The following is a 72,089-nucleotide window of genomic DNA, read 5'->3' as shown; positions in this document are numbered from 1 at the left end:
AAGGTATTCGACTTGAAAATTAATGTCCTTGAGACCTTCTATCCATATTTTTATCCCTGGCGAAATGCTATCCACTCTCCTGCATCCAATTAACTCCACCAAATGTCTATAGTCTGACCTAAGTACAAATGGGGGCCCACCACAAATAGAATTTAAAACGATGTATTGGGCAGGTACATGTTAGTGCCCCACGCTTGATCACCAAGTATCTTTCTTCTGCTCCTTTGAGCAACTGTTGACACACTTCTGCTCCTTTATCCAGGAGCTGTCTACTGGTCTCTTTTGCATTCTTTCCCTCACCATGGCATCAGGGCATCACTGATAGAACATCGAGGATGTGATGTTCTAAGAGCAAGACATAAAAGAAACCTATCAAAACCAGACATGTTTGAAAACTAGACACCGAGGAGAGTCCAGGGAAGTGTGGGTTGCATGGATCCTCCAACATTTTCATACCCAGAATACCCTTCAAACATGATACATTGAATAAAAACACACATTTTCTTGCATTTCTGTGATATAAACTACAGGAATGCGCAGGGATCCACAAAATTCCTACCACCCAGTGTTCTCCTACTTGTCCCGATAAAACGCTACCTCACTTGTTTGCCTGGGCCTAGAGCACTCAACAGGAATCGATCACATGAGGGTCAACGCTTGTCCTTGCATGAGGACTACTGATGTCCATGGTGTGATTCATTCCTGATTCACCCCGGGGGGCAGATTGGTTGAAAAAGGGCCAAACTAGCCCTGTGGGATGAAAAACAGATAAAATATAATGGGCCCCAGGGGACCGTCCCGGGCCCAATGGGTCACTACCCACAATTTCTAAATGTAAAATCCTGGTTGCCTAGTGCAGGGTTCTGCAAAGTCGGTCCTGGAGAGCCGGGTCCATGACAGATTTTTAACATATCCACATTTAGAAAACTGTAGATTTCTGAAACATCTTTTTTCTAAATGTGGATATGCTAAAAATCTGTCATGGACCCAGCTCTACAGGACTGACTTTGCAGAACCCTGTGGGTTTCGACACCCCGAGGGCAGATCGGCTGAAAAAAGGGCCAAACTAGCCCTCTGGAACCCAAAAGATAGATAAAATATATTGCCACACAGGGGAGTGACCCTTGCCCAAAGAGTCACACCGCATTTCCTAAGTGTATAATCCCTGTTGTATAGTGGTTATTCCCCCCTGGGGGGCAGATTGGCAGAAAAAGGGACAAACTAGCTCCCGGGGATGGCTGAAGCATAGATAAAATATATTCCCCCCAGTGGAGCGCCCCTTGCCCAAGAGGTTGCTCCCCGCAATTCGCAAGTGTATAATCTCTGGTGTCTAGTGGGTTTCAACCCTACCGGAGGGCAGATTGGCTGAAAAAGAACCAAACTAGCCCACAGGGCTGAAACATAGATAAAATACATTGCCCCCCAGCGGAGAAAGCCTTGCCTAAAGGGATCGCTCCCTGCAATTCCTAAAAACTCTCCTGTAGTATCTAGTAGGTTTTGACCCCCCCCCCACTCAGGGGGCAGACTGGCCAAAAAAAGGCTGACCTAGCCCCCGGGGTGTGTGGGGCCAAAACATAGAAGATATATGCCCCCTGGGGAGTGACCCTTTCCTAAGGGGTTGCTCCACAAATATTAAAAAACAAAATCCCTGGTGTCTACTGGATGGGATTCCTGCTCCACAACTGCAGCCCATCTGCCATTGTGGAGCAGGAATCCATCCAAACTAGGGGAAAGGAAACAATCTTTCCACTCCCCGGTGTCTGTGTTTTTAAAAACAAACCCCCACAACCCCCTCCCCCAGGGAGAAGAACTCACCTTTGGGTGCACTCCGATTGCTGGGTGTGGCGGGGGTGGTGCTTCCGCTGCCATTCCCCATGGAGGGTTATGGGGGGGGGGTAAAAAGCAGCAAATGGGGAAGCAATAGCGCTTCCACATTGGGTGGTGAGTTCCAGGACGGCTGGTAGCCGTCCAACGTACATGCCCACCGCAGCATCGCATGGCTCCCAACCGTCTATGCATGCAAGGGGTTAAAAATCCAGAATGAAAACATTTAAGCTGGACTTAGGCAAACTACCGACTCACGGACCAGGGACATTTGAGAGCATTGCCTGACTCAAAGGGTTTAGGTGTTTTCTCCAGCCCCAGTGGTACAGGTTCTTCTGTTCAGCTCCAAGGCATTGCATTTCTGTGGGACACCAGAATCACAAGGGTTCCTCATCACGTTTTTCAGGGAAGGAGGGTCATTCTGTGTAAAGGCCCTGTTTCTTAACAGAGCACTCCTAAGGTTATCAGATCACTCAGAGTTTCACCAGAACACCATTCTTCAATTTCTGGGTTTTCAGTTAACATAGCAAGGCATTCTGGGAGCTTTAGTTTTGTTTCAGTTCAAATCACTAAATAAGAGTGACATACCTAAAATCAGTGATACGTAGGAGGAAAGTCCAGTACTGGAAAAGTTTTATCCTTGGTGATACGAACTCATCTGCTCGCCCTAGAAGGTATGCCTTCATTTAAATGACATGCTTAATCACACATATTTAGGAATTAGAACCTGCTGCCCACCAGCTTCTTAAATGCATAGACGCCATAGAGCAACTCCTGTTTGTGACTGCTGAATCATATATTTTTAATCCTATGTCTATTTTTAGTTCTCAATATCTCTTAGTTCTTAATATCTCTGTAAACAATAATCATTTTGCATTACGAACTACTCCTTCTTGTGTCTCATCTTTCTGTCTTAATTTATTTTTAATCAGAGTGTATTCCCATTTCCATATGTCATTTTTCGAGGTTTCTCTCTATCATGACTCTCCTAGCCCATTATTCATTTTCCTTTTCACAACTGTCTTTTTTCGGGTGTTTGACAGGTCTTTCTACCTTTCTCCCTGACCTCAGTATTCAAAATCAGATTCTACTGAATCAGGCACATTCCCTATCTTACTGACAACACGTCTCCATAAACCTATTCAGACTTGGGCCTCTTAACAAGAATCTAAGGAGTTATTGGTAGTCATCTCGCCTAATATCCTCATGTTCACCTCGTTTGAACAGGACTTTCCTTGTAATAATAATTAGAACAATGCGCTCTTGAGGTTTAGAAGGACTAAAAGTATAGATGCCAAGCTTTGAGACTAGCTGAGATAACACTTAGCACAGCTGTTGTAACCTGCCTTTACAATAAATTAATGCGTGTATAGCTACATCCTAACCTGGGAACCAAAACAGAAGTGTCCCCCATGAATGAATTAGAAAGCTAAAAATGCGGCCCATGGTTACACACTGGGGCAGTTTTGAACTTGTAAAGACATGAGTCATGTGTTTTGCAAGGTATGGGAGACTGCATATTTGTGCTTGCAGCAGGCATTATTTGTTTTAGTATTAGGGCAATCACAGTAAAAACTGGTCCAGCAGGACATTAAACAGGCCCACAAACAGCTGAAAAACTGTCCCTCACATGGACTGTCAGACCAGCCTGTCGGGCACTGCCTGATTGCCCCACAGGCAAGTTCGACTCTGACTCTAACCACCTGAAACTCAAAGATTTTCAAACGCTGTTGCTGTCTGCAGGATACAGAAATCACCATCATGAGCCCTAGCTCTATATCTTTCACCAGTGGAACGAACTATACTCAACCTGTTCAGAAACGCCTTGCAAAGAGCCTTACTTTTTGCAAACATATGCATTGTGCAAAAAACAGCCCCCAAAATATTCAAAAATATTAAATTCAGTAAGTGTCCCAGCATTCCAGGCACATCAGCCCTGGCAATGATGTGCATTGTTTATTTTCAACCAGCTGTGCACATGCAGTCAGTCAAAAAGCCATCACCCACAATGCAAGACAGTCAGTGGATGAAGTGGGAAGCAGAATGTGAAATACATTTGAACAGAACAATGTTCAGATGAAGAGGGCTGCCCTAAAGCACTCACAGTACACAACAGTCCATGGATGAAGCAGGAGACAGAATATGAAAGACAAAAACACAACAATGTTTGGCGGGTGGGGGGGAGAGAGAGAGAGAGAGAAAGAGAGAGATAGAGAGAGAGAGAGAGAGACCAGTAGGTAGCTATAGTTAGGACCTTATATCCATAGTAAAAGTGTTTTTTCGCCAATAACTTTGACGCCACTTGACAAATCTTTACAACATTTTCAAAATTAGTGTGCCACTCACTTCAACTGCTGTCTTGAAAGTTTTGGGGTGTTCCGTCAAGAAGGGGCCAAGTAAAAAGGGTGGTTCTAGAATGTATTTTTCCAATGCATTTTTCCATAGGGTCTTTAGACACGACTACAACCCAAACTGCTGAATGGAATTATACAAAATTTGGCAGAAAGCTAGATCTTGGTGTGCAGAATGTGATTTGGTGTAATTCTATTCAGTAGTTTTTGAGATATTAAAGGAAACAATAATAAAGATATCTAGACAGTTGGTATTCATAAATGCTCTGATTGGCCAATGTAAAGGAGACTAGTCAATCCTCATTGATTGGTGACAGCCTGAGCAATATGTTTGTCAGCCATTACAGGACTCAGGGACTTGTTCCACATGCCCTGAAAATGAATTAATAAAAATATATAAGTGGGCAAGGTAAGCACACCCAGACCCTGAAGAGCAAAACTTTGGGCCCAAATGAACCCAATCCTTAATTGTCTGGCTACAACATGCACAACATGCTGTGGCAGCACGTACATTACTCCAAGCTATGGTCCCCATTGAAATGCAGTGTAGGTAATGGCAGTTCTGAAGGTCACAAAAAGGGAAATGTATAAAAGGTGATTCTGGTGTGTTCTAAGGTGATTTTACCCTGTGAAAAAGCCTTCTGCTGGGACTTCATGAATCATGCTTGAGAAAATACTGTTTTCTCATGATTTTCCCATAGAGGTTATGGAAAGTGCTTCAGAAGCTAAAATGAGAGCATATTTTCTGTAAATTCACACTATCTTTCTCAGCCGTATGAGAATAAAGTCTGAAATTCTCAGTAAAACATGTACTTCCAACTGGAGCAGCCTGTCAGTTGATTCCCTTGTATTCTGCTGCAACCTCCAAGAGTGTTCTGAAGAACAACGAGAGCGCTAAGAGTCTTACTTATGGCAAAAGTATGGCAAACCTGAAGCCATCTTGATTGAATCAAACTAGTAAAACTTAATACATTTAGGCTGAGATTTAAGAGAAACGACGTACAACTGCACTGGCACAGTTGTGTGTCAACAAAAATTTGCACCGGCTAACAACATTTCCTTGCGCCATCTGTGCATCGTATTTGGAAAATGACGTACCATGGCACTAGGGAAAGGTTAGCATAAAAAAATTACTCTAACCTTTGGAACACGTCATAAGGATCAATGACGTTAATGCTGCAAAAGTAGCGTTGGCATCATTAGCAGCACGTTTTTGACACTGATGATGATAGCACCATATTTTGCAGCATTAGCATAAAAAAAGCCAACGAGGAAGAGAAAAAGAAAACAAGGACCCAAGATGGGGAATGCAGGACAGGGGAGACCCCAGTGAGATCCAAATCAGCCCAGTACAATCCATGATGGATGGACCAGCAAAATCCCAGGAGAAGTAAGAAAAGAAGCAGAAGTGTCACCTCAGTGAGGAGCAGAATGACATCTTGGTCGGAGAGGTGACGGAGCACCAACGCCAGCTCTTTGTCACCTTCAAATTACCAATAGGTAGGAAAGAGGCCATATGGCAGTCAATTGCCAACAAAGTCATCAGTGTAGCAGAGGTGAAGAGCACTGTCACCAATTGTAAGAAGCGCTGATACGATTGCAAACGCAGAACAAATGAGAAATTGGCCAGGAACTGAAAGGCAGAACTGCAGACTGGAGGTGCACTCCAGGTGGAACTGGATGAGCTGGAGGAGATTGTCGTCCCGGAGGAGCTGGTAACCAGAGTCGCAGGATAGCACAGACTTCCAAGATCTACCACAAATGCAGGGTAAGTTGCAGAGGGGGGTAATCTTGAAGTTAACAAGTGGCAGACGGGGGAGACCCAGAGGACACACTGGATGCATGCAAAAGGCTTGCCTCAGGACACAATAATGCCCAAACACTTCCAATGCGCTCACCCCCTATATGCACAGATCACTACCCAACTCATACAACAATCCCTGCACTGTTGCAACTGATCCAACTCCCCATGTGTAACACTCGTTGGGCAACATGTACAATGCTTGTTGCACAGGGTGGCCCAACAAGAACTGCAAAACCCCTCGATGCACTATTGGGAACGCCCACAAAAGTGATCAGAAACAACATAAGGGGCATGTCTATGATCATCATCTGTGCTGCTGTACAAGTAGCTTCCATGTCATCAAGTAGCAAGGTTGCATGTGTACTTGAAAAGTTTGGTGTTGTCCACAAAAGGACACCTTCATGCATAACATCACATCCAAGTGGTCTCACTAGGAGCACATAGTTACAAGCCCTTACTGCAACATAAGCATCATATTGTATCATGCCAATGTGAACTCAAGCCGCCCATTCCCCTTGTGCTACCTTAATAAAGTCACACATTGCGTGCATAGATCCACTTTGTATATCCTTCAACCACAAGACGCCTGTGCCATATATGATGTATGTAAGGAAATTTTTCTTATGCAGGGAGGGAAGAACAAATGGAGCAGACATTCTCTAAAGATTATATTGTGCTATCTGTAAACCTAATGTGTGAGGCCTGCCAAAGTGGTGCAATCATTCTAAGCAAGGACCCTCCTTGTGCTTTGCTGCACTAGTTACATCATCATTACATAGTACATATGGTGCCAATGCTGCAAAGCAACACAATAGTGAAAAAAATCATGAGGCTACTGGGGAAACATCCACCATGGTGACCAGTAATGTAATAACCATGGTTCCATGGTGTTGTTGACTGGGGCAAGGGTGCTGCTAGGAAAATGGTGGTATGGGATCAATGTACCAAGTACACAGCAAGTTTGCCCTATGTGTGATGCACAATGCAACACACAATGAACAACTACAATCTTTGGAAATACAAGAATATAGCACACCCACTTGTCACTCACACGCACCCCTTGAGTTTCTGGACTACACTGAACCAAATACAGATGTGCAAAATGTGTCAAAGCATCAGAAGCTGGGTGGGTCACATGTGTTGCATGGGAAGATCCAAAATATACACATGGAATGCCTACTACATGCAGTGTCAGGTATGAGTGGGAAAATTAGATTTAGGACAGGATAAGGTATGCAAGGTGTCTTACCCTGGCATGGTACTTATGAGCTACTACTATCCATCACTGGAGTGTACAGAAACAAAAAGATACGTTGGTAGAGCACTATGAAGTCTGTATCAGGATTTTGTGCCACACATGGACCCATATATGATGAAAGATGCAGTGCAACAGCTCAGCTTGCTGTGCTGCATCATGACAAATGTGCAGGGATGTGTATTTATCCCAGATACTCAAGTCATCCCTTTACCAACCTTGTTTAGGTCAAAACATATGACGGACAATATCAACTTTGCCATACAAACTGCATGGTGTAGGGGTGTTCCTCTTGCCAGTCCTAATGCACATGTGCAGGAAGCTACACATCCTGTAAATTCAACTAACAGGAATGCTGTTTGCACTTACAATGATTGCTGATGATTTCAACACACACTTAAAGTAGTCCACAATAGGATTAAAACAATCAGTCACCAGTACTATGACTACAATTCCACCCCTGATGTGGTGTCCAAACATTATGCATCCACACCTCAACAAGCCTTGAAATGTGTAATGTCCTCAAGCCACCTCATGTTTGTTGTCTGAGTGATGGGAATGGGTGGGCTTTCCGCATGCATGCCCCAAGCCACTTTGAGTCTTGTGTTTTGCATCCTGCACCATAGGATGCAACAATGGACCGCCATGTGTGTGTGTGTGCAAACAGGAAGGTATACCTTCCAGAAAAACAACACTCATTTCAGAGAAGCAGGCATCCTAGCAGCTCTGCAACAAGAAACCTGTGTTGCATGGATGAGCGTTGTTCTGCAAGAAGGGAGAAATTCATGTTTGCACACATACACACGAGGTGGCTGAATCTCACAATGGGTGGTCCAGCATGCTGGAAACATGACTCAAAGTGGCTAAGAGGATGCATGTTGACAGCTCTGACCCTTCCATCACTCCAACAACACACGTAGAGTGGCAGCGGAGTCAGTGACTCACTCAAAAAACAAATACGAAATATTCTGTACATCTCCATTTGTGGTGTGTGCATAAATAGCTAACAACGCTCATGACATGCATATGTAACACAGCCAAATCAATGAAAGTGGAACATATGCAGAAGACCATGATAAGGCAATCAAGGAGGTGGTGACACACTGGGAATGTGGAGTGGCAGATTGTGCCAATGGTGACTCCATTGAAATGATGCACACTGTGCCACTGGTGGTCCATAAATGTGTGCCTTGATGTGTGGGTTTGTACCATGTCACAAAGCCACCATTAGCAAGTGAATAGCTGCTGTCCTGAGGCAGAGGCTGGAACAATTGCCTTCCAAAATTGGAAGCAGCATGATTGACAACTGGCTGGGGGCCATCCAAAATGTCCTGGAGTCCATGCAGTGGGATCTGGCCTCCCTCATTGAAAACATGTCTGCCTACCACCGTGACGTAGCTGCTGTGTTGCAAAACCAGCAGTTCGCACTTGCTGCTGCGATACCTTTCGCTTTCCCACAAATGCTAATTGGGGGGATCTTTGCTTCCACATCTATATCCCCTGATTTGTGTGTGCCCCCCAAAACTTCAACAACAACACTGTCCATGACACAGGAGGCATCACACATCAGAGGACGAACTTATGAAAGGAAGTACATTCACAAGAAAAAACACCCGGTAGCTACAGTCTGTGCTACATGGACAGTATCTCTTTAATTCTGTGCTTAAGATCATGCCAGTGTAGTGACAGCTGCCAACTTGTCTTCTTTGCTCGACCACTGTTGACTCGTCATGCCTGGACTGCCATAGTCTCAATTCCTACCTATTGTCAAATTGGACACCTCAAAATGTCTGAGTCTTCCAAGCCTGTGATATACAGGTACCATGCAAGTTCACATATGGCAGTGGTTCAGAACACAAATGTCGGAAAGTATCCTTGATGATTGTATCAATACAACAGAGATGTGACCAACAAAATAGGCATATGTAAAACTGTGAGGGGCAGCCATTTGTGTGCCGGTATCCATTCCCCAAATGAGGTGGAGTGCAATGAGCTAAACATTTCAAGAATGATTGTTACAGAACTTAGCACAAACAATATATGTTGCATGGTTACCTGTCGCAGAATTTATATACATATACAAACCGAGTGCCTGGAACGGCGCTGAAAAGTGTATTGAGTAGCTGATGTCATACCGCTGCCGATCAGACAGGTCCTTGGTTATAGGGGACACACATGGTCACACATGTAAATCAATACTGAATGCATACCCAAGGCATTTGTATAGCATGGCCAGTGCAGACATGATAACATCCAGACAGTCAATCATCATGGACACCATATTGAAGAAAACTAAACAGATTTATTATCACTAAGAAACACTACTTATAAAAAAAACATAAACTACACACTAACCTACACTAACCTAACCTATACTAACTTATCTTAACTTATCCCTAGAGCTATCTATACTAATGTAAACATATCTTGTACATCAAGACACCACATAATAAACATTGCCTTCACACCCCCCTTAAAAGACAATAGACAAGTAGGACAACATGAACTAAAGCTAAACATAGACTAACTAAACCTATTGCCTAAACAAATGTATATATTTTTTGTTTTTTATTTAAACATATACCCCTATACATAACCCTCCCAACGCACCTCCAAAACAAAAACAATTCCAAAATCCCACCCCCTAACTATACTATTACCTACAACTAACCTACTCTATGCTACCTAACCTATGCCTACCCACCTAAAACCTACTAAAACTAGGGAAAGAGGAGGTACTGGGAAGAGGACAATGTCCACACTTAGAGTTTCTTCAGCTTCTTCTTGATGTATTTCAACAGTTTATAGTTCCTTGTATTGTCCTGCTCCAGTTTGGCCAACCTTGCCTTCACCTCCGCCATGTCCCTGTGCATATCTGCCTCAAAGGTTGAGCCTGTGGCAGCTGGTGGTGGCTGTCGCTGGGATGGCAGTGTTGTATGGGCTGAGGATGTGGAGGGGGCGAGACCTGCTGAGGCACCCCTGGTCCTCTGCGTTGAGGTCACACTCTTCTTTTAGATTGTTGCAGGCTGTTTTGCTGGTCCCCCACGTAGAAACACCTCCCACGACCCCTGTCTCCTCCCTTTGGTCCTTTTTGCCCATCCTGTGTTACCCTCTCTGGACCCCGCAGATGTATATAAACTGCTCTGCCCTCTTTTCAAATGCACGCTTCTGTGCTGGAGTCATTGTGGCTGCTAAAACATGAGGAGAACATGTTATCAAAAACTGCATTGTGTAAAGGAAGAACAGGCATGCAATGGAAACAGCTTCTTCAGATGACACATGTTGCCCACCGGACATCTGAAAACAATGTCAAGACCCAAGTCTATATCAGTCTGCCTCCCAAGCATCTTCTATATATTGTTCATGTCTCTGGGATAACGGCTATCCAATGTAGCACGCTATCTGTGCACAAGCTTGATACATCTCCTAAGTACGAGGTAAACACTCACCATGCACATCTCATAGACACGTGATGTGACCATGTGCGCTCACAATCATCATGATGGTTAGATTATGTATGTTTTTCTGCACACATCTTGTTTGCTACAATCCGTAGACATGTCACACATCCATCTTGAGATGAGCTGAAATCTCCATGTGCAACCAACTGATTGTTGGCCTTCTCAAAAAGCTCCTTGCTTGGCCGGTGCCTCACTTTATTTCTAAAGAGTAGTGAATCACCGGTGGTGCAAGTGTCTCATCGATAAGCCCCTTGGAGACCTCAACACATGTCCATAAATTGTACCATGTCCAGAGTAAATGTGTGCAACGTGTGGCATACAGTGCAGTAACATGTGCTGCCACTAATATGTTGTCAACATCCATACATTTCTGAAAGCCCACACCTCTGACATATCTTGACTAACATCACTGTGTTGGTGGGCATAATTACATTTTCCAAAGACTCACTAATCCATTGCAGCACCCGTTGGCACCTGTGCATCATTCAACTCAATCCACATCCTCAACATACCATCAGACATGATGTTGATACCCAAGGGTAGATGATGGTGTCTTATTTACACACATGCCATTTGAACATGGCATTGCACACCTCATACTCTCTCTCACACACCCTTGATCTACACATGTGACATATAAGGTGACACTGGCTGCATCGGGGTGTTCGAAACAGGAAATTTCACCAATAATGTAGGGTGCAAGCCCACCTGCAAGACATTACAGGAAGACATAGATGTGTGATTGTTGAACAAAGAAAAGCATGAACAACTGTTTCACATTCCACTTGTTTAGCTGAATGACCTAGTCAATGTAGTCTTAGGAATGACCAACTGGCATCTATAACATGTCAGTGAGACAGACATAGTTAGCCCACACAAACATTTACAGATATGACAAATTCACCCATACATACGTCTCACATACATGTATTACAAATGTCTTGGAACAAGATACCGTCAATTGACAGAAGCTTAGTACTCTGTAGCAAATCTATGTGAAAATGGAGCAAGCACTCAGATTCTTGACCATTTTCAACCCCCTACTACCACATAACTCCACCATGTGTGTGCCGTGTTTGACATATGGCACACCATGGCACATGTAAGACACTGATGTTGTAAACTATGACATCATGTTGGCACTTAGCATGCTTTGCGGCATACATGAAGGTGCCAAACCTGCTAAGTGAAAACAATGTTATTGTCATTTAACCAACCTGCATTAGGCACGCATTCATGTTCACTCCTAAATGGCACTGTGGAAATCTAGTAGATTTAAAAGCTCATTTTTTGTGTGCCTCCTTCCACAGTAAAACAACCCTTGCATTCATCATGCATTGCGCAGGCATCATATGACACCAGGGTTTAAAACAGCCACAATGCTTGAATTGCACAAATGTTGACATATGGGGTGGTAATACTTGCCTCCATCAGCCACATTACCTTCACAAACTATGACACTGATGTTGTAATAGGACCCATTAAGTCCTTTTTACATATGGGTCCTTCTTGTGTCACTCTGCACATACATGCCTCAAGGAACACAAACACCCATGACTACCAATGCTCCAGCATCATGTTTGTAATCACTTAAACATTACTTTACAAAATTTCCACAGTTGTGAAGCCCATGATGGACATGTACATTTGTGCCTGGGAAACATGAACATGGGTATTCCATTCTCGGCACCTCACAATGTATATGTGATACACAAGGTACAATGAGAGGAACGAGAGGAATGTGCAAATTGTCTGCAACCAGTGCATTGCTGGCCTCTCGTGAATGCAGGTTGTCTGAGACACAAAACATGCTGTCCTCACCTTTGTTATTACATGCTGCTGTAATCCTTTTGTCCTACTGTCATACACATACAAATAAGGATGTTGCTATGTAGAAGGGATACTTACCAACAAGTCAGCTGACCCGAATCACCAGGTGATCCAAGAGATCCCTTTCACGGGCAATGAGGTCTGCCCACCAGTGGTTTAACTAGTGGTCTGTGAGCTCCACCAAGAAGATGGTCAAAGCTGGTAGAGCACCTTGCCCCAGCACAGCTTCCTTGCCTCAGTTGGGTAGCCCTTAAACACACGGCCACTCATTGCCACCATGTTGGAGAGGTAGTGGCACACCAACCATATGAACCCTCCAAGTTCTTCCCTAGTCATCCTCTGTGCCCTTCCTTTCCCTGGGATCTTACAGTTTCCCACCACTGCAACGTAATTACCCCAAAAATAAAAAAACTATTCCCCAACTAGCCCAACAAACTTAATTACCCCAAGACAGACACCTGACAATACTAACACAATAACAGGACAACAATGTACGTTAAAATTACAAAACCTCTCTCAAACACAGACTACAAGACTGTAAAAAGTGAAAGTAAATTCACTTTTCCATATGTGCAGCAAGGAAGACCTATTACATCAGTTCCTAGGCGCATGCAACACATTTTCTGATATGTGTCGGGTCTTTTTGACGCATAATGGCCATGCATGGATTTTTCTATGAAAGCTGACAAGGCATGAGGAATTAGATTAGACGCACAGGTGTGAGGAGCAATTTTTGGTAAATGCGATGTTTGAAGGACTATGGTATGCATCTTTTTTTGACGCATGGCGGCTATGCATGGATTTTTGCATGAAAGCTGACAAGGCATGAGGACTTTGATTAGACCGCAGGTGCAAGGCGTCATTTTAGCGATTTGCGATGTATGGAGAAGTACCTAGTGCAGCGCCACTTTCCTCGCGCCCCTTAGCGTCCCCTACTGCCACCATGTGTGCACCGTATCTAAGATACAGCGCACCATGGCACAGGATAGTGGGCAATAGCGTCATTTTTATTGACGCTATTGATGTACTCTGCAGAAGTAGTGCCAAAATATTGGCACTACTCCTGCAGAGTACATAGGGGCCCATTATAAATAATAGAAGCCCCTTTTAACGCCTGCTCTGAGCAGACGTTAAAAGTGCCATAAAAAAATGAAGCAAGGAAATCCGTTAGATTTCCTTGCGCCATTTTTTCAGCTCCCCTAATGGGAGAACGCCCCCTTTGCATACATTATGCCTGGCATAGGCATAATGTAGTGGAAAGGGTTACAAAGTGAATCAATGCACATTGTGCCACTTTGTTAATATGGAGTAAAGATTTTGGCCTAGCTGGGCCACATTAGTGTAAAAGAAATGACACTAGAGTGGCGCAAGGCGGCACTAAGGGCTTATAAATATTGCCCCATAGGTGCAATTTCTTTTTACGCATGACGGGAAAGCCTGGTCCAACTAGGTGGGACATGTGTGCTAAGATTTAGGAAGTATATGTTTAGCACAAACACTTGGAATGTACAATGACTCAAACGTTTTTTTTATTGCCAGATTTACGTAATTGCATACAATCGGTATGGTGGGGCTACTCTCAGGCAGTGATGGCACCCTAGTCATCAGTATTCCAGTGGCACTTTGTATGCACAGACACGTCCATTGGTGCATGTATTGACACAGGTTCATTGTGGTCACTTCAGCTCAGTTCCCTGTGCACAGGCAGAAAGCTCCTGACTGTGTCAAGACTCAATGTAGCTGCCTCAGGGAATTGGGGGGAGTTGGGTGGGGATCTGCCATCCTCGTGCTTGATCATCAGCACAGCAATGAACACTCACATGCAGACATACACCTCCACATTTGTGGTCCCATGGTCAAGTATGTTTTTTTCACCTTTGGGGTTGTTGACACCAGGCTTGCCCAGGTATATGCCGGGGAGTGACAGCTTCTTTGTGTTGGACATGTATCATCATTTGCTTTGGTTTGACATGACTTGACATACATAGGTGAGATTATTCCTATGATTCTTGGTTACGTCATTAATAAATGGTGGAACTGCGTCATGTCTTGAGACCAGGGCACAGATACTGTCATTTGTCACTAGCTTCTGTCACACTTGTTTGTGCCGGCCAAGCACATAGTTGTAGTCATTGCCAATGTGACTGGAATATGGAATATGTACTGACCTACAAATTCTCTGTGAAAATATGCCTGGTGTTACATGAAAACCTTGTTGTGTTGTGAAGTGAGCATTAGTCTATGTATGTTCTTCACACACATTGATGGCATATTTTGACATGTATGTTTCTAGTTCAACATTGCTGACATAATTTCAGCTGATTACCCTTAGTACCCATCGTCACCATCAACATTGTCCCTTAATTAATCCACAGCATAGTAAGTTGTAGATGGACACAGCTTCTTCTACAGGTTAAGTAATAGCATCCCTCCCATTTCTAGTCTTTGCTAGATCACATAACTGCCCCCATATGTTACAGAACACCATTCACCGCACTTGTGTAGTGTCTGGGTGACCATCACATACAGGATCTCAAAGTGACGTAAGGTAGTCTCTCAGCTGATTTCCACATCATTCATTCAACATGGGCACGCACTCACATCTGTATTCCGCAACCTATGTCGCATTCACCATGAGTGTATTTTGTACATGTGAGCACTCATGACAGCTATGAGTAGAAGAGATGCGACATTCAACCTATCTGTCTCCTTCATCACACATGCAATTTAGCAACGGTTTGTACACAAATGTTATGCAAAATAGCACACACAAGTATCATTTTGCAGACAAGGGGTGGTTGTAGAAGGCTGGCCTGGCTTATAGTGGGTACCTTGTGGTACTTACACCCTGTGCAAGGTCCAGTTATCCCTTATTAGTAGAATAGAGGTGTTTCTAGCAGCTTAGGCTGATAGAAGGTAGCTATGGCAAAGCAGCTTAGGCTGAACTAGGAGACATGCAAAGCTCCTACTATACCACTTATATCATATAGCACAATATCATAAGAAAACACAATACTCAGAGTTACTAAAAAAAAAAAGGTACTTTATTTTTATGAAAATATGCCAAAAGTATCTCAGAGAATACCCTCACTTAGGAGGTAAGTAATATACACAAGTTATATGCACACAAACCCAAAACAGGTAAGTAACAGTAAGAAAAGTAATGCAAACAATGTAGAATCACAATAGAATGCAATAGCTGAACATAGGTCTAGGGGCAACACAAACCATACACTCCAAAAGTGGAATGCGAATCACGAATGGACCCCAGACCTATGGGAGGTTGTAGAGGGTCGCTGGGACTGTAAGAAAACAGTAAGGGTGTCCAAAATACCCCACCCCAAGACCCTAGAAAATAGGAGTAAAGTTACCCTACTCCCCCAGAAAGACACAATAGTCGTGGTAGGGGGATTCTGCAAGAACCACAAGCACCAGCAATACACTGAAAACGGATTCCTGGACATGAGGACCTGCAAGGCAAGGGGACCAAGCCCAAGAGTCGCGATAGTGTCCAGGGGGGCAGGAGCAGGGAACCCCGGATGAAGGTGCAAAAAGGCTGCCTCCGGTGGAAGAAGCCGAAGATTTTGCAACAACGAAAAGGGCTAAGAACTTCTCCTTTGGATGGAAGATGTCCTACAGCATTCTGGATGTTGCAGAAGTGTTTTCACGCAGAAATACCACAAACAAGCCTTGCTAGCTGCAAGGGTCACGGTATAGGTTTTTCGGTGCTGCTGCAGACCAGGAAGGACCAGGATGTCCCCCCTTGGAGGAGGAGACAGAGGGGGCACTCAGCAACTCAGAGAGCCCCTGCAGAAGCAGGCGGCACCCGCAGAAGTACCTCAGCAGGCACTTGGAATTTCTGTGAACTCAGAGACACAAAAGGAGGGTCCCACGACGTCGGAGTCCAACTCAGCGGGTTGAGCACTGCAGGACGGAGTGCTGGGGACCCAGGCTAGGCTGTGCACAAAGGAATCCTTGGAGAAGTGCACAGAAGCCAGAGCAGCTGCAAATCACGCAGTACACAGGTTTGCTGTCTGGCGTGGGGAGATAAGGACTTACCTCCACCAAATTTGGACAGAAGGGCCACTGCACTGTGGGAGACACTTGGACCCAGCTCCTGTGTTCCAGGGACCATGCTCATCAGGATGAGAGGGGACAGAGAGGACCGGTGATGCAGTTTTTTGGTCCCTGCGTTAGCAGGGGGAAGATTCCATCGACCCACAGGAGATTTCTTCTTGGCTTCCAGTGCAGGGTGAAGGCAGACAGCCCTCAGAGCATGCACCACCAGGAAACAGTCGAGAAAGACGTCAGCATGAGGCGCTATAATGCTGGTAGTCGTCTTGCTACTTTGTTGCGGTTTTGCAGGCGTCCTGGAGCAGTCAGCGGTCGATCCTTGGCAGAAGTCGAAGAGGGAAGTGAAGAGGAACTCTGGTGAGCTCTTGCATTCGTTATCTGAAGAATACCCCAGAGGAGAGACCCTAAATAGCCAGAAAAGGAGGTTTGGCTACCAAGAAAGGAGGTTTGGCTACCAAGAGAGGTAAGAACCTATCAGAAGGGGTCTCTGACGTCAACTGCTGGCACTGGCCACTCAGAGCAGTCCAGTGTGCCCCCAACACCTCTGAATCCAAGAAGGCAGAGGTCTGGGACACACTGGAGGAGCTCTGGGCACCTCCCCTGGGAGGTACTGGTCAGGGGAGTGGTCACCCCCCTTTCCTTTCTCCAGTTTCACGCCAGAGCAGGGCTGGGGGATCCCTAAACCGGTGTAGACTGGTTTATGCAGTGATGGGCACCATCTGTGCCCATCAAAGCATTTCCAGAGGCTGGGGGAGGCTACTTCTCCCAGCCCTTCACACCTATTTCCAAAGGGAGAAGTTGTAACACCCTCTCTCAGAGGAAATCCTTTGTTCTGCCTTCCTGGGCTGGGGCTGCTCAGACCCCAGGAGGGCAGAATCCTGTCTGACGGGTTGGCAGCAGCAGCAGCTGCAGTGGAAACCCCGGAAAGGCAGTTTTGCCAGTACCTGGGTTCTATGCTAGAGACCCGGGGGGTCATGGAATTGTCCCCCCAATACCAGAATGGTATTGGGGGGACAATTCCATGATCTTAGACATGTTACATGGCCATGTTCGGAGTTACCATTGTGACGCTACACATAGGTAGTGACCAATGTGCAGTGCACACGTGTAATGGTGTCACCGCACTCACAAAGTTCAGGGAATTTGCCCTGAATGATGTGGGGGCACCTTGGCTAGTGCCAGGGTGCCCACACACTAAGTAACTTGGCACCCAACTTTCACCAAGTGAGGGTTAGACATACGGGTGACTTATAACTTACTTATGTGCAGTGAAAAATGGCTGTGAATTAACGTGGATGTTATTTCACTCAGGCTGCAGTGGTAGGCCTGTGTAAGAATTGTCAGAGCTCCCTATGGGTGTCAAAAGAAATGCTGCAGCCCATAGGGATCTCCTGGAACCCCAATACCCTGGGTACCTCCGTACCATATACAAGGGAATTATATGGGTGTACCAGTGTGCCAATGAGAATTGGTAAAATTAGTCACTAGCCTGCAGTGACAAATGTAGAAAGCAGAGAGAGCACAAACACTGAGGTTCCGGTCAGCAGAGCCTCAGTGATACAGTTAGGCACCACACAGGGAACATATACAGGGCATACACTATGAGCACTGGGGTCTTGCCTAGCAGGATCCCAGTGACACAAGGCCAAAAACGAACATACATACAGTGAAAATGGGGGTAACATGCCAGGCAAGATGGTACTTTCCTACAGTGGTGCATATAACAAGCTTCCTCATGTAAGAGCTAGGCACCTGAACCTGGATTTTAGGAGGCCAAATGTCCTCTCCACCGCATTCCTGGTCCTTCTGTGGCCTTCATTGCAAGCCCACCCAGCATCAGTAGTTGGATTTCCAAAAGGAATCATGACCCATGGCTGGATTACGTAACCTTGGTCCGCTGCAAAGGAATGTGTGAAAATGTGTCAGACATGCATATTTGTTAGTTGCTATATGCCATTGCACATATTGTGAAGTGGTGATTCAGACTTGCTTCTGGTATTGTGTGTGTTCCTGTTTGGATGGATTGTTGTATTGGTGTGTTGTGGTGCACTTTCATGGGTTGTGCCTCAGGTACCTGGTGATTGTTAAATAATTACTGGTCTGCCAGTTCACCCTTGCCAAATATGTGTGGTGTTGTCTATATTTGACCCTGACGTCCAAATTTAGGAAGACCTAGCGTCTCCTTGCACCACATTAGCCTAATTTTGATTGACGCTAATGTGGCCCAACAAGGCCAAAATCATGGCGCCATGTTTACAAAGTGGCACTACGCATGCAGTGCAGCACTTTGTAACCCCTTGTGCAACATTATGCATGTGAGAGGCATCATGTATGCAACTGGTGCGTTCCCCCATTAGGGGGACTGCAAAAAATGGTGCAGAGGAATCTGAGAGGTTCCAAAGCATAATTTTTAATGGTTACTTCTAACACCTGCACAGAGCAGACGTTAAGAGAGGGAAAACTATTGCTTTCAATGGTCCCTTATGTACTGACCAGGATTTGCACCAAAAGTTTTACACTAATCCTGCACAATCCATCAATAGCATCAATTATCTTGACACTATTGCACCTACTCTGTGCCATGGTGCGCCGTACATTGAACACGGTGCACACATGGTGGCGGTAGGGAGGCGCTAAGGAGTGTGAGAAAAGTGGCGCTGCTTTGGATGCTGCGCCCCTTTTCTAACATGTGGCCCTAGTCCCTTAACTTTAGGCCTGAAGAATAGTGATGTCAGGTAAATTTGTACCTATTTTGTGTGTTGTGTGTCATGAAACAGGGGTTTCACTCTGTGTGTTGCATGTGAATCCCAACCCTTTGGCCTTGAAATGCCTCACTTGCACAAAATGTTGTTGTTTCCAATTGCTGGCTGGCATGCGTGTGTGCATGAGGTTCATATGCACAGTGTGGCCCAGTTGTAGGGTATGAATTGTGGTGCATGCAAGAGTTTGCAGACACCTGTGGAACACGACAGGGCATGATGTGCTTTTCTGCACTGCCATGCATCACCAGGTCAGCCCTGCTAAGTCCCATGTCTCCTCAATCATATGCATTTCTGGCCTCTACCAGTACATTGGTTGTAGTTCAGCTTCCACGGTCCACTGTTGGTACACTTGTATAATGGTAAGAATATGTGGGATTTACAGCTTTTATTGTTGGTGTGTTGTGAGGTGTCCATTCCTACTCATGATCTTTCAAGGATGGTGATGTTATATTTCAATGTGTGCTGCACTATGCACTACTCAAGGGAAAGGTGTACACAATGAGTAGATCTGGTATGTTTTAGTGATATGTAGATGGTGATGGCACCACTCGGTGGCATTAAATATTGGTGTTGCCTCAGGTTTCTACAACATGGTATGTATGGAGCAGTGGCAAAATGTGAGTTGTTAGTCGGTGGCTTGGCTAATGCAAGACACATAGCTGAGCTATTCCTTGGTAAGTGTTATGTGTGAAGGATCTGTATTTTGTTGTCAACCTGTTGACACATGTAGTGGTTTGACTCCAGCTTTTGTATGCAAAGGGGACATAGCTCCACATGTCCATCATGTAAGGAGTCAGTCAGGTGGTGCAATGAACTTGCACATATGGGCTGCTGTGAGGGTGATGTGCATTGAACGTGACGTAGTGTGGCATGTGACATATGTGATGTTGTCAAAACATCTGTGTTTCTCTGTCCATGTGTGTTTCATGTGGTATATGTATTGTTTGTCCCACAAGTTTGATTTGTTGTCTGTGTTATGAATTGTATGCTGACTTACCTATGAGTAGGCCATTGCCATATTGTCCATTCCTGGGATCGTTGGTTGATAGTTGAGTGTCTGAAGAAGTAGGCATCATGGAGGGTACTGGAAAAGTTTGCAATTATGCTGGAGACTATTACATGGTGGCACACAATGGCCTGCACATTGATTAAATGTGTATGTTTGTGGTCCCTGTAAAGGTGTTCCATTGTAGCAGGAGGGACAAGTTGGACATGGGTGAAGTCCAATGCATCCAGCAAATGCGGGAACCTAGCAATTTAGTAGAATCCTTGTTTGCTCTCCTGCTGTAGTTGCTGGGTATTGGGGAACCGGATATGGTGGAGTGTGAGGCAAATGATGGCATCCAGGACCATAGGAAGAAAGGGATGATTGGGAGAGACCACCCACTTGTGCAGCAGTGGTCTGGAATTATCCTGAGGCTAGCATGTGTAGGACAGCCAGGAGTCTGGTCATGGGTGGTATGGTTGTGTGGCTTTCTACTCCACAGTGATGTCAGTAGCAATGTGGTGGAGCAGCCGTACAATAGACGTCTGCTTCAGACGGTAGAGTCTGATCATCTCTTCTTCCCTGAGGCCAAGGATGGATGCGCGCTGGCGAAATATCCTCTCCCTCCTTCTGTGCTGCCTTTGTGCCTTTGTGGCTGCAGTGATTGTGTTTGAGGTTGCTGCGAAGGTGCTGGTGGCACTTGGTGTTATCGCTGTCGTCTTCTCTTGGTGCCAAGCTTTAGCCGTAACAGGTTCATGTTGTCCCACTGCTTGTCAATGTTCCTTCTCTGTGTTTCCCTTATGTAGTTGTGGCTGGGACACTTTTTAAAACCTGGTCTGACCAGGTCTTAAATATAGAATGATAGCAATCTAGTTGTTCATTAGAATAATGTGGTGAGAGCTATGTCATGGGCACAGGCGCGGATATTTGAGGGCAGGGAGGAGGGTGCAGAGGGGACAGGTTAACCACACTGGTTAGAGGGAAGGGCAAGGGCAGCACAATGAACCATGGAAGACAGGGGAAAAAGGGAAGGAGCAACAAACAGACAATGCAGGACAGGCAAGAGAGGCTGTGGCAATATAACAGACCATTGAGGTAAAAAGGAGGAGCCAGTGGCAGTACAATCATAAATGCCAACAGATCCTATTCAGGCAGGAGACTCCCAATGTTTTTAGGCCTAAAAGGTCTTTATTTCATCTGTCTCCTGCTTAAAAGTTCCCCTTTTTCAATGTAAGTCAAACGGGAAAATACATTCTCCAGGTGTCACCCTGTTACCAAGTTCAAAATGCTGGCAATTATTGTACATTGGATTACGGAGGGCAGGAGGAATGGGTCGGGCATGGACTCAGATAACAAAGGTCAGAAGGGATTTGGCTTTGACACCAAGCTAACATTACGGAGTAGGCATCAGGGGTTGCAGCAGCACAATACTCCTCACAGGGCAAGCGGGACAGCAGTGCAGCACACTAGTCCATGGATAGCAATAGGGAGGGGCCAGGGCCATGCACATGGACAAGGAGGAAAGAGGCAAGGGCAGCAAGCTGACCATACCAGAGAGATAAGGGGACAGTTGCAGCATAATGGACCATGAAGGGCAGGAGGGAGGGGGCAGGGTCATAACAGTGAACTAGACAAGGTAGGACAGAGGGGATAGAGATTTGCACATGAAAATGGAGGGCAGGAGCAAGGGAGCAGGAGAAGAGCAGCAAGCAAGATGGACCCTGAAAGCACAACACACCATGGGTGCAACAGTGCAACTATAAAGACATACATACAGACAATGGAGGGAAGGTGAGAGGGGTCAGGTAGCAAGCTGACAACACTGGACAATTGGGTGGGGCTGTGGCAGCACAGCACACCCTGCATGGTAAGCAGGAAGGTTAGTGGCAGAATTACGGACATGGTGGGCAAGAGGGAGGGGGCAGAGGCATGAAGAAAGGCCCAAAAAGGACAGAAGGGAGGGGTAGGGGACGGACACAGACAAGGGAGGGCAAAGGAAAGGGCTTAACAGGGGGAGTCGTTGCAGGACAACATAGCATGTAGGGCAGAAGAGAGGGGCAACAAAATGGACTATGGAGGACAAGAGGGAGGGGACAGAGGCATGGAAATTTGACAGGCAAGATGGAGGTTGCAGGGACGGGCAGAAGCCATCTGACCATGCTAGGCAGGTGAGAGGGGCAATGGCAGTTCAGCAGAACAATCACAGTAGATAGGATGGGCAGTGGCATGTCCATGGAACATTTTGGGCAAAAAGGAGGGAGCAGGGGAATATACACAGATATCGAAGGGCGGGGGAAGGAGGGTAGGGACAGCAAGATGAGTGCAGAGGCTAAGCAGGAGGGCAATGATGGGGCATAGAATTGGCCAAGGGAGTGCAGGAGGAATGAGAAGGGAAATCAAGCTAAATGCTGGGTGGGAGGAAAGGGGCTGGTGCATAGACTCGAACAACAGAGGGTATGGAGGATGTTGATGGGGTAGCAGGACAACTGTTCAGGACAGGCAGGAAGGGCAGTAACAACAGCCACACAGGGCTGTAATGAGGGATCAGCTGCATGGACTTGGACAATGGATGGCAAGGAGTGGAGGGGGCAGGAGCAGCAAGCTTCGGTGGGGGCAGCACAATGTTAGGTCAGGCCATGCACCCAACCTACTCACAGCCACAGTGCATTACAATAGGCATCTTACTTAACATTCAAAAACCCTAGAATTTCCCTGAAAAAAATGAAGTTGCAGTGATGTTATAGTCAGGAAATAGAATTTACAGAAACCTTAGAAATTCACAAAATAAACAAAGGTTACAGGGACGTTATAGTTAGGTTCAGATTTTACACAGTCAAAACCATAGAATTTCAGCTTCTATGGAGTTATTTCAAGTAACTGCCCAAGGTAACTATCACTCATGCCCTCGCCATGCACTGCTAATTACCCCAGATACTACATCACTCATGCGATCTTCTTTGACATTATTGATAATATCACTATAACATTTGCATTAAAATAATTGAAGAGAAAACTGTGCATGGTGAGGCCACGAGTTATAGTTACCTTAGGGCATGAGTTATATTTAATTGAAATAACTATAACTATAACTGTTGAATTTCTATGGTTTTGTGCTTGTAAACTGTGAACCTAACTATAACCTCCATGTAACCTTTGGTTTTTCAGTATATATATATATATATATATATATATATATATATATATATATATATACGTATATATATATATGCACGTCTCGTCACGTAGTGAAAGCAAAAAACAGCACTCCTCTTGTGATCCCAAAATTAATTTATTCTTTTCAATTAGCAAAAAAGGAAAAACACTGTCAACGCGTTTCAGTTTCTACCTTTCAACCTTCTTCACGACACAACATCTGGCGCCATTGTTTCTTTTCCACTTATGCATCTAACTTCCTAGTTCAGGGAAACAGATGACGGGTAAAAGATAATAATACTCTATTCAAATCAAATGCCATCTTGTAGTGTATAATATTCTTCAACTTAGATATCATGTAAATTACTTAATGCAAATTATCAACAATTCATTACACACAATATAAGTAAAATGTTCTCAATTAACATATATAACATTTCCCTAAAAATCATTGTTATTCACAATATTAAACCAATCAACATACATTGTTTTCAAATTTGAATCATCATGTAATATAATTGTCAATTGAATACACTTGGTTTTATTACGCGGATCCTCATTTTCGCTGCCCTTATTCTCTATATTGTATATTATTATGGAGGATCATTAATATTTTCAGTTATAACAATACACTTCATAATAAGCAATCCCATTGGTTATAACATACAAATTAAATTTTCCTTTCGTGTTCCAATAATAATTCTCTCCAAATTATATACAAATAAAACATATTTTCTCATTGCAAGTGCCATGACAATTAAAAATTCAACAGTTATAGTTAGAGTTACCTCAAGTAACTATAACTTGTGCCATAAGGTAACTATAATGTATGCACCTCGGCTAATTTTGTCCCCAGGGACCCCACCTGCTGGGGCCCAGCACATTTTAAATGGGGAGGAGGGCATGCAGCCCGCCTCCCTGAACCCATATGGGCCTTGAGAATCCCATTCCCCAGCAGACCCAGTTGGCTCCCCGCATCTATAAATCACCCCCCCACCATGCACAGTTTTCTTATCAATAATTTTATTGCTAAAGTTGCAGTGATAGTATCAATGATACAATGGAAGATGTCATGAATGATTAAATATTTGGGGTAATTAACTGTGTACTACGAGGGCGCGAATTATAGTTTTTTTAGTTATAGTTACTTGAAATAACTCTAACAGCTGAAGATTTGTGCATGTAAATTCAGAACCTAACCATAATGTACCGCTAACATTTGCTTTTTTAAGTGCATTCTAAGGTTTTTTAAATGCTAATTTCAAACTATAAACGTCCTTCTAGCCTTCATTTCTTTCAATGAATTTCTATGTTTTTTTAACAGAGCATAGGGTTGGTCACCGGGGCAGCCCTGCAGCCAGGAAAAGTAGGCAACCCCTCCATGCATCCAACCCCAGTGGGCGCTGGGCACGGGGCCTTGCATGGCAGGGGTTGGGCTTTGGGCCTGGCCTGCAGCTAAGCCCTACGGCCCACACTCCCACATGCATCCAGCCCCACACCAGGCATGGCAGGCTGGAGTTGACTGCAAGGCCTGACCTGTGGACAGGTTCTGTGGCCAACCCCTTTGCACCCTGAGGGGCAAGGCTGATGTTAAATTTCTGTGAAATGAGCATTGGAGCCAGAATGCTTACTTATCCAAGAAGAGGCCACAGTTTTGTGCAAGATTTCTACCCAACTGGAGTACCTTCTACTGCATCATTTGTAAGTGCTACTTTGTTGGACAAATGTATAGTGCATATTCCACAATACAGCTGTGCAAAGGACCATGAGGTAATGCCTCCAGTGATCTTGTGTGTCTGTAATTTTGGCAATGTGATTGTTCCTTAAGAGTCTTCATACAGAGATATGCAAAAAGCATGAATCCTCATGTACAGAAGACAAGAGACTACAAAGAGTTGAATCTCCACCAAACAAGGCTACTTCTTCCTAATTATATATAGAAAATGATTCTTTGTGTGGTGGAAATGTGCTGACATTCTTCTGTATCAAGAAAGTATCTCCCAACTCAGCAGGAAACATGGTGCAGGGACTTTTTAGTAATCTGTCCATCATCATGAAAAAAGGTGGCAAGATGTTGCATACCACTAATATAAATGTAGCGGGACAAATGGGCTGGACTTCTAGGTAATTTTACATACTCATAGTCGTTAAAAACGAGAACAACGATCTCTAGTCTCAGAAAAACCCATTTGTTACAGTCCTACATAAGATATTGTGCTAAAAAAATGCTGTTCCCTGAGGGTGGCGTAATCCTTTCAACTGTTTTCCGGCCCATTTGACAGCAGGCAGGAAAACAGATGAAAAGTCTTCTCCCAGGGAGCAGGAGCAGTTTTCCTGCTCCCGCTGGCTGGGAGCAGGCGTACAGTTTGCTCACGCTATCCGGGAGTTGTCAAAGCTCCGGCCAAACAAACAAAAGCTAATTCCTATCTCCCCAGGGTGGGCGCCTAGGGAAATAGGGAGCTGACACTGGGTTATGGTGGTCCCCAGGGCCAATAATGGCTCAAGGAGGGAGCTGCATGCCCCCCCTCCTTTCACTTTGCACTGGCCAGCCTGGGAAGGTGGTCCCTGGGGCCGTCCATGGCCCACGATGTGGGCATTGTGGCCCCCCTTCACTTAATTTGAATTTTTTGCATCAGAGAGGTGGTGGTCCGCACAGCCCCCTCCAATAAATGACTTAAGCCCTGGGAGGCTGTGGTTCTCAGGGCTACTCCCAGGGACAGGAGGGAGGTCTGCAGGCCCCCCCTCCAATTTGTCTGTTAAGCCCCTGGGAGGTGGAGGTCCCCTGGGCTCCAAGAAGCCAGTGGAGGGGTGGTGGTCCCAGAGGCTCAAAAGAGCCTGACAGGAGGGGTCACATGCACCGACTACTCACTTTCATCATACAGTGCATGCCCCCGGCACCTGGCCCACCTGGAAGCTGATAAAAAACAAGTGTGGGAACCCAATCCTGTGGTTTTGTTTTACATTTTTTGGCAAACCACTGTGATTTCCACCAAAAACTTGAAAAAAATAGCACCAGGGCTAGGGGGTCTGGGCATGACTACCCTGCTCCCTTTTCTTTTTTTTCTGCTTTTTCTTTTGAGACTCGGCTCAGTCCAAGTCCCAATCATATATGAGCATGGGGACTGCTGGATCTGCGGAGGATGCGCATGCCTGGATATACATACATGTTTTTTTTATATCTCAAAACTACTAAACAGATTTACACCAAATAACAAAAAGGTAGCTTCCTGGACCAAAAGCTACCTCTCTGCCAAATTTGGTGTAATTCCATCCTGCGGTTCAGACTGTACCGCTTTTTCTCCAACCCTGCTTGACAAATCACCACAAAACTTTCCAAACAGCAGCAGGACTGAGTGGCAAACTAGCTTTGACATTTTGGTAAGATTCGTCTATCGGCGCCAAAGTTATTGGCCAAACAAAAAACTATTTTCCTATGGAAACCAGGCCCCAACTGTAACTACTTACAAATTTGTTCTGCTAGTATGAATTTGAAATTTTCCTACAAATTTCTAAATATTCACAGAATTTGAACCCTCTCTACCTCCATTGCAAACCACCACAAACTTTCGCAAAAAGTGGTGGTTTTTTTCACACTTGGAAGGAAATATAACAAAAATTGTTTGCTGTAATTGTTACCTTTCACTTCTTGAAGCTCTGTTGTGTCAATTGATCACCTGCCAACAATCACAACGTGTTGCATGCTAGAGAGGGTGTAATACTCGAAAGACAATGTTCTGTTTTATGGTTATAAGGTTATTATTTTCCCTTCGTTCACAAGTGCTTACCAGTGCCTTGACGTGTAAGCATTTCCTTGTTGTGTCTTCTAGCCAGCATTTTTTTAAGCGAGCAAGAATCTTTTTATCACTTTCTTATCCAGTGAAATGACTTACTTATTGGTCTTCTAAAAATCTCCCATTACCTGTCTGTTTGGAAATACATCAAGATTGAAGATGGACTGCTTAATTCTGAATGAATTATAGCTAAAGAATATATTTCTGGCAGTCAAAATATCTAGAGAAATTCAGTATTAGTATTATATTTCTATGAGAAGTTTCCACATATAAAAGTGGTATAGATAAAAACCATAGATCTCGCCTTTTAAATAGTATGAATCGCCTAGAGCATGTAGTCATCCAGAATGGCACTCAGATTGTTCTATTCAGTCATTCATTCTGATCTGTGAGCTAAAACGCGAGGAAAAGTTGACTAGCAATGTGGCAGAAGGACAGTAGATTTGTGTTGTGGATGATCAAAGTTTATTGTTTGCAATCTTCCCAAAGATTTATGATTTATGAAAAATTTGCAGATTTTAAAAAGATAACGAGGTAAGTTAGGAAAAAAAAAGGTTGCAAAATGTAATAAATACTATAAAAACGTGACCTTCACAAATATTTTAAGACAAATTAAAAAACACGCATACAACTATAAATTTTACCTACACAACACCAACCGAGTGGATTTCTGGGGGCTACCAGGGTGAATCCATGCACCTCGCATGCCAGCTAATTGTATTGTTGGTGGGCTGGGAAGAGTCGGGAGTCTCTGTTTGTCTTTAGTTTTGATTCAAGATCTGATTAGCATGTGAAGATCATTGCCGGAGACCTACCACAACTACTGAGACCCCGAATTAACAGGAAATCAACTGATTTCTCCCCATGATGGTGTGGGGCTGGCGGAGGACTGTCTAGGCGTTTGTGTTTGTTCTGTGCTTCAGACTTCATTAAGAGTCTAAAGGAAACAAATTAGGTAACAAAGCACACATAATTCTAATTAGCACAGATGCCTTGCACCTATTCCATCCCATTGATTTGGACCTGACTCTGCTGCAAGGCCTTCATAGTTACTTACAAATACGCTGGAGATAAAACACCTGTCTACTCAATTACACTCACCAATAATGAAGCTCCATTGTCAAGACGTGCAACCCAACAAGACAATAAAGATTAACTGGGTATTGAGTGGGGCACGTCTCGTTGCATCGACCATTGCGTGAAGATAGCAGGCAGAGGATCCCTTTCTCGCAGAAATGTAATCCAGCTGTATTTCTCTCACATCCATGTTGCTACATTGTCTTGTCTCTAGTGTTTTGAAAGTGGATCCGCTGCTTTACTTTGGCTTTGCAAGCCTTTAAGCAGGATCCGATAAGGCGACCTGGCACCACAGAGAAGCAACATTTACTGCATGTGGGAAAAAAATATGCCAGTGTTGGTGCAGCTCAAGGCAGATTCCTAGTTTTGACTTGAACTAGAATCAGTCTTTCTTCTAACCTGTAGAGTACAAAAACGAGTCCAGTGATTGCTGGCATCAGTGGGCAAAAGTATTACTAAGTGGCAGCTGTTTGGTGGGGGAGAGCTGAAAGAATTGTACCCCCTTCAGTTGGGGTGGGGGCATAACCATGCCCATACAGTTTGGTAGCCACCACCCCATTTTATTTTTTATTTTTTTTATTCCCTGGCATTTAGTAGGCTTTCTGCCCCTCCAGGGAGTGAATTGGGGGTAATTGCCCCATCTGCCCACTGGTGGGCAGAACAACTTTGGCCCCATTTATTTGGGGTGGGGGTATGGCCAAACCTCCACCCTCTTTTTTTGAAAAAAAATCTTCCCTGGCCTCTGGTGGGCTTTCTGCGCCCCTTGGGGACAGATGGGCCTTCCAAAAATGGGCCATGCTTCCCCCCAATGGGGGCAGATATGGCCAACAGTAAAGTGCCCCCATGGGGAGCAACCCTTGCCCAAGGGGTAGGCCCCCAAACAAAACATATACACACACTAATCCCTGGTGCCTAAGTGGTTTCTGCCGCCCCCGGGACCAGATCGGCCTAATAGAAATAGGTCGATCTGCCATCAATGGGGAGCAGAAATGGCCTAAAATAAATTTCCACCCCCAGGGGAGCGACCCTTGTCCAAGGGGTCGCTCCCCTTGCGTGTAATTGGCCCAAAAAAATCCCCGGGGCCTAGTGGTTTCTGCCCCCCTTGGGGGCAGATTGGCCTAATTTTAAAAAAGGCCAATCTGCCCCCAAGGGGGGCTGAAAAGGCTTAAAATAAATCTGCCCCCCAGGGGATCAACTCTTGCCTAAGGATTCGCTCCCCTTGTGTGAAATTGACAAAAAAAATTAAAATCCCTGGTTTCTAGTGGTTTCTGCCTCCCTTGGGGGCAGATTAGCAACTGGGGCAGAAATTACCTAAAGATAATATTGCCCTCAGGGGAGTGACCCTTGCCTAAACGGTCACTCCCCACATATATAAAAAATTAAAAAAGATCACTGGTGCCTAGAGGTTTCTGCCCCCCTAGGGGGGGAAATTGGCCTAAGAAAAATAGGCCGACAATTTGCCCCTCATGGTAGCAGCCCTTGCCTAAGAGGTTGCTCCCCACATCTAAAAAAATGAAATAAACAAAAAAAAAATAGATCCCTGGTGTCTAGGGGTTTCTGCCCGCCTGAGGGCTGATTGGCCTAATTATAATAGGCCGATCTGTCCCCGAGGGGGGCAGAAATGGCCTTAAATTCATTTGCCCCCCTGGGGAGCGACCCTTGCCCGAGGGGCTGCTCCCCTTATTCAATTACATTAAAAAATAAAATCCCTGGTGTCTACTGTAGTGGGCATTTCTGCTGCTCGATCGCATCACGATCGGGCAGCAGAAATGCAAAGTGAGACATGAAAGGAAAGGCCTTTCCTTTCCTTTCATGTGCTGTATTTAAAATACGGTGCATTATGGCGCAGGGTAGGGGGCAATAGCATCATTATTTTTTACCCTATTGATGTATTGTTCAGGGTTAGTGCAAAATCTGGTGCAGCGATTTAGGCTTCGTTGGGCCACATTAGTGTAAAGAAATTACGCTAATGTGGTGCAAGAAGGGGCTAGGCCCTCTTAAATCTGGGCCTGTATGTTTTATTCAAAATATCAGACCTTGTCCTCACATGGCCCAGGAAGACAGTGCAAACTTAAGGCAAATGTGTTCTCATTTTAGCTGCTAGAACACATTTCCCAACCTCCAAGAGAAAATCATGAGTGTGTGAGAGTGTAAAATCCTAAATTTATATAATTTCTTCAACTCTTGGGCTACCCAGTAGGGCACCTTTAAAACAAGTGGAGGAAGGGGAAACACCAATTCAAACGTCAATACGAATTTCTCAAAAACGTAGATAATTCTCAGTAGTCAATAATGAGAGTTGTAGTTAGAATTTAAGTTTATTTATTTTAGGTTGTTAAATCAAACATAATCTAACACCTATTTTATATTTCTAAGTGAAAAGTACATTGAAGTTGAGTTACTAATGAAGACCTTTCTCACAACAGAACATACAAGGTATTAGCAGAAAATAAAAGTGAGAGAATATCAAGCAATGTAATATAAAATAGTAAAAGAAACAGCTTTCTGAGAATCTATCTAGCCAGTAAAGATACTGGTAATCATATAGACTACTGTATCAAGCTCTGATAGATAATGGTCTAAGGCAGAGAGCAAATCTGTCTGAGAGTTGAAAGAGTGAGAGTATGTCTGTCTATTCCTATGGCAGCATCTCCTACAATTCTTTCCCTGGGACGTATTTAAAATACAATACAATAATACTAAAATATAACAAATGTTCAGATAAGTTGTACGATAGCCCATTGAAATGATGAGAACACCATGAGACAGGAACAGTTTCCGTCGAGCTGGCATGTTTAGACAAAGAGAGCTCTAAGCATAAAATACATTTTGTAGAAATTTTTAAACAAAATGAAACAACAGGAAATGTTCCCATTCACCTTGGTCTTTGAAAGAAAGAACACTCATGCACATTAGCATTAAATCACCTCTGCTCTCACACATCCTCACTCTAGAAGCTTATTCCTAAAGAAGCAAGTTTAAGATTAGTCTAGCAAGTTTTGAGATTCCAATGCAGGCCAAGCAGTTCATAAGGAATAGAAATGATAACTTTCTTTGATAGCATAGGACGTTTGCTTCATGAAAAAGGCCATGCAAAAGTCATTATAGAAACATTTCTGCTGATCTAAAGCAGTTTGGCATTAGTCAATGTTAGCAAATCAAGCAGGTCAAGCAAATGCAGGTCATGCAAAGTTGATGAAGGAAATTGCACATCTAAATGCAGCATTTAGTTAGGCCTACATTTCACTTATACCTGTTATTAATTAAATGAATTTTATTTTTATTGAAATCTCAAGAAAGTGAAAACTGTTTCTATCAAACATGGTTTATCAAATCCCACTAGTGACTCAGCATTTTTTAGAGGGTAAATTGACAGTAGAACATACCACAATTTCAAAAGTTACTATGTTACCACCAACAAATGATTTGCATTGTGACTTAAATCTGTTATCACCCTTCAAATGTGTTCCTTTTCGTGACCCTAAACATAGGATTTCAATACAATAGTTTTCAGTGACAACCATGCCCTTAATGACTGCCACAACATGTTATCCATGCTTTGGCCAGCTTGTCCTTTTCCTCAACCCTGAACACCTTATTAATGCTAATTTCTAGATAACTACTAACAGGATGTACACCAAATAATGAAAAGCAAGCCTCACATGAACAAACCTGAAAGTGAAGCCACCTTGAATTGCCTTCACTTTGTTATGTAAAATTGTTGAATAAATAGATTACACATGACACTAGGAGTGATGGGCTCTACCTTATGATACCAAGCAGAATGTCAAGGCTTTCTATTTAAACACTGGAAGGAATACCCATATATTCTATGTACCTGCTGTGCTCTGTCTGATGTTGGGCAAGGTTGCTAAGTGTGGATTGCTTTATATATATATATATATATATATATATATATATATATATATATATATATATATATATATATATATATATTTATATTTATGCACTGAAAAAGCAAAGGTTACAGGGACTTTAGAGTTAGGACATAGAGTGTGAAAAAATAGAAATTCACTTAAAAAAATGAAAGGTTACAGGGACGTTATAGTTAGGCTTAGTTTCTAAATGTACAAAACCATAGAAATTCACCTGTTATAGTTAGAGTTATTTCAAGTAACTATAACTTGTGCCCTAATGTAACTATAACTCGCGCACCTGCTATACACAGTTATGTGTTCAATAATTTTACTGCAGATGTTACAGTGCCGTTATCAATTATGTTATCAAAGGTGTCATCAGTGCTGTCATTTGTGGGGTAACAACCCAAACCCACGCAGTGCGCGGCCTTCGACCGTGCCCAGCGATGGTTGGCCCAGGACCCTGGCTTGAGGCCAGGGTCAGCGGCCAACCTGCCTATAACCACCCATCCCAGTGCAGCACATGGCCTTTGGCCATACAGAGCAGGGTTTGGCCGCAGGGTCTGCCCTGTAGTCAATCCCTATAGCAACCCAAACCCACACTGTGCACGGCCTTTGGCCTTGCACAACAGGGGTTGGCCACAGGGCCTGTCCTATGGCCAAGCCCTGCAGCCAACCCTCCTGCATGCACCCAAGCCCAAGCTGCACACTAGCTTTAGCCATGTGCAGCGTGAGCTTGGATGCAGTTGATGTTTTTTCCTTTTTTTTCTGGATCCACCTGTGGAATTGTGGATCCACGGATCCACTCGTGGATCTGTGGATTGGGACAAAAAGAAGGGCAATTTTTGCCCCTGATGTGTCCTATGGGGTCAGATACTTTTATCCTGACCCCTAATGTGTTTTCTCACTGCTAGTTCTCTTCCCCCTGGAGCCATTGCAACAAAAAGAAAATGGCGGTCACACCTTTTCTGTCAGGAAGTGGCCAGCCAATAAGTGCCTTTCTTTTTCCCCGGATTTGCAGATCGTGACAAAAAAAACAAATCTCTATATATCTATATTATTTGGCCTTAAATTACTCCAGACCTACTGAGCAGATTTGCATCAATCCACAAAAAGTGTGATCTGCTCAACAGGGTCTAGCTTCCTGCAAAATTTGGTATGATTCGGTTCAGCAGTTTGGGCTGTCTAAAGGTGCTATGGAAAAATCAATGGGGAAAATGAGTTTTGGGACACCCTTTTTTCCTGCCCCCACTTGAAAGATCACCCCAAAACTTTCAGCTGAACTGATCAAAGTATAAGTTTTGAAAATTTCATAAAGGTTGGTCAAGCGCTGCCCTAGGTATAGTCAAAACAAAAAATGCTAAGTCTATGGAAACTAGGTCCTAAGTGCAACTATATATATATATATACATACTAAAAAACCAAAGGTTACTGGGACGTTATAGTTAGGTTCACATTTTACAGGCACAAAACCATAGAAATTCAGCAGTTATAGTTAGAGTTATTTCAAGTACCTCTAACTGGTACCCTAAAGTAATTATAACTTGTGCCCTCACCATGCACAGTTTTCTCTCCAATAATTTTACTGCAAATGCTATAGTGATATTATCAATTATGTCATAGAAGATTGGTGATCAAGACCGTAGTGGTCGAATCGCGTCCGTGGGGGGGGCATTTGTTGTGGTTGAATAAAACACAGCTGAAATACATGTTCTGGAGTGCAATGCTTCTTGTTTTCTGTAAAAGATATATATATATATACATATATATATATATATTTTTTTAAATATATATACATATATGTATATATATATATATATATATATAGTTTGGATTGTATATTCATTTCAAAAGAACATCATATTTATTTTTTTACGTATTTATTGACTCAGGCATGATTCCAAAAATATATATGTTGTTTCTGGAAACTCCAACAATAGCTATGAACAGTTAAATGAAATTGCAAAATGAGGTTTTAAAATACCACTTATGTGTTTCTGTAAAGATTTACAACATGCTTCTTGCATTTATTGCACAACATGCAGTGGTAAAAAAATCCTATTTCTCAGGCAACATTGAAATATTGAAAATATATCACAGTTACCTGTGAAATATGGTTACCACCTGACCAGACATCAAGGCGTGCTATCACTGAAAAGTTAAAAACGCTCTTTTCATTAAATTGGCGGGATGCTGCTTTCTTATGGAAGCATTGATGGGATTTTGAGATATCTAGGATCTCACACCAGAGTGGGTGCCAGCGCATTCAGTGACCCATATATATATATATATATATACATATATATATATATATATATATATATATATATGTGTGTGGGCAAAACAAAATGGGATCACAAAAGTGCAATTTCCAATGTTTGTTCACATCCGAATTTTTGCTCGACTGTACAGAAAAAAAAGGCAGAACAGAATTATACCATATTTGGCACAGAGGTAGAACTTTACAAGAAGAGATGCCTTTTCTTTCGTTTGTCTGAATAAGTTCAGTAGTTTTAGAGAAATGTATGTTTGGGGTGGACATGAAGAGGTTAAGGAGAAAAAAATCTCTCTAAAATGGCTCCAAAAAGGATTTGCGAATGCAAAATTAAAAAAACGTAAAGACATCCTGTCTACCTAAGAAGGATCTGCAGATCAGAAAGCATCAGATTGTCTGGCCAAAAGTAAATATTGTGGCCTTCATTACAGGACTTGTGAACTCAGTCCTCGAGTCCTGAGAGCTAAAATGAAAGAGTCATAAGAGGGCAGGATGAGCACAACCTTGCTTCCAGGTCCTTATGGAAAGATCACAAAGGGCCATTCCTGTGTTTTGTTTTGTTTTTAAGTTACATTTTGTCATGAAAATCGAGGATCCAGCCACAAGACCCCCAAGTGTCTATAAACAGATCCTCCCTGGATACTCAGATCCTTGTGGGATCGTGAGATCCTCCCAGGGTCGAGGATCTGTGTAGGATCCACAGGTCCAAACTTAAATAAGAAAAAAAGATAGAAGTTTATGGGCGTAGGCCAGACCCTGCGACCAATCACCATTATTTAGGTTTGTGGATGGTTGGGACAGGTGTTGGTCTCTGGTCACGCTTTGTATCCAACCGTAAATGAGGGTTGCTTGCTGGGGGTAGTTAAAGCCCAGGACATGTGGCCAATCCTGGCTGTTCATGCCATACGTCTGTATAATGTAAAGACTGGCTGTCCCATGGAGCATTGCATGCAATGCGTGGCGGGATGCTGAAGGGCTGGGACTAGTGCCAGCGTGCCATGGGGATTGGCCACACACAGAGGTTTGGACTCAAGGCATGGCTAGATGATAGCAATAAATAAAAGCTAGGTCCAAAAAATCGTTTAAGAATATAATTAAAAACACACAATTCACTGGAAAAAAAGACTAAAGTGAAATTACAGTTAGGTTTGGTAATACGATCTTAGCATAATGTTACAAAAACAAATTCATTCAAAAATCACAGTTCGAATGAATTGCTTCTCTGGTTACAAAACCAACCTAAAACCAACTAAAATCCGTCATTTATTGTTCATTACCCCATCATGCACTGCTTATGATCTCATATATTACATCATTCGTGACATGTTGTGACATCCTTGATGACGTCACTTATGGCATTTCAAGTGACATCATTGATGTCATCATCATGATACTCTTATTGACATTACTGCACATGTATTGTACAAGAAAAATAATGTCACGTTTTTAATTTAAGATAAGTTGTTACATAATCCCATCGATTAATCTCTAGCTTCTACTCCACCTAGGCACGATGTATGTCATGCTGCTACACCTAATACATTCTTTAATACGCATGCTCACATTCACATTAAAATGTCCTGACGTTTACACATTTTTGCATGCTGAAGCCGTCATTTGCTGTTGCCAGGTGACTGGGCATTGGCCAGGCTGAAATTTTATGTCATGTAACCTTGGGGATTTTTTTTCTTTACTTCCTGATGTCTCTGACGAAAATGATCGGCATCATAAAGAGGAATATAATATTCTAGTCAGCACCTGAGACCTACAGAAGCTGGATTAAATCATAATAATGATGCTTTCGACTGTCAGTATCATTCTGCATAACTTAACATATTTTGAACGTAGAGAAACATTGGGAAATTCCCATCAAGTGATTACGTTTAACATATTCATTGTAATTAATAAATCCAGTCAAGCTTATTATCAACAGGTTAGAAAGTAGTAAGAAATACATTACAATAAACATATACTATCTCATGAAATTATATAGGTGGTCATTCCGACCTCGGCGGTCTTTTCAATAGACCGCCGAGGGACCGCCGTACGGAAGACCGCCAGTGCTGGCGGTCTTCTGCACGGGCCATTATGACCGTTGGCAGCGCTCTGCCCGTTTCCGGACGAAGAGCCGCCAACAGCCATACTGGCGGCAGGCAGGGAAATGGAGGTAGCTCCATCCACCGCCACGCCAACAGAACACCGCCCAGCGAATCACGACCTGTGATTCGCTGTGGCGGTGTTCTGTTGGCGTGGCGGTGTCGGCGGAGCTGCCCCCATTGGTCCCGTTCCCTCCCGGAGGATCACCGGAACAGGTAAGGTGATCGTCCGTTAGGGAAGGGGGGTGGGGGGGTGTTGTGAGTTGTGTGCGTGCATGGGGGTGTGCGTGTGTGTATGTTGAGGGGGCGTGTGAGTGCGTGCATGAATGCGGGGGGTGTGTGTATGTGCATGAGTGCGTGCATGAATGCGGGGTGTGTGTATGTGCATGAGTGCGTGCATGAATGCATGCGTGTATGTGTGTATGTGTGTGTATATGTTGGGGATCGGGTTGGGGAGGGGGGTCCTGCAACCTTTTGGGGGTGGCAGGGGTGGGGGGGGGGAGGGGAGGGAGTCGGGTGGGGGTTGGGGGTGGGGGAGACCCCTATCAGTGCCAGGGAAGGGATTCCCTGGCACTGATAGTGCTTACCGCCATGGATTTCATGGCGGTCCCAAACTGCATGAAATCCATGGCGGTAAGCCGTGGTCAGGCGGGTTGGAATACTGCCGGCGGTATGTGACGACCGCCGGGCTGGAGACCCAGGTCTCCAGCCCGGCGGTCGTTACCGCCGTGGCGGTCGGAACGGTGAAGCGGCGGCTGGCCATGGCGGTAACCGCCATGGTCAGAATTCATGAAAAAAGACCGCCAGCCTGTTGGCGGTCTTAGCGCCGCTTCACCGCCGACCGCCACGGTCGGAATGACCGCCATAGTCTATGTATTTCAGCAGTTGACGCATTAGCTTGTTTACAACCATTATAAATTAAACTATTTCAGTGAAAAAAATAAAGTGAAAGTCACAAGTTATATTTCTATTGTTAAGTATTTGATTTTTCTCAACATGTAATCTTGTTTTCAAATTGTTTCTGAAGTTGACGGTGAAAACTCTGGCTTAAAAGATTTTCTCACCTTAAATACATTGTCTTTTAGAACAGTGGTTCCCAGCCTGTTGTCTGGGGACACCTTCGGGTCCACAAAGCCTTCTCAGGTGGTCTGCGACTGCTTAAAAAATATATTAACAGATTAATAAAGTGTATATAAATCAAGTGGTTAAATGTACAATTTTAAAACGTACTTTCACACCTGTTGCTGTGTTGTGCATTGAGGGATTCCCTGTCCAACAATCCAGGAGCCAGCAAGGAAGGAAGCCCCCATGATGCTATAAAGTACCTGTTGTTATCCCGCAGCGTGGGAAGTTTTCGCACCTGTTACTGTGTTGTGCACTGTGGGACTCGGTGTCTCACAAACCAGGAGCAAATATGAGGGAAGACCCCATGACACTTTAACCCGCTGGCTGTTTTCCCGTAGAGCGGGACATTTTCACACCTGTTACAGTGTTGTTCACTGAGGGACTCTGTCCTACAATCCAGGAGCCAGGAGGAGAGGCCAGCAAGGAGTGAAGCCCCCTGAGGCTATAAAGTGTATGCTGTTGTCCCGTGGCACGGGATGTGTCCAGCCACGTGAAGGGGCGAAGACCAGACCAAGAGTGGGCCCATCTGTGCCTGTCTGTGGCCGGATAAGGCTGGGCTACTATTGTACTGGTATCTTTGTCTTTAGGGTTTATTTACATCACCTACCACTTTTAGGCATCTGGTTCTGCAGTGGGTTTTGCTGTGCCTTCGAACTAAGGGCCAGATGTATGAAAGCTTTTTGCATTTGCAAACTTTGCGAATGCCCATTTGCGAATGCAAAAAGCCCTTTCAGAATGTATCAAAGGCATTCTGAAAGCAATTTTAAGGAATCGCTAAAATAGCGATTCCTTAAAATTGCGACCCTGTTTAGAGAGTCGCAAATTGCGACTCTCTAAATTAGAAATCGTAAATAAGGAATCCTTATTTGCGATTTCTAAACGACATGTAAGAAGCAATTCCCTAATACGAATTGGGCATTAAGGAATTGCTATTTACCACCAAGTTGAACTTGGTGGTAACCATGTGCAAATTTAAAAAAATGCATTTAAAATGCATTTTTAAAATTTACATGTAAAGCACACATGCCCTTTTGGGCATGTGTGCACCTTACATTTTGAAAAAAAATATTTTGGTGTGCAGCAGAGGGGGCCTAAGGCCCCCAGCACCCTGGACTTTGCATTTCCAAAAATTGCGAATTCCAGTTAGGACTTCGCAATTTGGGAAATGCAAAATATTGGCAAATATGGGCTGACAGGCCCATAGGTGCGAATGGGGCTGGTATCGCAATTTGCGATTCGGTAATAGCATTTGCTATTTTTAAGAAATCGCTATTACCGAATCACAAATGTGATACATTGCATTTTGCGAATCAGAAATAGCGATTTCTTAAAAATCGCTATTTCCGATTCGCAAAAGGCATTCTTCATACATCTGGCCCTAAGTGGCTTGCCCCTCCAATCAGACACACTTTCCATTCACTTGTTTTGGCACTGAACCATGCACCCTGCTGACATCAACTTGTCAGAATTCTAATTTCTCAAGTGGCTGTGTATCTCCAACCAAATGGGCCAAAAAAGAGTCTAAGAGTGCTCCCCAGCGGTGGGTACCAATCAAACTACAATAGACTCTCTTCTTGCTAGGGCGGTTGGAGTTATGACCACAGAAATTGACTTGGCGGAAAGGCGTTTGTCTCTGGGTTTTGCTGGGCCAGCTGGGCTTTCAGGAACAGAGGAGACTCCGGTTGCAAATTTGGTCCTGGTGCAGGCTGTGGGCCAACTTAATGCGGAAAGATCCCAACCTGTTTCAGCTCCGAGCATGCCTCCTTCTGGGGTCTCATCCGCCGCCCGAGTGAAGTTTCATTATTTCCAGTTTCTCATGCAATGATACATTCATCTGTTGCTAAGCAAAAGAGTAATAGTCGGATGGAAGATGAAGCCTCTCCAGGCCAGGGACAGTAAGCACCGTGGCTTCTCCTTCTGCTTATCCTTCATGGGCTACCTTCTTGCAAAATCTGATGGCTTCTGTCAAAAAGCTTTTCACACCAGTCCGGAAAAAAGCTGGATAAGATGGAGACTGAAGTGGGGAAAATCATTGCCCTTTGACAAACTCAGCAGAAGCCTGTTACTGTGGTACCCTCACGTCTATCTACAGAAGCGGCTATGATTTCTTTGCCACCCAGGTCAAATTTGTCTGCCCAGTTAACCAAAGGTTCGAGTGCATCCACTCCCATTCCGTCTACTGCCTCAGCAAATGGGGAAACAAATCCTAGTACATATACCTTAACACTTAAAAGGAAATGTTCAAACAGGGCAAGATTACTTCATACTACCCCAGGGGGTACCCCACTGGTTGTGGTTTTGAAAAATGTCCTTGCTCTCACACAAGACCAAGAGGAGGCCTATGATCAACTAAAGAACAAGGTTACATATTGATATGTATACCCATGATTTTTATTCTGATGCTATTAACAACGTGGAGCAGGTGTACTGGCTTGGCTGTCAGTCAAAAAAAAGCGAGGGAGGGGATTGTATAGTTGTCAGTTTTGCACAGAGGTCAATCGCGGGTTTGCTGCTGGAGTATTTTGCTTTGGTCAATTTTCCTGTAGGTAGTGTAATAGCAGTACCTTCTGGGTACTTCTATAAACCCCCTGCGATCTGGGCTTCAAAGTTTGTATGTGAAAATGTGCCTGGTCGAAATGTATATAACGTTCCTACATTCAAACGCTTTTCTACTTTGGAACAGGTTGATTGACTGATACCCATTAATAAGGATTTCCCACTTACAGATGGCTTGGGGTCTTCTACTGTGACCCTTGAGGTTGCACAAACATCTCGTTTTTCAAACCCTTCTACTTTTTCACGCTTTTATTTTAGCAGTGGTAACAGTGGTAGCAATGCTTCTTGTATGTGCACCGAAAGTCGCATTAAAACATCATGATTTAAATCTTTATTTTGGAATGTGGCTGCTGTTAAAAATGAGGACTGGTTAAATTTAGTTTTGGGGGATGACGTATGTTTGCGAGAGACCTGGTCCAGGGAGGCGGCCTATATTGATGGGTTTGACTCTGTTCATATCCTGGCTGAAATGTCAAGTGATGGTCACAACAACGGGGACCTCCTTTCTTTATTTTCTACTACTTCAACAAGGAGGATTCTTAACACCTATCTAGAGTCTCCCCGCTTTCGAGCTGTAACTATCTCATTTGATGACAAACTAATCCTTGTTATAGGTAATTTTTATCGCAATAACTTTTTTGGGGCAAATGTGGATATAGCTACCCCACTTGTAATACTCTGAGTTCTGTACTAGATAAACTTATGACTGACTATTTTATTATTGGGGGGGGGGGGGGGTTCATTTCAACTGTAAAATGTGCAGTGTTGGAGATTCAAATGTCTCTGGTGTGCCTGAATGGAATGCTGATAATCCTGCCCACTTCAAATGCACTCCTTGTGGTGATTTGCTTAATTCAAAGTCGTGCAGGCTGTCCCTTTCTCTAACAATAGTTTAATCGTGCAACCCACTGAAGACTATAGATCCTTTCCGGGAGGAGGGAAAGGAAGCCTGGTAGATTTTATTGCGCTATCTTGGCCCTATGGGCCCAAGGAAAAGAACTCTGGAATATTGTATAATGGGTTGAGAAAACACTACCCACCGTTTTTGCTTATCGATACTGGCAAGGTCTCTTCACTTCTTCCCAGCATGGCCACTGCATCTGCAATATGTCTTTGTAACATATGCCAAAAATAAGGGTATTACCCATTAGTGGGCAACGGTTGACTCTTCCCTTGTTGTCAGAAAATTACTGAATGAAGTTGGAAGCCAAATCTTAGATTGTTTAAACAACACTCTACCCCTGTGAGTTTTTAAGTGCTTTCCATACAAGTTGTAAATCACTTGCTGGATTTTTCACATCAAATGAGAAAATGGCCTAATCTAAAGGCCAGCGGTAGTTTGATAATAACTGCTCTAGGGCTCCTAGAAACCTTGTGGGTACGCTGAAGCAGTTACAGCAGGACAAAGGGCCTCAGATGTGGATACAAACAGGGTATATCACAGAGGAAAAAGGATATTACTAGAGATGCTTGGGACAAATTCAATAGAGCACGCATGAGCAGAGATGTCCTTCTGTTCTGGAAAACAGATAATGATCCGTTTCTAAATGACGAACATAACACAACACATTCTTCCTCAAGATTGGGTTGAGTATTTCTCGACAGTTTATTGTAGCAGTAAGGAAGTGGGCAGTCCTATATTAAATGATACTTTTAAGGGCAGTTCTGAAAAAAACATCTGTAAATCCTCCAACTTACGGGGAGGTGATTTCTGTCCTGAGTGGGTTAAGGAGGAACAAGGATCCTGGCCCTGATGGGGTCCCTGTTGGCATCTTTCCAGATAATCAATAACTCTGGGCCTTTTGATAGCTAATGTCCTGAGATCTGTGGCTAAAGTAAGTCCCCCGAAAGTGTGGTGCAGTGCAAATATAATACCCATTTTTAAAAGGGTAATAGATCAGATCCCTGCTACTAGCGCCCAATCTCATTGATCGATTCTACATGTAAATTCATGGGGAGAATCCTCCTGGAGAGATTAGAGATGTGGATTGCGGATAATGGGTGTTTCTCAGATATCCAGTATGGGTTAAAACAAGGACTTGGTACTGTGGAATAATGTCTCAGTCTTCAGCTCTTTATCTCAATGTATACTGTGGGCAGTAGAGGGAGTATTCATTCGGGTTTTATGGATCTTTCAGCTGCTTTTGACTGGGTGGACAGAGGGAAGCTGTGTTCCATCATGCTTGACATGTATTTTGATTTGGCCCTGGTTTATTTTTTAGCTCAAATGCATGATGGGGTAACGTTGAGGGTAAGGTAATAGAAAAATGGTGAGCCCGTTGATGCTTTTGATATTAAACTTGGCGTTTGGCAAAGGCTGCGTTTTGGCCCCATTTTTATTCTGTTTCCATATAAATGATCTAGAAAAGCATCTTCTCACAGTGGAGACAGATCCTTCAAAAGTTGGCCTTAGGAAACTTCCTGCTCTGCTGTATGCTGATGATGATTGTGTCCTAATATACCGAACAGGTGCAGGTTTACAAAGCTGTTAAATGGGTTCTTTTCGCTTATGAAAAGTATGGGTTTAAAAACGAACTCTTCCAAATCTCAAGTAATGGTTATTGGGTCTTCTTCCAAAGTGTCTAAATCTCGGTTATTAAATGGGGAAGAAATGTTACTACATTTAAATACCTAGGCATCCCCTTTGATTTTAACAGTTACTGGACCCATTTGACCAGGTGTAGGAGGTTCAAACTCAAGCACATTATTGCAGCCCTTTTTAGATGTGCTCTGAGATTGGGCAGTAAACCACTGGATGCAATGTTGAACATCTATCTAATGCACTAAGGGCCAGATTTACAAGGAAGTGGTGCATCAGCTGTGATGCGTCACTTTTCTTGCGCCCCCCTAACAACACCCTATTTGTGCTGGATTTAAAAATCAGTGCACCATGGCGCTCATTACGACAATAGCGTAAAAATGTATGAGGCTATTGTGGTACTCTGCAAGATTAGCACCATAATTGTGGAGCTAATCCTGCAAAGTAAAGGGAGGCACATTGAAAATAATGGGCACAAAATTTTAACGCCTGCTCTGAGCAGGCATTGAAAATGAAGCTAAAAGTGGCGCAGTGTAATGCCAATTTCACTGCGCTTTATATACTGGCCTCCCTACAGGGGAACGCCCCCCCTTACATACTTTACGCCTTGCGCAGTAATGATGTGGTGCAAGGGGGCACAAAGCATTGCATGGGTTCTCACCAAGAGAACCCAGGGGCTGGCAGGTGAAGTCTTTGGTTCCCCTGAGACTTCTTAACAGGAGGTAAGCTTAGTCCAAGCCCTTGGAGTAACTTCACAAGCAGGGTACACATCAAAGACCACTCTTTGTCCTCTCTAAAGCAGAAGCAGCAACTGCAGGCCAACCCAGCAAGGCACACAAAGCAAAGGGGCAGTACTCCTCCTCACGGCCCTTCAGCTCTTCTCCTTGGCATAGTCTCCTCTTGATCCAGAAGTGTTCTAGAGTTGTAGGGTCAGTAGCCCAAAACTTACACTCATTTCTGGCTGGCTTTGAGGTAGGCAAACTTCAAAGGAAACTCTTTGTAGTGCACAAAACCCTGCCTCTCCCTGTCTTGGCCCCAGGTACACTTCAGGGGGTTATGTAAGCACAGGCACAGCCTTATTCAGGTGCAAGTGTCAGCTCGAACCACAACTGTAGCCAACAAAGAACATATCAGGATATGCAGGGTACACCTCAGCTCCCTTTGGGTGAATTCACAAACAGACCAATTGTCATCATGGCCCAGATTAGTATTCCACAGCCAGAAAGAGGCACAGAATTGTTAAGCAAGAAAATGCTCACTTCCTGAAAGTGGCATTTTCAAACATGTAATTTAAAAAAATACCTTCAGTAAAAGATGCATTTTTTGAACTGTGAGTTCACAGGTCCCAAAATCCATTTCCCTATCTGCTCCCAATGGTAAATTGCCCTCAAAAGATATTTCAGGGTAATCCCAATGTTAACATATGGGAGGGATAGGCCTTGCAATAGTGAAAATCATTTTTGGCAGTATTAAATTATCAGGACATGTAAAACACACTAGTCTATGTCCTACCTTTTAAATACACTGCATTCTGCCCATGGAGCTATATTGGGCTTACCTGAGGGTTGCCTTACATTTACTAAAAGGAAAGGTTTGGACCTGGCAAGTGGGTCCACATGTGCAGTTTAAAACTGCACACACAGACACTGCAATGGCAGGTCTGAGACATGTTTACAGGGCTACTCATGTGGGTGGCACAATTGGTGCTGCAAGCCCACTAGTATCATTTGATTTACAGGCCCTGGGCACACAGGGTGGACTTTACTAGGGACTTAATGGTAAATCAAGTATGCCAATCATGGATAAACCAATCACCAATATAATTTAGACAGAGAGCATACAAATTTTAGCACTGGTTAGCAGTGGTAAAGTTGCCAGAATCCTAAAACCAACAAAAACTGGTCAGAATAAATAGGAGGAAGGAGGCAAAAAGTTTGGGGATGACCTGCAAAAAGGGACAGGTCCAACAATCCCCCAAAAATAACTGATGGAAGACTTCTTTGCTATGAGAGAACATATTAGGTGAGCTAAGGAAATAGGGAAACCGAGAGTGACAAATTATCTTTCCCTGGTTACTACCAACACTACAGAGCCATATCTTCCATTCCCTTTATCTCACATCTAGCGTCTTTGTCTAACCAGGTTTATATTTGGAAATGTGCATCTTCTGTTTGTTTATCTTAGTCACTCTTCTCATGATTGCTGTCTAGACCCCTGCCCATGTGAAGCGACGACGGCTCGGTCTCTGTTTCATTTTATTCTGTAAACTCTATGGCAATCCATAAAACGGAAACGGTTTCTACTACCTCTGTTGAAGTTTTTAAATATTCATCAATGTAGGCCAGCCCTATTTCACCTGCAGCTTTTATAAACAGCTGTACAATCTGATGATTTATAAGTATATTTCTGTAGTTGTACGTCTTAAGCAAGCAGTGGGGAAATAGAGTGGCTCTGCGATTATGGCTTTGCTTTCTAATCCCACTACTGTACAGTTTTGGCTCTTAGTTTATGGTTTTATATTTCTACTATTCCTGTTTTATTTTAATGGTATATCTATGGTCATATTGTCTATATGATGACGATGATGAAGGATCTGAGGAAGAGTTTAGTATCACCTGTCTTGAGAGAACCAAACTTTGCTCAGTATTGTTCGGTTTACTTGCTCTTGCAAACCCTGCCTCACTTTAGTATGACATTTTGCATTAATATATCATATTGCAATTTTTGATGGTTTTCCATTTTTATTTATTTATGCGTGTGTGAGCTTAATTTGTAAATTACATTGTATTATGTTCTGTATGCTTTTATGATTTGTTTAATACAAAATAAAAAAAAGCCTATTTTGAAGCATTTGAAAACGTACTGTAACTGTCAAGGAATTTGAAATTGGAGGCTTAAAATTAAATTTGTATCCTCAGATTGATTCGTGGAAGCAGTGCAGGTGCATCAAGCAGAATATAGTATGGGTGATTTGTGACTTCAATTGAATTTAGAAAAGCTCCATCCTTCCTATTAAATTTTCTATTTTTGTATTTATATTTGTTTGCAAATTAAGTGAAATGTGTTGTTTTTTGTGTATTTGTTTGATAAATGCTTGTTTCTGTATTTTTTGTGTACTGTTTTGTGGTTCAAAACATCAACAATGTTTACACCTGGGTCCCCGGCTTCCAGTAATGACTCAGTGGGTGTCCCCAGGTTCCAGTAATGATAACATGGGGATCTACAGAAGTCACAAGGTTGAGAACCACTGTTTTAGAATATATGTCATGATTTAATACACACTTTAGCCGTGAATCTGTGTTTATTGTGTTAACGTTTCTGGGAATGTACGTTTGGATAGATGTGTCTCTGTATCTGTGTGTGTGTGTTTGTATGGGGATGTGTGTTGGGGTGTGTGTGCCTGGGTTGGTATGAGTAAGTAGATAGGCAAGTGTGTATATATTTGGGGGCAGTTCCTGGTAGGGTTGGGTGTGTGGACATGTGTATGTTTAAGTGTGTGGAGATGAGTGGGTGTGTTTAAGTGGGAGTGGGTATTTATGTGTGGGTTGACAGTACTGTTATGTGTGCTTAGAAAGGCTTAAATGTCGGTGGGTTTGGTAGCAAGGTGGGGTTAGATGTGGTTGATAGGTTGGCAGGTGTGTGCCAAGGGCTGTACATCTTGATAATTAAATAGGCATTGTTCTGTAGGTGTGTATGTGTGTGTGTGTGTGTGTGTGTGTGTAGAGTTCATATAGAGATGTAAATGACAATTGTGGGTATGTGTAACAGAACAGGGTTGGTTTGAATAGAGTAGGTATCAGAAGATGTGGGTGAATATTGCAGATAGGGGCATTCAGGTGTGGAATGATTGGTAGATGTGATGCAATTTGCATCTGTCTCTGTTTTCACCACAATTTATACTATGTTCACATACTATTCACATAATGTATTCGAGGTCAGTGGTATGTGTTAAATTGAAAGAATAAATGCGCTTCATTGTAGTCTTGGAATTTCATTTGTGAAAGTTAACGTCGTTCTTAAAGACGAGTATAGAATTCTCTATGCTTTGATACATATACTTCTCCACAAAATATTATTTCACCTGTGTCTAATGAAAAAATTAACAATCAGACCTCTGTAGAAGACACAAAATATACCTTTTCTGAATATGAATTTAAATGCATTTCAGTAAAACAAGAGAAGATGTGTCATCTACAGCTTCTCAAACCTCATGTAAAATAGTTTTTGAAAAAAATAACATTAGACAACAGTCGTTTGCTGCAGTCCTGGGTTATTACTGTAAAACTAAACAGATTCCACAAGGTACATTAATCCACTAAATTACAGCATGCATTATTGACATGTTTTATGCAGAGCTTGTCTGAAGGACATTATTTTATCAGTTGTTCAGGGTTGTACAGGTTGAGTCCAGTGGAAGTAAAAGGTCCGCAATTGTTTGTCTACTGGGAGCCAAGAATCATATTGTAGCACTGCACTCTCTCATGGTAGTGAATCAGATCAGTCTAAGGCCTACACAGTGGAGATGATGTGGGCTAGCAATCCCAATTCATTGCTATGTGACAACATTCAATTATTGTCCAGTAAGTGCTTTTCTTTTAAAAAGTAAAAGAACATTTTTACACACACACACCTGAACACACACACACACTATGCATTAATTTAAAAATATAAACATCAGGAATATTGATATGCCTTTAGTGACACCCCCATATTATAATACACCACTATGTGATCCTGAGCATCATCACAATACCCCCCACCTGTATCAGATGTAATAGTACAAAATGAGGGTGTTTCATAGAAGATGAGGCAGGCCTACTGAAGTGGTCAAGGGGGCATCACATTAGTATGTAAGGCAAACTAATTGGCTTTGCTAAGGGGTCACCACTGTAATTAAAACAGTGAGCAATGTTAGGATTCATCATTAAAACCAATCAAATCAATACACATGTTTAAATGCATTCATTTTTAAGACAAGAATTGCAATGCTTATTAAGAATCACTGTCAGTAAAGTATTTAAAATACAGTTTTGCACATCAAAATAAAACGTGTCAGGGTCTTTCTTTACACTCATCACTTCTTAGGTCACATCATTTCAGCCATAGGACCAACCCCTTTGAATCTTCATTTTCATCAGGCCTCCATTAGATGGCGGTCTGCATGGGGAAGTAGCATTCACATATGGAGTTCCAAGCACGTCTGTTCTCACAGGCGAAACACTCCATCACACGCTGACCTCCAGGCCCTTGTCCAAAAATAAGGTGGATTACCACGTGCTCATTTTTTTTTTCATGACATTTTAGAGGGCCCAGTTTTGGAAACATGACTCTGACCTCATAGTGCCAAATTTATCGATCTGTGGCTTGATTTGCACCTAGTGGTGTGCTCTAACTGCCAGGAGTATTTTTTAAGGGACTCCTGGTGGCTACAAGACACACTTTGTGGGGAGTTGGATTTACTGCTGGCTCCCTGCACAAGCCTTCTTCTCCCCTGAATCCAGGGCGCTCCTCTCATTCTGCTTGGAGCATCTTGCACAGTCCCTCCACTAGCAGAGCAGCCCCACAGCCTCCTGACTGTCTGGAAGGTCACCGGGGGGGCATTTTATTTGAGGTCTTCCCCCAACTAGTCCCAAAGAGGCATAAGAGTGCCAGTGCCACTGGCCCTGGAAAAACCCATCTATTCCTGTGGGTCATCTGGAGGCAAAGGGCCTCATTATGCTTTGTGGTGACAGTCAGATTGCCGCAACTGAGGCTGGCAGTCCGCCACATTACAACCCTGGCAGCAGCCCTCCAAGGAACTGCAGTCACCACCGGGAACGTGGTTCCTGACTGTCCAAAGGTGGTCTGACTTGTACCCGGCCAGGGCGGGGCAGAGTTCAGTGCCGTCTGGCTGATTACAACTCATGTTTCCACCAGCCTTCGCATGGCAGGTCCCCGCAATGAGAAGGCTAGTGGAAAGCCAGTGCTGGGGGCCTCGGGGGGGCCCCTGCACTGCCCATGCCCATGCACCATCAGAATGCTTTGCAGACAGTGTGCATTCTGAGGGTGTAGTGGGCTATGGTATTGGCCTCCGCTCCCTTAAGGGAGCTGAGAACAACATCGTAGGACTTTTCCAACTTGCCAGCCCAACGGGAACCACATACTACAATGTTCCCATCGGTCAGCCCAGCAGGAACATTGCAATACACTCGCAGGGACACCACATTCATGGCCGTGGTGACTTCCATGCGAGTTTGGTAGCCTTGCAATGGGCTCAACAAACTCATAATAAGGCCCAAGTCCTTAGTCCAACTTGCAGAGCCTCAGGTGCTTCCTCTTCCAAGCTGGCCATTCTTCTGCTGTCACCGCTCATTGGTCTAGAACCTTTGTCCCTCTCTCTCTTTCTTGTTCATGGGTTTAGAAATGTGAGTGCAAAGGTTTAGATGCAAGGTGTCATTGGCCAATCCTAAAATGCTGTATCATCCCTCCATCCCTGTCCCTCCAAACCCTCTTGCACAGCATTCTGGGACAATCCAACATACTGCCATCAACTTTTTTTCTGTGAAGAGCTCCTTTCAGGGCCTCAGCTCCAACCCTAGCTGAAATGACTGCCAGATCCATTCCCACCAAAATTTCAAAGACAAGCCCATCATGTGGTTGTTTCAGATGACTGAGCTTCCCCCTTCGTTCAGTGGGGTTGAGCTGACCCAGCCCAGGTGCTGTATGACAGATAGTTATCAGTTGCTGATTCTCCCCGTGATCTTTTCCTCTTCCAGGAACTGGGTGAATCACTGACAATGGCTATGGGTTGGTGTAACTTGCAGTTTCCCTCCACAGAATTCTGCAGAGTTAAATAAAAACTCTACAAGATTCTGTGTAGTTCCACAGAGTTCAGCGCGCACATTGCGCTGATTTTTTGCGCCGGGAGCTTGTTTTGCCCCATAAAATAAGCACGAAAGGCACCGCTTGGCACACCAGAGGGCGCTGCTTCTTTCTGCTGCTCGAGTAGATATTCTACTGCAGCAGCAGCTTTCTGAATGTGAACGGTTGTGGCCTGCCTTGACCACCTGCTTTAAGAAATCTTGCCGGGAAATCATTCTAGGGGTTACAAATTCTCACTTGTGCATGTCAACTTAATGTTGACAAACTGTGTGCAAGAAAAAATTCTGCTGCTGCGGTTGGTGGTTTTTTGCCAGAATTATGCACTCCAAGCAGAATGTATAGTGGGCAAAACTCCGCAAACCCCTCTGGCAGAATGGAATTTGTCACCCACCTCTAATAATGACTTCTTTTGTGTAGCGTGGCATTTGTTACCTCTGCTGTGGAGCAGAGTAATTAACTTTGCCCAGAAGGTGAGAAAAAGGCCTGTCATCTGATTATGAGAAAAACATGACTTTTCTTGATGTCCCATAAGATATTGATTTGTTTTATTGGTACCTGCAAACTGGGTGTGAATGTTTTATCCCAGTTTGACACCTTGCTGGACTGCACTTTAAAGTAGATATGAATAGACAGATTTTCCAGTAATCTTATTGACCTATATGTGAATTCCCAGTAATATTATGAGGCCTACCCCAGGTCAGTACCAATTCTTGTATAGTGCCTTCTGCTCCAGACTACCTGTGATCAATTAGTAGACTGCACATGACAGTAGTCTCACACATTCAGCCAGCATGTGTGCACACCAGTGTGCACACATGTTCATGTATAATTAGCACAGCGCCCACTAACCAAGCTAGTCAACAGCGTCCTTTTTTCAAAGAGTGGACCCAGGCAGTAAACACTCAGAAACAGAGACTCATCCCTAGGACAGTTCCAAAAAGTGATTGACCAAAAGCAAAATATACTGGTGGACTAAATGGTCAGAACCCATATGCAACCCATATGCAATACTGTCACCACTGATCCATAACATTTCTGAATACATTTTTCAGGAGTCCCCGGTTTCTCTGCCCTCTCCTTCACTTATCTATGTAACCCCGTGAATATTTGTGCGGCATTACATAAAGGCAATATGTTCGAAACTTTCTGACTGCAACATTTTTATATAGGTCGGTATAATCAAGCATAATTTTAGAAATTTCGCATAACTCTAGTTACGTGAAATTCGTAAAAATTACACTATTACACCATGTCGTGTAATTACGCACTGTTCGCTGTTGACATTTACCATGAATATGCACAGGAACAAAGCGAACAGAGCCCAAGTGGCTATTGTTCATGGTGCTTTGGTTTTTTGCACAATTATTTAGAGTGGAATGAGACCTCACATCTAAAGTGTGTGCAAGAATCATTTCGGACTAAAATGCAGTATGAAATGCTAAAAGGCCAGTTTAGCATTTCATGTGATAATCTTTTTAACGTTTTCCGAAATTTCACATAATTACGCAAGAGAGAACTATGCAAATATTACCCCACCCCAGTAAAAATAAGACTTGAAAACAGAGGCAAAACACCTGGTAAGTATTCAGAATGTATGTATGTCATTGTATTTTGTCACAGCAATCCCCCCATTGTCTGGGGTGTGGGGGTGGAATTTGGAATGTGGGGAGAGCGATGGTTATGGGATTGGTGTATACCCACTATGAAGAGGTCAGCAACTACTTGAAGTTCACGGTGAGAATTTATTCTGCTTATGAGGGGAGAAGCTTCCGTGTATAGGGAGAAAAGTCATCGATTTTACACACCCCTATTCACTGGTACTAAAGGTACTGTAAATTAGGAGCATTTTTTGTACCTGCAGTGTATGCTCCTCCTCAACCATTTGGGTTTAAATGCCACAGTTTAGTGTTGCATACTGATTCCATTAACGGAGACGGAGTATTAGCGCGCCTGACCTTAATAAGTAAACTTACAAGGGGACGCGAATAGGTCAATGAACCTTTTGAGATGTTCTTACCATAAATCCAGTACATAATCAATAATCAATAAACAATAATCAATCATTATTAATCAATTAAATGAATAATCAATGGAGTCAGTAATTGTCACGCACCATGACCTTTCAGTCATGAATAACCACACATTTAGTAAAGGTTTAGAATATCTATTTCCCTAGATTAACAATGCTAAAGTCAGGTAGATTAATCTCAAAATCAGATGAAACACATACAGAAACAACACTGGTTGTCCAAAGCGGTGGAAGAAACGCAATCTAATCAAAGCTTAAACTACAACGCATTCTAGAGTTATGGTGCAAATCAGTAGCAAAGTCAGCTGTGTCAATGAAATGAAGTACATGAAGTTTACCAGAGAAATGTATCAAGCATTAGTCCCTGTTATCACAAGTGAGGATCCTTAACTAACGTCAGATTAGCATCAGCATATTGGGCTTCATGCAAAACAATTTAGTAACACAAATTTGGAAAAACATCTAACTATGGTTCTATCAAAACAGAGCAGTTGGTACCTAGAAAGGAAAAGCAAATATGCATGGTAGTCACAATTCAGAATACACCTATCCTCAGGGTGGATCAGCAAAGCAGAATCAGTCTTCGTCCTCAGGACATTAGTCGATCAGCAAGGCATAGGCTTCGGCATCAGAATTATAGAAGGGCAAAGTCATTAGGCATTAAAGTTAAGCACGTCTCTAGTAAAGACGCATATGGAAATAATAACCTTTCGGTCAGGAAGAAAATGGGCAAAGGACTGCATGAAGGCAAGGGCAGAATGTCCCAGAATGTCCGAGTGAACCTCTTCTCACTGTGCAGCTTTGTTATATTAAAGTTACCTAAACTATCCCGTAATTCCCTGTTGGTCAGTTAATCATATGTTCACGCTCTGTCCAATAAAACTACTATCCCAAATCTATGAATTCAAATATTTTTCCATTCTCAAATTGTTGATTGGTTTGTCTTGCGATGTCCTCATCATCCGGCTTGTCAGGTAACAATATTGTTGCAGCTTCTACTCTAGTCAGTATTTTCATTGTTCTTGTCCTGGGAAAGTCAGTCTCACACACATTACACATAGAATGTTGCATTAGCAAGAACATCATCTTTTAGCAGTCAGTCACATGAAAAGCTTCCGTTATGAGCACCTTTAAACAATACAGTAGACATTTCACTGTTTAATTCACTTGGTCAGCATTTTTACTAAACGCTAAGAAATACAGCTTTACATGAGTCCTGGCAAATAGGACAAGACACTCGCTAAGTTAAGGCCTACAATTAATAAAGCTAATGATTACCTTATTTTCCACATTATTAAAATGTCTACATAAACTTATCATTCAAAATACATCAACACTCATTAATAATTTTATTAGGACATCTGCGCTAGCAGGGGTGAGTCTGGCACATGTGATTGCTGTTATGGAGGACAGGGCGTGTACCCATATTCTATGCTAGATGCCAAATTAATAGACACATTGTTGCAGGCATTGAGGGGGGTGCAAGTCTTCCAGTTTGACATACTCATACTCCTAACATAAGTAAAGAACATAATAGGTTGTTGGACAGTGTGCTTCGTACATTGTACAGTGGAGGCATGACTGTAGCAGAACTAAGTGCAGATGTATGGTAAAATAAAGGCCCGAATTTATACTCCGTTTGCGCCGAATTAGCGTCGTTTTTTTCGACGCAAATTCGGCGCAAAACTAACGCCATATTTATACTTTGGCGTTAGACGCGTCTAGCGCCAAAGTTCCCGGAATGTGCGTCATTTTTTAGCGTGAACCCCTTCCTTGCGTTAATGATATGCAAGGGAGGCGTTCCCGTCTTAAAAAATGACTCCCAGGCCTTTACGTGGTATTTATACTCCCGGGCAAAAATGACGCCCGGGAGTGGGCGTGGCCAAAAACGGCGCATTTGCGCCGCTTTTTAACGCCTGGGTCAGGGATGGCGTTAAGGGACAAGTGGGCTCAAAATGAGCCCAGAGTGCCCTCCCCTGCCCCCAGGGACCCCCCCTGCCTCCCTTGCCCACCCCAGGAGGACACCCAAGGACGGAGGGACCCATCCCATGGACATTAAGGTAAGTTCAGGTAAGTATTTTTTTTTTTTTTTTTTTGTGGCATAGGGGGGCCTGATTTGTGCCCCCCTACATGCCACTATGCCCAATGACCATGCCCAGGGGACAGAAGTCCCCTGGGCATGGCCATTGGGCAAGGGGGCATGACTCCTATCTTTACAATGATAGGAGTCATGTTGATGGGGGATGGGCGTCGAAAATAAATGGCGCAAGTCGGGTTACGATGATTTTTTCGACGCAACCTGACTTGCCCCATTTTAAGACGCCCATGCGCCATTTTCCCCCTACGCCGGCGCTGCCTGGTGTACGTGGTTTTTCTCGCGCACACCAGGCAGCGCCGGTCTGCTTGCGCCGGCTAACGCCATTCAATAAATACGGCGCCCGCATGGCGCTTCAGAATGGCGTTAGCCGGCGCTAATTTTTTTGACGCAAAACTGCGTTAGCGCAGTTTTGCGTCAAAAAGTATAAATACGGCCCAAAATGTTTCTTAAGTAATGGGATTACTTGTGAGGGCACTCTCAGACTTGGATGGTGCTTTCAATAATGTTGTTAAGTCATATGACAAAGCTTCTTTAACCCCTTCGCTGCCAGGCCTTTTCTCCCTCCTGTTCCGAGCCTTTTTTTGGCTATTTGGAGCAGTTCGCGCTTAGGCCCTCATAACTTTTTGTTCACATAAGCTACCCACGCCAAATTTGCGTCCTTTTTTTCCAACATCCTAGGGATTCTAGAGGTACCCAGACTTTGTGGGTTCCCCAGAAGGAGGCCAAGAAATTAGCCAAAAAACAGTGACAATTTTGTTTTTTTCAAAAAAATGGGAAAAATGGGCTGCAGAAGAAGGCTTGTGGTATTTCCCCCGAAAAGGGCATCAACAAAGGGTTTGTGGTGCTAAAATCACCAGCTTCCCAGCTTTCAGGAACAGGCAGACTTGAATCAGAAAACCCAATTTTTCAACACAATTTTGGCATTTTACTGGGACATACCCCATTTTTACGATTTTTTGTGCTTTCAGCCTCCTTCCAGTCAGTGACAGAAATGGGCATGAAACCAACGCTGGATCCCAGAAACCACAACATTTCTGAAAAGTAGACAAAATTCTGAATTCAGAAAGGGTTAATTTGTGTAGATGCTACAAGGGTTTCCTACAGAAAATAACAACTGAAAAAGAAAAATATTGAAATTGAGGTGAAAAAAACATCACTTTTTCTCTACGTTTTACTCTGTAACTTTTACCTGCAATGTCAGATTTTTTAAAGCAATATACCGTTACGTCTGCTGGACTCTTCTGGTTGCGGGGATATATAGGGCTTGTAGGTTCATCAAGAACTCTAGGTACCCAGAGCCAATAAATGACCTGCACCCTGCAGTGGGTTTTCATTCTATGCCGGGTATACAGCAATTCATTTGCTGAAATATAAAGAGTAAAAAATAGCTATCAAGAAAACCTTTGTATTTCCAAAATGGGCACAAGATAAGGTGCTGAGAAGCAGTGGTTATTTGCACATCTCTGAATTCCGGGGTGCCCATACTAGCATGTGAATTACAGGGCATTTCTCAAATAGACGTCTTTTTTACACACTGTCTTACATTTGGAAGGGAAAAATGTAGAGAAAGACAAGGGGCAATAACACTTGTTTTGCTATTCTATGTTCCCCCAAGTCTCCCGATAAAAATGATACCTCACTTGTGTGGGTAGGCCTAGCGCCCGCGACAGGATATGCCCCAAAACACAACGTGGACACATCACAGAAAACAGAGCTGTTTTAAGCAAAGTGACTACCTGTAGATTTTGGCCTCTAGCTCAGCCGCCACCTAGGGAAGCCTACCAAACCTGTGCATTTCTGAAAACTAGAGACCTAGGGGAATCCAAGATGGGGTGACTTGTGTGGCTCGGACCAGGTTCTGTTACCCAGAATCCTTTGCAAACCTCAAAATGTGGCTAAAAAAACACATGTTCCTCACATTTCTGTGGCAGAAAGTTCTGGAATCTGAGAGGAGCCACAAATTTCCTTCCACCCAGCGCTCCCCCACGTCTCCCAATAAAAATGTTACCTCACTTGTGTGGGTAGGCCTAGCGCCCGCGACAGGAAATGCCCCAAAGCGCAACGTGGACACAGCCAAATTCTTGAAGGAAAACAGAGGTGTTTTTTGCAAAGTGCCTACCTGTAGATTTTGGCCTCTAGCTCAGCCGCCACCTAGGGAAACCTACCAAACCTGTGCATTTCTGAAAACTAGAGACCTAGGGGAATCCAAGATGGGGTGACTTGTGTGGCTCGGACCAGGTTCTGTTACCCAGAATCCTTTGCAAACCTCAAAATGTGGCTAAAAAAACACATGTTCCTCACATTTCTGTGGCAGAAAGTTCTGGAATCTGAGAGGAGCCACAAATTTCCTTCCACCCAGCGTTCCCCCACGTCTCCCGATAAAAATGATACCTCACTTGTGTGGGTAGGCCTAGCGCCCGCGACAGGAAACGCCCCAAAGCGCAACGTGGACACAGGCAAATTTTTGAAGGAAAACAGAGGTGTTTTTTGCAAAGTGCCTACCTGTAGATTTTGGCCTGTAGCTCAGCCGCCACCTAGGGAAACCTACCAAACCTGTGCATTTCTGAAAACTAGAGACCTAGGGGAATCCAAGATGGGGTGACTTGTGTGGCTCGGACCAGGTTCTGTTACCCAGAATCCTTTGCAAACCTCAAAATTTGGCTAAAAAAACACATGTTCCTCACATTTCTGTGGCAGAAAGTTCTGGAATCTGAGAGGAGCCACAAATTTCCTTCCACCCAGCGTTCCCCCACGTCTCCCGATGAAAATGATACCTCACTTGTGTGGGTAGGTCTAGCGCCCGCGACAGGAAACGCCCCAAAGCGCAACGTGGACACAGCCAAATTTTTGAAGGAAAACAGAGGTGTTTTTTGCAAAGTGCCTACCTGTAGATTTTGGCCTGTAGCTCAGCCGCCACCTAGGGAAACCTACCAAACCTGTGCATTTCTGAAAACTAGAGACCTAGGGGAATCCAAGATGGGGTGACTTGTGTGGCTCGGACCAGGTTCTGTTACCCAGAATCCTTTGCAAACCTCAAAATTTGGCTAAAAAAACACATGTTCCTCACATTTCTGTGGCAGAAAGTTCTGGAATCTGAGAGGAGCCACAAATTTCCTTCCACCCAGCGTTCCCCCACGTCTCCCGATGAAAATGATACCTCACTTGTGTGGGTAGGCCTAGCGCCCGCGACAGGATACGCCCCAAAACACAACATGGACACATCACAGAAAACAGAGCTGTTTTTAGCAAAGTGACTACCTGTAGATTTTGGCCTCTAGCTCAGCCGCCACCTAGGGAAACCTACCAAACCTGTGCATTTCTGAAAACTAGAGACCTAGGGGAATCCAAGATGGGGTGACTTGTGTGGCTCGGACCAGGTTCTGTTACCCAGAATCCTTTGCAAACCTCAAAATGTGGCTAAAAAAACACATGTTCCTCACATTTCTGTGGCAGAAAGTTCTGGAATCTGAGAGGAGCCACAAATTTCCTTCCACCCAGCATTCCCCCACGTCTCCCGATAAAAATGATACCTCACTTGTGTGGGTAGGCCTAGCGCCCGCGTCAGGAAACGCCCCAAAGCGCAACGTGGACACAGCCAAATTCTTGAAGGAAAACAGAGGTGTTTTTTGCAAAGTGCCTACCTGTAGATTTTGGCCTGTAGCTCAGCCGCCACCTAGGGAAACCTACCAAACCTGTGCATTTCTGAAAACTCGAGACCTAGGGGAATCCAAGATGGGGTGACTTGTGTGGCTCGGACCAGGTTCTGTTACCCAGAATCCTTTGCAAACCTCAAAATTTGGCTAAAAAAACACATGTTCCTCACATTTCTGTGGCAGAAAGTTCTGGAATCTGAAAGGAGCCACAAATTTCCTTCCACCCAGCGTTCCCCCACGTCTCCCGATAAAAATGATACCTCACTTGTGTGGGTAGGCCTAGCGCCCGCGACAGGAAACGCCCCAAAGCGCAACGTGGACACAGCCAAATTTTTGAAGGAAAACAGAGGTGTTTTTTGCAAAGTGCCTACCTGTAGATTTTGGCCTGTAGCTCAGCCGCCACCTAGGGAAACCTACCAAACCTGTGCATTTCTGAAAACTAGAGACCTAGGGGAATCTAAGATGGGGTGACTTGTGTGGCTCGGACCAGGTTCTGTTACCCAGAATCCTTTGCAAACCTCAAAATTTGGCTAAAAAAACACATGTTCCTCACATTTCTGTGGCAGAAAGTTCTGGAATCTGAGAGGAGCCACAAATTTCCTTCCACCCAGCGTTCCCCCACGTCTCCCGATGAAAATGATACCTCACTTGTGTGGGTAGGCCTAGCGCCCGCGACAGGAAACGCCCCAAAGCGCAACGTGGACACAGCCAAATTTTTGAAGGAAAACAGAGGTGTTTTCTGCAAAGTGCCTACCTGTAGATTTTGGCCTGTAGCTCAGCCGCCACCTAGGGAAACCTACCAAACCTGTGCATTTCTGAAAACTAGAGACCTACGGGAATCCAAGATGGGGTGACTTGTGTGGCTCGGACCAGGTTCTGTTACCCAGAATCCTTTGCAAACCTCAAAATTTGGCTAAAAAACACATGTTCCTCAAATTTCTGTGGCAGAAAGTTCTGGAATCTGAGAGGAGCCACAAATTTCCTTCCACCCAGCGTTCCCCCATGTCTCCCGATGAAAATGATACCTCACTTGTGTGGGTAGGCCTAGCGCCCGCGACAGGAAACGCCCCAAAGCGCAACGTGGACACAGCCAAATTTTTGAAGGAAAACAGAGGTGTTTTTTGCAAAGTGCCTACCTGTAGATTTTGGCCTCTAGCTCAGCCGCCACCTAGGGAAACGTACCGAACCTGTGCATTTCTGAAAACTAGAGACCTAGGGGAATCCAAGATGGGGTGACTTGTGTGGCTCGGACCAGGTTCTGTTACCCAGAATCCTTTGAAAACCTCAAAATTTGGCTAAAAAAACACATGTTCCTCACATTTCTGTGGCAGAAAGTTCTGGAAGCTGAGAGGAGCCACAAATTTCCTTCCACCCAGCGTTCCCCCACGTCTCCTGATAAAAATGATACCTCACTTGTGTGGGTAGGCCTAGCGCCCGCGACAGGAAACGCCCCAAAGCGCAACGTGGACACAGCCAAATTTTTGAAGGAAAACAGAGGTGTTTTTTGCAAAGTGCCTACCTGTAGATTTTGGCCTGTAGCTCAGCTGCCACATAGGGAAACCTATCAAACCTGTGCATTTCTGAAAACTAGAGACCTAGGGGAATCCAAGATGGGGTGACTTGTGTGGCTCGGACCAGGTTCTGTTACCCAGAATCCTTTGCAAACCTCAAAATTTGGCTAAAAAAACACATGTTCCTCACATTTCTGTGGCAGAAAGTTCTGGAATCTGAGAGGAGCCACAAATTTCCTTCCACCCAGCGTTCCCCCACGTCTCCCAATAAAAATGATACCTCACTTGTGTGGGTAGGCCCAGCGCCCGCGACAGGAAACGCCCCAAAGCGCAACGTGGACACAGCCAAATTTTTGAAGGAAAACAGAGGTGTTTTTTGCAAAGTGCCTACCTGTAGATTTTGGCCTCTAGCTCAGCCGCCACCTAGGGAAACCTACCAAACCTGTGCATTTCTGAAAACTAGAGACCTACGGGAATCCAAAATGGGGTGACTTGTGTGGCTCGGACCAGGTTCTGTTACCCAGAATCCTTTGCAAACCTCAAAATTTGGCTAAAAAACACATGTTCCTCAAATTTCTGTGGCAGAAAGTTCTGGAATCTGAGGGGAGCCACAAATTTCCTTCCACCCAGCGTTCCCCCATGTCTCCCGATGAAAATGATACCTCACTTGTGTGGGTAGGCCTAGTGCCCGCGACAGAAAACGCCCCAAAGCGCAACGTGGACACAGCCACATTTTTGAAGGAAAACAGAGGTGTTTTCTGCAAAGTGCCTACCTGTAGATTTTGGCCTGTAGCTCAGCCGCCACCTAGGGAAACCTACCAAACCTGTGCATTTCTGAAAACTAGAGACCTACGGGAATCCAAGATGGGGTGACTTGTGTGGCTCGGACCAGGTTCTGTTACCCAGAATCCTTTGCAAACCTCAAACTTTGGCTAAAAAACACATGTTCCTCAAATTTCTGTGGCAGAAAGTTCTGGAATCTGAGGGGAGCCACAAATTTCCTTCCACCCAGCGTTCCCCCATGTCTCCCGATGAAAATGATACCTCACTTGTGTGGTTAGGCCTAGCGCCCGCGACAGAAAACGCCCCAAAGCGCAACGTGGACACAGCCAAATTTTTGAAGGAAAACAGAGGTGTTTTCTGCAAAGTGCCTACCTGTAGATTTTGGCCTGTAGCTCAGCCGCCACCTAGGGAAACCTACCAAGCCTGTGCATTTCTGAAATCTAGAGACCTAGGGGAATCCAAGATGGGGTGACTTGTGTGGCTCGGACCAGGTTCTGTTACCCAGAATCCTTTGCAAACCTCAAAATTTGGCAAAAAAAACACATGTTCCTCACATTTCTGTGGCAGAAAGTTCTGGAATCTGAGGGGAGCCACAAATTTCCTTCCACCCAGCGTTCCCCCACGTCTCCCGATAAAAATGATACCTCACTTGTGTGGGTAGGCCTAGCGCCCACGACAGGAAACGCCCCAAAGCGCAACGTGGACACAGCCAAATTTTTGAAGGAAAACAGAGGTGTTTTTTGCAAAGTGCCTACCTGTAGATTTTGGCCTCTAGCTCAGCCGCCACCTAGGGAAACCTACCAAACCTGTGCATTTCTGAAAACTAGAGACCTAGGGGAATCCAAGATGGGGTGACTTGTGTGGCTCGGACCAGGTTCTGTTACCCAGAATCCTTTGAAAACCTCAAAATGTGGCTAAAAAAACACATGTTCCTCACATTTCTGTGGCAGAAAGTTCTGGAAGCTGAGAGGAGCCACAAATTTCCTTCCACCCAGCGTTCCCCCACGTCTCCCGATAAAAATGATACCTCACTTGTGTGGGTAGGCCTAGCGCCCGCGACAGGAAACGCCCCAAAGCGCAACGTGGACACAGCCAAATTTTTGAAGGAAAACAGAGGTGTTTTTTGCAAAGTGCACCTGTAGATTTTGGCCTGTAGCTCAGCCGCCACCTAGGGAAACCTAGCAAACCTGTGCATTTCTGAAAACTAGAGACCTAGGGGAATCCAAGATGGGGTGACTTGTGTGGCTCGGACCAGGTTCTGTTACCCAGAATCCTTTGCAAACCTCAAAATTTGGCTAAAAAAACACATGTTCCTCACATTTCTGTGGCAGAAAGTTCTGGAATCTGAGAGGAGCCACAAATTTCCTTCCACCCAGCGTTCCCCCACGTCTCCCAATAAAAATGATACCTCACTTGTGTGGGTAGGCCCAGCGCCCGCGACAGGAAACGCCCCAAAGCGCAACGTGGACACAGCCAAATTTTTGAAGGAAAACAGAGGTGTTTTTTGCAAAGTGCCTACCTGTAGATTTTGGCCTCTAACTCAGCCGCCACCTAGGGAAACCTACCAAACCTGTGCATTTCTGAAAACTAGAGACCTAGGGGAATCCAAGATGGGGTGACTTGTGTGGCTCGGACCAGGTTCTGTTACCCAGAATCCTTTGCAAACCTAAAAATTTGGCTAAAAAAACACATGTTCCTCAAATTTCTGTGGCAGAAAGTTCTGGAATCTGAGGGGAGCCACAAATTTCCTTCCACCCAGTGTTCCCCCACGTCTCCCGATAAAAATGATACCTCACTTGTGTGGGTAGGCCTAGCGCCCGCGACAGGAAACGCCCCAAAGTGCAACGTGGACACAGCCAAATTTTTGAAGGAAAACAGAGGTGTTTTTTGCAAAGTGCCTACCTGTAGAGTTTGGCCTGTATCTCAGCCGCCACCTAGGGAAACCTACCAAACCTGTGCATTTCTGAAAACTAGAGACCTAGGGGAATCCAAGATGGGGTGACTTGTGTGGCTCGGACCAGGTTCTGTTACCCAGAATCCTTTGAAAACCTCAAAATTTGGCTAAAAAAACACATGTTCCTCACATTTCTGTGGCAGAAAGTTCTGGAATCTGAGAGGAGCCACAAATTTCCTTCCACCCAGCGTTCCCCCACGTCTCCCGATAAAAATGATACCTCACTTGTGTGGGTAGGCCTAGCGCCCGCGACAGGAAACGCCCCAAAGCGCAACGTGGACACAGCCAAATTTTTGAAGGAAAACAGAGGTGTTTTTTGCAAAGTGCCTACCTGTAGAGTTTGGCCTGTATCTCAGCCGGCACCTTGGGAAACCTAGCAAACCAGCGCATTTTTGAAAACTAGAGACCTAGGGGAATCCAAGATGGGGTGATTTGCGGGGCTCTGACCAGGTTCTGTTACCCAGAATCCTTTGCAAACATCAAAATTTGGCCCCAAAAAACTTTTTCCTCTCATTTCGGTGACAGAAAGTCTGGAATCTGAGAGGAGCCACAAATTTCCTTCCACCCAGCGTTCCCCTAAGTCTCTCCATAAAAATGGTACCTCACTTGTGTGGGTAGGCCTAGCGCCCACGAAAGGAAATGGCCCAAAACACAACGTGGACACAACATATTTTTTCACTGAAAACAGAGGTGTTTTTTGCAAAGTGCCTACCTGTGGATTTTGACCTCTAGCTCAGCCGGCCCCAGGGGGGGAGGGGAATGCCCTTAAATAAATTTGACCCCCACCCCCCAAACCCCCCCTGCCCAGGAGCGACCCTTGCCTACGGGGTCGCTCCCCCTGCGTGACATTGGCGCCAAACAACAAATCCCCGGTGCCTAGTGGTTTCTGCCCCCTTGGGGGCAGATTGCCCTAAAATTGACCAATCTGCCCCCAAGGGGGGCAGAAATGGTCTAAACACAGTTTGCCCCCTAGGGGAGCGACCCTTGTCTGATGGGTCGCTCCCCATCTCTAAAAAAACAAACAAACAAACAAAAAAACACAAAAAACAAATTTGCCCTGGCACCTACTGGTTTCTGCCCCCCCGGTGGCAGATCGGCCTAATAATAGGCCGATCTTCCCCCGGGGGGGCAGAAATGGCCTAAAATAAATTTGCCCCCCGAACCTCCACCCACCCCCCAGGAGCGACCCTTGCCTACGGGGTCGCTCCCCCTGCGTGACATTGGCGCCAAAAAACAAATCCCCGGTGCCTAGTGGTTTCTGCCCCCTTGGGGGCAGATTGACCTAAAATCGACCAATCTGCCCCCAAGGGGGGCAGAAATGCTCTAAATACAGTTTGCCCCCCAGGGGAGCGACCCTTGTCTGATGGGTCGCTCCCCATCTCTAAAAAAACCACACAAAAAAAATTTGCCCTGGCGCCTACAGGTTTCTGCCCCCAGGGGGGGCAGAAATGGCCTAAAATAAATTTGCCCCCCGAACCCCCACCCCCCCCGGAGCGACCCTTGCCTACGGGGTCGCTCCCCCTGCGTGACATTGGCGACAAAAAACAAATCCCTGGTGCCTAGTGGTTTCTGCCCCCTTGGGGCAGATTGACCTAAAATCAACCAATCTGCCCCCAAGGGGGGAAAAAATGGTCTAAATACAATTTGCCCCCCAGGGGAGCGACCCTTGCCTGATGGGTCGCTCCCCATCTCTAAAAAAAAAAAAAAAAAAAAAAAAGAAACACAAAAACAAAAATTGCCCTGGCGCCTAGAGGTTCCTGCCCCCCCTGGGGGTAGATCGGCCTAATACCAATAGGCCGATCTGCCCCCAGGGGGGGCAGAGATGGCCTAAAATAATTTTGCCCCCCCCTACCCCCCCGGGGAGCGACACTTGCCTACAAGGTCGCTCCCCTTGCGTGACGGCGCCAAAAAAAGATCCCTGGTGCCTAGTGGTTTCTGCCCCCCTTGGGGGCAGATTGACCTAAAATCGTCCGATCTGCCCCAAAGCGGGCAGAAATGGGCTAAATACATTTTGCCACTCCAGGGGAGCGACCCTTGTCCAAGGGGTCGCTCCCCATCTGTAAAACAAAAAAACAAAAAAATCCCTGGTGCCTAGTGGTTTCTGCCCCCCTTGGGGGCAGATCAGCCGAATCAAAATAGGCTGATCTACCCCCCAGGGGGGCAGAAATGGCCTAAAATAATCCCCCCCCCCCCCAGGGAGCGACCCTTGCCTAAGGGGTCGCTCCCCTAGCGTGAAATTCACGCAAAAAAAAACTCCCTGGTGTGTAATGGTTTCTGCCCCCCTTGGGGGCAGATTGGCCTCATCAAAATAGGCCAATCTGCCCCCAAGGGGGGCAGAAATGGCCTAAATATAATTTGCCCCCTAGGGGAGCGACCCTTGCCTAAGGGGTCGCTCCCCACCTAAAAAAAAAAAGAAAACATAACAAAAATAAAAAATAAAAGAAATGATCCCTGGTGCCTAAAGGTTTCTGCCCCCCCTGGGGGCAGATCGGCCTAATAATAGACCGATCTGCCCCCAGGGGGGGGCAGAAATGGCCTTCCCAAAAAAATGCCCCCCCTGGGAGCGACCCTTGCCCAACGGGTCGCTCCTGTTGCATGAAATTTGCGCAAAAAAAACAACTCCCTGGTGTCTAATGGTTTCTGCCCCCCTTGGGGGCAGATTGGTCTCATCAAAATAGGCCAATCTGCCCCCAAGGGGGGCAGAAATGGCCTAAATATATATTGCCCCGTAGGGGAGCGACCCTTGCCTAAGGGATCACTCCCCACCTAAAAAAAAAGAGAACATCACATAAAAAAAAAAGCTCCCTGGTGCCTAGAGGTTTCTGCCCCCCCTGGGGGCAGATCGGCCTAATAATAGGCCAATCTGCCCCCAGGGGGGGCAGAAAAGGCCTTCCTAAAAAAATGCCCCCCCTGGGAGCGACCCTTGCCCAAGGGGTCGCTCCCTTTTGCCAATTTCATTGAAAAAAAAAAAATCCCTGGTGTCTAGTGGGGTTTCAAAAGCCGGATTGCAAGCAATCCGGCTTTTGAAACCTGTGAGAGACTTCAAAGGGAAGGAAATACATTTCCTTCCCTTTGAAGCCTCTCAGGGCCTCCCCCATGGCATTGAAAGAGAAATGCAAAAGCATTTCTCTTTCAATCGGGGAGACTCTGTGACTAATCAGCGCGCGCTCGCGCGCTGACATCACAGGGGGGGTTGGGGGGGTCGGGGTGGGAGGGGAAGGGCTTCCCCTTCCATCCCTGACTTGGGGGGGTGGGGGGGAACCCCACAGAGGGAGCGCTAGCGCTCCCTCTGGGCTCTGTGCACAGGACGTAATGGTTACGTCCTGGGCACAGCAGCACTGTGCCTCAGGACGTAACCATTACGTCCTGGGCACAGAAGGGGTTAAGGTCTTTCCTAGGACTAAGAGAGTACTATGCAAGAATTGTGCATGGTTATGCCACATTTGTAGAACCATTGCGTGAATTACTGAAGAAAGGGGTGTCATTTCTTTAGACAGAGAAATAAGATGATGCATTTGGAAAGGCTGAAACTTTGATTGCACTGGCTCTAGCTCTTAACACATTTAGGGCCTCATTACGAGTGTGGCAGTCTGAGGCCCACCACACTTGTGTTGATGGTCAGACCCCCGCAATCCAAGTAGTCTGACCACCCAACTACAACTTTGGCAGATGGACCCGCCTAAAGACCGCCATCACCACCAGGATCATAGATCTCGACTGGGTGACAGCGGTCAGGCTTCTAACCAGCCATGGTGGCACTGAACTCAGCGCCTCCTGGCTGATTACACTCCCACTTTTTGGCAGCCTTTTCATGTCAGGGACCCTGCCATGAAAAGGCTGGTGGAAAGCCGGTGCCGGGGGGCACAGGGGCCCCCTGCACTCCCCATACCCAAGGCATGGGCGATGCAGGGACCCCCCTGCTCAGCACCGTTGAAATGTGCACTGTCTGCTTTGCAGAGTGTGTGCATTCCGAGGGTGCTGGTAGGCCCCCTTTGTGCTATGGTATAGGACTCCCGAGTCCTATACCGTAGCACTGTCCACGCCAGACTGACCAGCAGGTATTGTCTATTACAATGTTCCTGCCGGTTAGCCCAGTTGGAAATTGTAATAGGGCAGGTGGGGGCACCACAGGAATGACAGTGGCATCCTCCTCGTGGCATTGGCGGACTGCTGGTCCAACCATTAGTGTTGTAATTAGGACCTTAATCTGCAGGGAAAGTCTTATGTGACCCTTGATTCAAGTTCTATTGGGATGGGAGCTCTGTTTAGTAGACCAATGGCAAAGGAAAGGTGGTTTCTTATTTCCAGAGCTTTGAGAGCTGCAGAACTTGGCTAGGCAATAGCATGGTAGAGAAAGAAGCTTTGACCTGTGTTTCGGCTGTGGAAAAGTTGAAAATGTTCTCGTGGGGAAAATCATTTGTGTCAATTATGGATCATAAACCTTTGGTTTATATGATGTATGGTGTGAGATCAGGAAAAGCTTCTTCAAGATTTATTGCTAGATGGCAAGAAATTAACTTTGAAATACATCATATTTCTGGGGATAAGAATATTACAGGTGATTGTCTATCAAGATTGCCACAGAAAGTTGATGAAAGTAAGGCTGAACTGGATCAACAGGAATGTGTTGTTGCATTGGGTGATGTCTTGGACAGATATAAAAGGTATTATATCTGAATCTGAGTGGATAAGACCATTTGACAAAACAAACAATTGTTGAAAATTAAACAGTATGTAGTGAAGAAGCTTTGCTGAGGTGTCTAGTGAATTGAGTTTGGAAAATAACATATTATTGAGACATCATATATTTACCACCAATGTCAAAGGTGGCTCACCATGGGCATTCTGGTGTGTCTGATACCAAGAAATTACTCTAACAATATTATTGGTGGTCGGGCATGGGTGCTATGGTTGAAATATTCAGTGATGCCTGTCCTGTTTGTGTGAATTTCGATAAACATTGGAAAGAATCTTGTTAGCCAGTTATTTTCCAAGATATCACCACAAAGACCTTGGGAAAAAAGTTTCTATTGATTTTCACGTCCATGTAATGTGTTGGGAAAAGATTCTTGATAGTGATAATTGACAATTTTGCCAAATGGGTATACCACACTTTTGTTTGAAATCCCACAACTGATGAACTAATCAAATTTATGGATGGTGTTTTTCAGATTGAAGGTTTTCCAAAGAAGTGAATGTCTGATAACGGTGTACAATTTGTATCACCTAAAATGCCAAATTTTCTAGGAAAATATGGCATCAGAGTGGAAAGGGGGCTATTGTATTGTTAAAAGGCCAATAGTCAAGTGGAAACGGCCCATAGATTTTTTAAAGAGGGCATACACGCTGCCTTGGGCAATAACAAAGATTTTACTATATTTCTGAAAGAGTAATTGTGGAGTTATCCGACTACGATACACTCAGTGACTTGGGTTTGCCCCATATCTTCTAATGAAGAGTAAGAAATGTTGTAACTTTTAGACTCCAGATCTTTGTGAAACTATTGCTAAGCTGAATGAGTTTGGGAGGTGGTAGAGAGAGTTAAAAGGAATCTTAATGATGTGCAGGTTAAATGCAAAGAATATCATGATAAAGTGCAAACCCAAATTTGTTCAAAAGGGAGATTGGGTCCACATCTCTAAACCGGGTGTAACTCTCAATGGTTCATCAAAGTGTTTTGCATCTTTGTAAGTGGGGTAAGGTGTTAGGTAGTGTGCAGTATTGTTGCCCAAAAAATGATGGTGGAGCAAGAGTTTGATTGTGGAGATGACATTCATAGAAATAAACGTGAATAGTTCACATTTGAGTAATATGTCTTGCCAAAATGTATCTGATGGTGACCACTGCAAAACATGGACAATGGAGAATGTGTTCAATGTTGATCATTCTGTGGAGCACAAAGTACGGAGGCAATTCACTTTCCTCAGAGGCAGGCAGTAGTTTACCCAGAAGTGTATTCTTCAGTTTCTTCTTCTGTAGAGGTTGTTGGTGAAAAACAGACATGTCACCAGTTTAAAAGAGTTATCAAATTGCCTAAGAAATTAGAGGATTACATTTTGAATTGAGATCAACTTTGGAGTAATTTCTTATAGTATTATCCTTAGCGACTATTTTTCATTCATTTAGTAACTTCCAGGATGTCAATATTTATTTCTTTTTCTTTGGTGTTTTATTGTACTTCATTTTAGTTTTATTTTGATTTGTTACACATGTATTTAAAAAACAGACATTGTGTATAGTTAAGTATTTAGAATGTATGTATGTTGTATTTTGTCATTGCAATCTGTATGAGGGTGGATGGAATTTGGAATGTGAGGAGAGCAGAAAGAAGCTGGGCTGCTAGAGGGAGGCTGTGCTTTACCACTCTCCACCAGTGGTCCATCATCCTAATTTGACATTGTTTTGTGACATTCTTCCAAATTTACAGTGCACATATTAATCCAATGACCCTCAAGGTAAGCTCACAGCCATGGATGTCATTTAAGGGTCACAGCTCCGACCCCTGGCTTGCCTTTTGCGACCACTGGCCCTGCCTTTGCGACCCCTGGCCTCAGAGGTGGTAAAATCAGTGGCAGGAACACAGGGGCAGCTCCACTGATGCTCCACTCTCCTTCCTTTCTGGCAATTTATTTTATTACATTAATAGTGAATAATATTACTTTACTCACTATTAGTATAATAAAATAAATTGCCGGAAAGGAAGGAGAGTTGAGCATCAGCTTACTTTATTCACCATTATTGTATTAAAAAAACGAAGAACAATTAGCTGGAATACAGCTTTCCCTAGTAGCTAAGGTAAGTAAAAATTGCTTTTAATTGTATGGTGTATGTGTGCTTGATGGCATGAGTGTGTTTATGTGAGAGACATTGTGTTTGTTTGAATGTGTATGGGGAAGCATATGCATGCGTGAGTGAAAAAGAAGGTCAAAGAGAGTGTGTAGTCACTTTTCGCTACCTCTGGCGTTTTGGTGAATTGACGTCCATGTTTACAGCCCCATCCGCTGTATCACAATTTCCTTGGGTTGCGTTCATCCTGAATATCACCATCTTTGAGGGATGGTTCTCAGAGCAATGCTTTTTCACTTTTTTTCACAAAACCAAGACAGAGATTCATTCGATCTGCGTTGTCGATTTGGCATTATACCAAAAACGAAGACGATGGCAGAGCAGGTTGAAGTGTGTGGAAAGTGATTGACTGGACACTTTTATCACCCAATTTCCTCCACACCTATAACTATACTATATGGCTCCAGCCCAGACAACCACGCCTTTGACCACAAAAAAATACATGATAGTGTCAAGTCTATGAACATTTTTACGGTCCTTCGCAAACGCTGTTGGCTAAACAGGAACAGAGGGCCAGATGAGGTGTACCTACAATGTAAGACAGCTCGACTGCAGAAGTGTCATCCTCCAAAGACCTGTAGGTGGCCAGTTGATAAAAGATTTGCAGCCATGCAGTGACATTTCAGCCCTCCATCTTCCCAAAGTCAATACACAAAACACTAGAAGAGTAAATACGCAAACTGCACTTCATAGTACGTTCTGTAGAATTTAATAGTACTATCAATGAACAATAAAATGTTATTCACAAGCCTACGTATGGAGTTCATGCCTCCGCCTCGCCTATCTTTTTCTGTTCAGGGATTGCAGCCCCAAATGTGGAGTCTTTGCTAATTACAAGTCTGGTGGTCACTAGACCACCAGATACGTGGTGGCGGTCTGGACCATCGCAACTTTGACGGTTCGACCGTCAAATTAAGAGTTTGGCGGTCAAACCGCCAAAAGACTGCCATCTCCACCAGGATCAGTGATCCCGATGGGACCTTGTGGTTGAAATCAGCCACAGCAGTTCTGAAGTCAGAGCCACTGTGCTGATTACAACCTGATTCTCCACCTCCCTTTTCATGGCTGTCTGACTGCCATGAAAAGGCTGGCATAGAACAAGTGCAGGGGGTCATAGTAGTGCCCCTGCACAGCCCATGCAAAGAGCATGGGCAGTGCTAGGGCCCCGATGCCCAGCACCTTTGGCATGCACACTGTCTGCTGTGCAGACAGTGTTCAATTCAAGGGTGCTGGTGCACCCTGTGTGGGGCAGCATTGCCGACAGCTTAATTATAAGCTGGGAACAGTGCTGTCGCACCTTTCCCAATGGGTTGATTGGCAGAAACCTTGGTTTCCACTGGTCAGTCCAGTGGGAAAGTTGTAATGGACCCGGTGTGGAGACCGTCAGCACCATGCCGGTCTCCTCGTCAGGAGTTTGTCGGACAGATGTTTTCTTCCACCAAACTCCTAATGACCCCCTTAGTGGTAAATGTGGGGGAGGCAGGGTGAATGGCTGGAAATGTGTGAATACTTGCTAATAAAGGGGAAAGGAATGTGGAGTAGTGAGGAGGGGTGGGTTAAGGGATGGTTAGGGAGGTGTTTAGAGAAGGACATGCACCCATCTACAGAGGAGTAAGCCCACAGCTATTCACAAACTACCCTTCTAAAGTTACTAGTGATAAAAAGGACCCACAAATGTGGTAAATTACTTCAGCTTAGAGCTGAAGTAAGTTCAGTACCACACATGGTCAACCACAGATACTGTAACACCCTCCCATAGGAAATAATGGAGGTAGGGATTTAAAATAAAATCCCATATGAAATAATGTTAATTTAAATTCAGTTATTTAAAATAGTAAAGCAAAATGAAACTCTTGTAAAAGTGAGTCGATCAGGGCCTGCAAACTTTTACCACATTGGTTAGGGAGTGGGCCAATAGTCACTCCCACACAATAGCTCTTCCCAGGCATGAATGTGGTATCACCAGGGTCCCACTTCAGAACACTTCCTGGCCCTGTGGAACATCATACCAGGACCAGACGTGCTGCCTGTGACCTGAGAAGATCCCCAAAGCACTAGACATGCTCCCTCTAGTACTCATGACAAAGAAGTGAACTCCAAGGGTCAGTTAGGAGACCTTTTTTTGTAGCTCCAGCAAGATAAGAAGTTGCAGGAGACCTTTCCTGGAAGTATCCAGCTGACCACTTGCAACTGGACCTCGACTGAATCCTGCTTTTGGCCTTTGGTGACAGCCTGTGAGTTTCTGAGTCCCTCTCATGAGGTCATGGGGGCTTTAGAATTATACTTCTATGGTGGATTGTGTCTTAAATGACAGAAGATAAAATATTTGTCCAGAACAAACCTGGTTTGTGTATCCTTACCGGGCGCCATCACAGTTAGCCTGAAATTGTGCTGTTCTACAATGACCATTAACTATCATTTTGGCGCTATATCTACCTAAAACTTTGTAAAAAATTATCTCTGGTTCCCCTTTTTGCATTTGTGTCATTTTGAAGTAATTATGGGCCAGACGTAGCAAAGGGTTTTTCCCATTCTGTGTCAATGGGAAAATGCATTTGTACATATGGCCCTATGTTTATTACATTTTAATCTATGTTTCTAATTTGGGTTGGGATTTTAGTTGTTTTGGCCATTTGAATTTATCAATGTTTTGGTACTGTATGGATATTTTATGCATTGCCTTAAGTTAAGCATTTCTGCTCTGTGCCGTAGCTACCAAGGGGTTCAGCTTAGGTTCATCTATTAACTAGGAAGGTTCACCCTGATAAGGGTCATGATTATATCCTGAACTGTGCAGTCGCCCTCCCCAAATAATAATCCAATTTCTTAGATAATTATTAGAAAATGGTTACTATTTTTTATATATTTTTACAATAATAAATTATATTTATGTAACTTTTTAACTATTCTAAATAATTTAATTTAAATTAACATTCTTTCCCACAACTCATATGTTGAAGTCCCTGCCTCTTTTATTTTGGATCAATGAAAAAATATTGTGATCATAAATACTGAGTGAAAGAAAATATTGTATCAAAAATGTTAGCAGCAATATTGTGTTCCTACAGTATAAATGCCAAAAATACTGAGTAAAATATATTGGTTATAAGAATATCGACCAAAAATAGGTAAATCAGTGGTTATTTTAAAAAATAACATAAACTTTAAATTATTGTAGTTAAAAGAGTTTATTCCTAAAATGTAATATAATGTTTATTCACTTATTTTAAGAAAATGTTTTAAAATGTATATACATATATATATATAATAATGTTCGAAAATGTAAAAAAAAAATGAACAAGTTGTATTTAAAATATTTGAATTTGAAATATTAACAGTAAAATAATTTGAAACTTAGCGAACATACTTAGTACCAACAAAATATTTCACCTAAATAAAATATTAAAATAAATATATTGAAATAGATTTTGTTCATTTATATTGCACATTAAATTTAGAAATAAAAACATTTAATGTAACATATATTAAGAACAGTTTCATAATTTTATAAATTGTCA

The sequence above is a fragment of the Pleurodeles waltl genome, chromosome 6, assembly GCF_031143425.1.
Source record: "Pleurodeles waltl isolate 20211129_DDA chromosome 6, aPleWal1.hap1.20221129, whole genome shotgun sequence".
Taxonomy (NCBI): Eukaryota; Metazoa; Chordata; class Amphibia; order Caudata; family Salamandridae; genus Pleurodeles; species Pleurodeles waltl.
The sequence above is the reverse complement of the archived record's forward strand: the minus strand, read 5'-3'. Positions refer to the sequence as shown.